The sequence below is a fragment of the Rattus rattus genome, chromosome 7 (assembly GCF_011064425.1).
Source record: "Rattus rattus isolate New Zealand chromosome 7, Rrattus_CSIRO_v1, whole genome shotgun sequence".
In the NCBI taxonomy this organism is placed as follows: Eukaryota; Metazoa; Chordata; class Mammalia; order Rodentia; family Muridae; genus Rattus; species Rattus rattus.
In genome coordinates this window covers 106,254,525-106,326,613 of record NC_046160.1, presented here as the reverse complement: position 1 = coordinate 106,326,613, position 72,089 = coordinate 106,254,525, and positions in this window count along the sequence as shown.

The following is a 72,089-nucleotide window of genomic DNA, read 5'->3' as shown; positions in this document are numbered from 1 at the left end:
TACCTCAAGATGTAAGAGTTCTTGAAGAGTATTACATCCTTTATATGACAAGATGAATTGTATTGTAAGAGAATAATTGATAATCTTCCTAATACATAAATCAACCCTTCCTGAAGAAATTTTGGTCGAGAAGAGATAAGTTCTATACATAAAATAAACACACTTTTATAGTTTCAGAGAAAAGTTCTAATTATACTCCTTCTCTATACATTCCTCACTTAGATTTGACAATAATGTGATAAAGATCTCTCCACATCTAATTTCAACTAACATTAAAGGTCTAGTAAGACATTATTTTTCTTAATTTGAATTGATCACAGTTTCATAGACCAAGTACATCAAAAGGGTATCCTAGCAATCAAACCCACATTCCAGATAGAAGATCAGAAAGATCCTGTAATTCCAAATCAGGGAGATATACACTGTAACAATCAGTTTTGGTGGTACACACCTGTGATTTCAAGACTTGGGTGACTGAGTGGGCGAAAAAGTGACTTCAAAGCAAATCTGAGATACACAATAGTAGTTTGTCTGAAAATTAAGTGCTTCCTCTCCCTCTCCCTCCCCCTTTCCCTCTCCCTCCTGTCTCCTTCCCTCGACTCCCTTCCCCTCCCCTTTTCTCTCCTCTCCTCTCCTCTTTGATTGTCCCTTGCAGGAAAAAAATACAATTAATATCAGGGACAGCATTTCAAAATGTAAGAACTAGACATTTCTCTGTAGTTGAGTCACCTTCGCTGTGTCAGCATATTTATTAGTATAAACTTAGACTATTTTGAATTTTTCATCATTTTCCAACCTACATAATGAATGAATATCATCCATCTTACAAAGTTATCATGAGAAAGAAATGCAAAATGTCTACAAATATTTCATACAATATGATGGTTTATACTAAAATTCTTGGTGCTTTTTAACTCAAAACTAATGTCTCTGGCACAGAGTTTTTTTTCACGAGTAGTATTTGACTCTTCTAGTAAAAGGCATTCACACTGACTGCTGTGCTATCTTCTACCCTGTTCTGAATTATAAGTAGTTAATGGCAGATCCTTAGCGGCATCAGGTGCTGGGTAATTACTTAATTAGAAAGTCATTCCCTTTTTTTACCTTAGCAACATAACTGAAAAGTAAATGTCTCCTTGACTTTTATGGGCAAATGCATTGTTCCAAAATAAATGGAGGGTTAATAAGAACATATAGAATCAGCATGTGAGGGCAAATAAAAGTATTTTGGAAATCTTTAAAAAGATCTGGGCAGTAGAAGAGTGATTTCTAGTGGAATCTTGGGCTCCCAGTTTCTGTTCTCATTTAATTAATGCATTTCTTTCTTTCATCAATTACAACCTGACAGAAGCCTCCACATCGCGTCTGCTTTTCCTCTTGTGGAACAGGATCCCACAGGGGAGAACATAACTAAAAAAAATATAATAATAGAAATGCTTCACATGAAGGTAGGAGAGATGTACTTTGAGAAACAAAATCCACTTGTGGAAAACTGCCCTTTTCATGAGAGAAGAATAATCTGCTTCATGTTTAGCAATTTATGTCAAATTACGGATCATATGAAGGAAGAAGACCTCATGGAGTTCAGAGAACTGCATTTGTCATTGTCATTTATAAGTGTATTTCTCATTACATATCATACTTCTTCTATTCTTTATTTTTAGTTTTAAATAAAGTTAATACATATTATATAATTATATTCATTATAACTTTGGAAATATATATATATGCAAAGATAGACGTAATGATACAGATATGATAGATATTACAGACAAATATGATAGGTAGATAGCTATAGATACAGATACAGATATAGATATGTTAGATAGATGATAGATAACAGTAAAGAACCAGAAAACATGGTCAAAGGGGATCTTTACTGCCTTAATATTAGATTCTAAATTATATATCAGTTTATAGGTAATATTAACTGTAAATGTGGTTTATTTTAAGGACTCAGCAGAGAGTTGAAACACTTATAGAATATGCATATATTAATCTCCATACCTTTTCACTCTCCCCACTTTTATAAAAAAAAAATCACAGATATCTCATGTTTGTCTAAGTGGGACTAACAGAGGCCAATAGGTAAAGAAGTTAATATCTTAGTTTGTAAACTGACAAAGAAAACAATTACAGTGTACTCTGTTAGCCTAATTGGCCAGGTAGGTGTAGTTGTTTATATTCCAGTGAAGTCTGTTGGGGTTTTCATCATTTCTATGTCACAATGACTAGAGTATGTTGTTGTATTTTCTTCAAATACTTCAAATCAATGTCTCAAGAGCTTTAGAATAATTAAAAAAGAGATACAACTCCATATTCCTCAGTTAGGATTCGATTTCTACAAAATCTTCTAGGTGGAAAACTTGGGGATTCAAGGTTAACAAGCTGTAGTTACATTAGTATAATCAGGAGGGTTTTGCTTTTGTATCTCCACCATTACAGACTGTAAACCAGATATATGTGCCCATTGATAGCACTCTTTCCAAATTCGGGTGACCAGTAGCTAACCTGCAGTCTGACTACTTTATTAAATTATTATTCTCCTGATAGCCTTGTCTTCAATCATTAACACGTAATTAAGAATTTTAATTAGTGAATACCTTTACTTCAAAGAGGGAGCAGACAAAACAGACACCTTTCTTATATTAGGATGTTATTTAGATTATTTTCTTCACAGAAATATCTAACTACAATCTTCCAACAAATAAAATAGTTCGCAAAGGAAAAAAAGGAAGAGGAAAAGGGTTGATTCAATGTTAGAAAACAATGATAAAGCAATCAGAAGAGCAAAATGATTAAACAGTATCAATTAATTACCATAAAATGTGAATGATGGGGTTTAGGGATTTAGCTCAGTGGTAGAGCGCTTGCCTAGCAAGCGTAAGACCCTGGGTTCGGTCCCCAGCTCCAAAAAAAAAGAAAAAAGAAAAAAAAATGTGAATGATGTTCAGGATTCTTCCTGTGTCCGCACATGACATAAGTGATTGGCACCTGCAGAGGCCAGATGTGAACACTGGATCTGCTGACCTGGAGTTCCAGAGGTTTGAGAGGCAGCATGTAGATGCTGTGACTCAAATTTGGTTCCTCTGTGTGAAAACAACTACTTTTAACTGCTTAGCATCTCAGCCCGCAGGATTCTTTTTACTCTATTTCCCCCCAGTGGTCTCTGTCTTTAATGTAGCACTTTAGATATGATTATGCTGTTTTCTTCTCCATTAATTACATTGAACGTAGACTGACCAATAGGTCTCACAAACATGCAATATATGGCCTGTGAACCATCAGGATCATTACGAGTATGGCCAACACTAAACAATACATTTATATAAAATATTCTGAGATCTTCTTTAAAGAACTTTGCAAAACTCACTTGTATTGTTCTGAGTGTGGAATTTCCTTGGAACTGTAATGGATTGTCTTGTGCCAACTTGGCACAACCTAGAGTCATCTGAGAGGAGGTAACTTCATCTATAAAAATGCCTCCATAAGGCTGGGCTGTAGGCAAGCCTAAGAATTTTCTTAACTAGTGATTGATGGAAGAGGGCAGAGTCTACTGTCATAGTGTGATAGTGGCATCCTTGGGTTTATGGTGCAGATTTCTATTCCAAAGCAAACTGATCGAGTCAGAAGGAAGAAAGCCAGTAAGCAGCAGCCTATCACGGCCTGAGCACGGCTTCAGGCTCCAGGCTTCTGCCCGATTTGAGTCCCTGTCCTGACATCTGTGGATGATCAACAGTGATGTGGATTTGTAAGCCCAGTAAATCCTCTCTTCCAAAAGCTGCTTTGGTCATGATGTTATATCACAGGAATGACAACAGTAACTATGACAATAATATTGTCATGTCTCAATAATTAAAAATTTAATATTTCTAAACAAAACTCTCATATAGTTGTGTCTCCTGCATGATGGAACTCAATCTCTTTACTGAATGTATATAAAATTGCTATAATTTTTAAACACATTAATTACAGTTTCTTTCTCTTTTTTTTCCTCTTTTTTTTATTGGAATTTTTTATTTACTTTTCAAATGTTATTGCCTTTCCCTGTTTCTAGTTCTTAAACCCCTTATCCCACACCCTCTCCCCTTCCTCTAGGAGGGTATTTCCCCACCCAATCACTCACCCACTCCAGCCTCCCCACCCTGATATTCCCCTACACTGAGGGGTACAGCCTTGGCAGGAGCAAGGACTTCTCCTATTGGTGCCCAACAAGGCCATCCTCTGCTACATATGCAGCTGGAGTCATAAGTTGTCCAGATGTACTCTTTGGGTAGTGGTTTAGTCCCTGGGAGCTCTGGTTTGTTGGTATTGTTCTTATGGGATTCCAATCCCCTTCATCTCTTTTAATCCTTTCTCTAATTCCTTTAAACACAATATGATCCTACATTTCACTTAACAGAACTCGGTCTCCCATCACTTCTGGTTCTTTCATAATTGTTCTTAGTGATTTTAAAATAACAATAACTCATCTATAATACATTCACATGGAAAAAATGCACATGGATTTTTTTATGAATGTAGACCTCATTTTATAAATGTTCCTTTGGGAACTTCTTATACACAGACTTTTCTGAAGTAACTGTTACCATCCTAAGCCTTTCCTGCAGACAGATTTTATTGTGGCTACTTTTTAACACAGGTTGCATTAAAATTAGACTGAAGACAGTCAACCCAAGACTCCATACTGAGTCCCAGGAACACCGGGGAAAATAGTTACTGAGTTGAAAAGGTTTCTTAACTTGAAACATCCATGAAAAACTACAGGTTGGGGACGCTTTTTTAAGTATGGAGCAACACTGATTATTTTCTTCAATTCTTGACATTAGTTTGTAAAGTTATATCTCAAATATGATTCTTTAGTTTGATAAGACAATCATAATTTTTCTACTTATATTTTTGTACTCTTCATCTCATATCTTTATAGGTCTTTTTTTAAAAATTCTATTGCCTTTCATAATTTTCTATTGAATTTTCGTAACTGATTTTTACTTAGCCAGGACTTTTCTTTTCTATCTTAATGTTTCGTTTTCTAATATAACTCACTAGTGTTTTAAAAATGTGTCCTGTTCCATCCACACAGATTATCTGCTGATTTTCATAAAAGATTTTTCCTTGTTTGAGACCAGAATACGATATTTGATAATTATATTTTTTGGTTTAATTTAAAAGTGACATACAGAAATTGTAACAGGAAGTTTTATGCACTGAATCAGTGAAGATGTTACAAGTATTTCCGTGAAATCTCAGTTACTAGTCTGAGGGTTACAAGTCTAAGTTTATCTTATATAATCTTTATAATGACATCCCATCTACAAACCTTCTTGAATGTTCATTTTAGTAAAAACTTCATACAAATTCTAAGCAACTGTGGCATTTTTTTATTTTGAAATCATCTTTCAATTTACCTGTTTCAATAATGATCCATTTAGCATCCTTGGTGTAGTTTATTCTACTACTATCCTTTCAACAGAAAAAGACCAATGTACAAATTTCAAATCAAAGAATTCTAAGATTCTCTCAGTGGCTCACCAGAACACTTAGAAGAAAACAAACCCTACTTATTGAATGATATAAATTATGCAAACTTGGCCTGAAATTTTGCAAAACTTCATTTGTTGCATTTATATAATTAGTACCTAATATACTAATAAATCTTTATGTGTATAAATTTGTCACTCAGCCCAATTTTTTAATCATTATACCAAGATTTTTATGATAAAAAATAATTGTATATGGTGTTCCCACTGAAAAAATGTTCTTCATACAAGCACACACACACACACACACACACACACACACACACAAACACACACACACCCATACACACACACCACTTGGACAATCTTGCACCTTTTTGTACATTTTGTTTATTGTCCTATTTGTCTCCACTCCCTTCAAATATCTCATCCCATCCTTTCATACTTCCCTTTCTAGCCCCTTTTCTATTTCCTCTTTAGCATTTATATCCATTTGTAATTATTTAATTTCTCACAGGAATATGGTAGAAGGATATTTGCATGATTAATTTAAATATGCAATAGAATTTTGCATATCTATACAAAGCACATTTCATTTCCTTACCAACAAGAACACCAGATTATTTTCAGGCAATTGCATTGGTCCATTTTACCTAGTCGCTGCACTTTTCACAAAATAAACATTTAGTGGTTCCTGGGAGGCATTTTCATATATAAAAGACCTGAACCATACTTGTCAAAATAAAAAAATAAAGTCAAAACAAAATGTAATGAGAGTTGACTGTTTAGATGAGATGTTCTCTTTACTTGAACAGTCAGAATACTAACCTCAGCAGTTTAATATGGGCAGCTGATAGACGTGATGCAAGGAGAAGCACTGGGAACACAGTGCATTTCTAAGAATTCAAGTAATCTAGAATGTGTTTCCCATTTACAAAATGAGAGGCAATAAGACTAATTTAAAATACAAGTCAACGTCAGCCCACTAGAATGAACCAAGTCATGTTAAAATTTAGAAACTATAATAAAGTAAGTGAGAAGCCTTGATATTCACATGCCTCAGTTCTGTAAAAGCGTGGAAAAGTACTTACTCAAATGCTATCAAGTGCTATAATATAAGAAGAGAGGGTAGGAAAGTAGCAAGTTAAAAACTGGTAGGATACGCTTCTGTCTGTATCTGAAATCTATGAAGAACCTTGACACATTACTAAGTCTAATATATTTTTGAGAAGAGTATCATATCACAAAGGATAGCCTTACATTCTGTACAGCCAACATGCTTGAACACCCAATTTCCCTGCCCATATCTCCTAAGTGCTGTGATTATAAACATACACGGTTACATCTGTTTCTTTTTTGTGTTGGGGGTTAAACTCAAGACTTGTTGAATGCTAGGCAATGATTCTACCAACCACGCTGCATCCCCTGCCCTAATGCTTTATTTTTAATGAGGCATATGGGAAGTTATGGGAATGAGTTAATCATTTTCTCAGTGACTAGAAAAGACAGAACTGGGAAGGGGATTTGAGATCCCATGTCTGTAGTCTGGGACTCCCTACTTACCATGAGTGAACATGTCTGTCACTGTGTACAGCAGATTATATCCCTGCCCCCAAACCAATGTGTTCTTGTATATGCAGTATTATTTGGAAGTAAGGCATTTGTAAATGTATTCAAGCTATGGTGAAACAACACTGCATACATTTAACAAATCATACCTGCCTGCATAAAAAAAAGGAGGAAGGAGTTAGTACCTGTGTACAAGAATGAAATGGAGAATAATATGTAAAGAGGGAAATGTAGACTTAATAAGAATGCAGCAAGATGACTGCAATCATCAGAAGCTTACATATATCTCTGGAGAGCCTTTGGGAGCAGCATGATCTCTTTACACCTTGATTTCAGATTCCTTTCATCAGAATTGCATGCCAGCAAATCTCTGTTGTTTCAAGTCACACCATTCTATTTAATGTTACAGCAACCCTGATAAGTGAGCGCACTGTTTAGGTCAAGAGTAACAGGAGATATTCTTTGTTGCCCTCTCCAGTTTCTTCCATCAAGGAAGGGTCTACCTCCAGTGTTCAATAAATTATGATCGTCCATTTATTTCTGTGTTCATTCAAATATATATCTTTTTTCTATAGTGTAGGCGAATGGATTCTATGCATTCTGCTTGAAATAAAAATGTATCGAAAATGTGAATCCACTTCATGTACGTGGTTCAATGGGAAAAAACATTTACCACACAAGTGTGAGGACTTGAGACTTAATCTCCAGACTTAGCAGGGTTCCTTTGCAACTCCAGTGGCCGCTGTGATGAGGTGGAAACAGATACCCTTTCCTAGCTTGCACATCCATGAACAGCAGCCAAGTAATGGAAGGACCTTGGGACACTTAGGGAAAAGTAGGAGGAAGGATTATGAACCCTGACGAGAAGAGGCACTGCATAGGAACACAGACCTAACTAACCTGGAACCTTGGGGCTCTCCGAGTCTAAACCACCAACCAAAGAACAAACTTGGACTGGACACCGGTCTCCCTCCTCATATGTAGCAGATGTGCAGCTTGACCTTCATGTGGGTCCTGCACAACTGGAACAAGCAGAAGCAGTGGTGAGAATTCCTGTCTTTGGTGAGAATCATTCTTATTTTGTTCCATTCCACAGCTTTAAGCTCCAACACTGACTTCTATGGACTTTTTTTAAAAAAAGATTTATTTATTTATTATATGTAAGTATGCTGTAGCTGTCTTCAGACACCAGAAGAGGGCATCAGACATCATCATAGATAGTTGTGAGCCACCATGTGGTTGCTGGGATTTGAACTCAGGACCTCTGGAAGAGCAGTCAGTGCTCTTAGCCGCTGAGCCATCTCTCCAGCCCTCTATGGACCCTTTTGAAGGAGAACTTCTGCATGGTTCTCAATAGTGGATACAAAGGCAGATCTAACAACCATGGAGGGGGGAAAGGTTTTTTTTTTCCTCTGGTTCCTCTCTGTTGAGGATTGGTTTATTACTATGTATTGAAATGCTAAATTCTATACTGAAAAATCTAGGGCTATGACTGACTTCTAATGTTTGCAAGCTTTTGTTGTGTAAACCTTGTTCCTTAATTTAAAACTATTGGTCAAAGATAAGAGATAGGTGGGTTTGGAATGCCCTGTTTGGAGGAAGAGATAAGGGAAGAACGAGGAACTTGTGAGGGAGTCAGAAACCCTGATGGGGAAAAGGAGAAACCATGAGCACGTGGCCAGAAGAAATTACACAAACCTGCGTTATGCTGCTTGGGAGGAAGCTGGCCAGGTCTGCAGTTAAAGGAATATATTGGGGGTAAGCACCAGTAACAATCAAAGCTGAATAAATAACAACAACAAGAAAAGAGATTCAATCTCAAATATGGTAGTAAAGAGCTCATACTCATACTGCTGCTCTCAGACCTCTGCATGCATCCAGTTCAACACACACATGCACACATGAACACCACGCACAAACACAGAAAGAAGAGAAAGACAAAAACTGAATCAATACACTAAATCTGAATTTGGAAAATTTTCCAAATAAAAACATATAAATGCTTCAGAAATCCAGTGATTAAAAAGTGTTTTTGAGAACCAATGACTTCATAATTGGAAAGGTCCAACATCAACCAGAACCCAAGAGAAGCCCAGGTCAGGCCATACTTTTGAGACTCTGCCATCTCACGGCTTTGGAATAAACATCCATTCTGCTTGGCAGAAAGTGATGTTGGATCTTGGGGTGTGTTTTCCTCCTCCCTCAGACGAAATTCAAAGTGAGCAGACATTAATAAATGAATTTGTTTTGCTGGGTTTTAGATGAAAACAAATCTAACCATCAAGAAAAATAAGTCTTGCCCTTTAAGCCTTCTTCCTGGCTCCTGCTTCTAAGAAATGTGCCAAGAGGATCAGAAAGCTGCCCTAACGTAAGAGCATCTGATAGGAAGGACCCCTCTGCCCTTGAATTGGTAGCTTGCTGCGGCTACACGCAGAGCACCAGGAAACTAGAAGCTGAGAACCACTCTGCAGAGCATCAGGAAACTGGAAACTACGGACTCCTCGGCAAGAAGAAAGAGTCATTATGAAACACTCATCAACAAAGGTTTCCTACCTTCTGAAAGAACGCTGATGTTGGCATGTTGTTGGTTGCGTAGAGACAATGATTGTGGTACTCTTGAAGGGTCATTACCATGCATAAGACACCAGTTATTGACCTCAGGAACAACTTACTCTGTGACCAAGCCCCATTCTATCTCCTACATATGAAAAGGAACAGAGGAGCTCGGTTGCTGGATTGCTGGATTAGCTGTTCCTGGTTGGTAAAATTGAAGATCGCCTTTAGCTAAATTCTTTATCCACACAAAAGAGAAAATATTCATAAATATTTGCGCCAAGCAGTCACTGCAAGACACACAAACAAAAATGATAATCTCAATAACCCATTTTAATATTTATTTGCTTACTCGTATGTTCTCTTTTACTTGAAATTATCTAACCGGTCAGCTAAGATGGAGTGTTGTTAACACTTTGTAATTTCGGAATTTCCTGTTCTGATGTTTACTACATTCTCTATGTAAAGGATTTCATGTGCGCTGATGCCTGTTCACACAAGTATTATGTCTATGTATTTAGATGATAAATACATAAATAAACAAACATCAAACTCAAACGTCTCAGGCAGCAGAAAAGAATTCACTAGGTCTCAGTATTGAGAAATTTGCAGCAGGCTTCATTCAACAATTTAAATCACAGGGAGAAAACATTATTGTAACTCTCTCTCATGTCTCTGAAGTATAACCTCCCTTTTTCAGCAAGCATTTGCTATCATTGTCCAGTGACTTGTCATGAAAAGAATAGAATGGAAGGAAATGAAAATGGATGGTAACTCTCATTATTCCTCAAGTAATACACAGTAGAGAAAGTCAGACCGAACCTTAAAACAAGTAGAATTTCAAAGCTGTGCCCTTCCTGATAGCTCTTTAATTTCATTTAAACTGGAAAATCATCTCTTCTGTTCAGGTAGATTAGAAAAGGAGGAAGATGTTTCCCATAGCTTTGAGCAAATGTCTAAGTTTCTACCAGCTGAGGAGAAAACAACTGAGGATGTATGACACGGCTTTTGAGCTACTCTTAGCATTAGTGATAGCTTCTGCTTCCTTCAAACACAGACAAAAGTAAGACATAGAAATTCAGTGCATAATTAGATCAGGAAGGAGAGTGGCCTGGAGCTCAATAGTGATAAGTTCAGAAGATGATAGACTTGAAATTATGGCATTGACATAATGCACAATATATTTTGAAGTAAGGTCGTATGAAATCTAAAACAATGTAGAACTCGAAGCAAGAGTTCTACAATCTGCAAACTGAGTACTTCCTTAAAGTACTGAACTTTTCAGAATTTGAAAACGCCACAATGGAGTAAAAACAAAACACAAGAATTTCACTTTATGAATTTTCTAAGACGTGTTTCAGGACAGAAAACAATGTTCCTACCACCTCACTTCTCTTTTACTAATTAATGATGAATATGCACAAATTAAATCAATTTAGAATAGATTATTACTATTTTTATTAGTTATTTTGTTTATTCCTATGGAAACTCCCTATCCCATCACTCCTCCCCTTGCTTCTACAGGTTACACCCCCAAACACCTTCCTCCCCAACCTGGCATTCCCCTACACTGGGGCATTGCGTCTTCCTTCGACCAAGGGCCTCTCTCCCATTGATGTCCAACAAGGCCATCTTCTGCTACATATGCAACATGGGTCGCTCCATGTGTACTATTTAGTTGGTAATTTAGTCCCTGGGAACTCAGGAGGGTCACATTGGTTGATACTGTTATTTTCCTCTGGGGTTGCAAGCACCTTCAGCTTCTTCAGTCATTTCTTTAATTCTTCCATTGGGGATCCCTACTCAGTACAATGGTTGGCTGCAAGTATTTGCCTCTGTATTTGACAGGTTCTGGAAGAACCTTTCAGGAAACAGTTCTATCCGTCTACTCTTAGCATCTGCAATATTGTCTAGATTTGGTTGGTGTGTGGATCTCCTAGTGGAACAGTTTCTGGATGGCCTTTCCTTCAATCTATGCTCCACATTTTCTCTATGTATTTCCTCCTTTGAGTATTTTGTTTCCCCTTCTAAGAAGGACTGAAGCATCCATGCTTTGGTCTTCCTTCTTCTTAAGCTTCGTGTGGTCCTTAAAATGTAACTTGGATGTCCCGAGTTTTTGGTCTAATATCCACTTATCAGTAAGAGCATACCATGTGTGGTTTTTTGTGATTGGATTACCTCACTCAGGATATTTTCTAGTTCCTTTCATTTGCCTAAGAATTTCATGAAGTCATTGTTTTTAATAGCTGTGTAGTACTACATTGTGTAGATGTACCATATTTTCTGTATCTATTCCTCTGTAGAAGAACATCTGGGTTCTTTCCAGCTTCTGGCTATTATAGATAAGGTTATTATGAACATAGTGGAACATGTGTCCCTGTTATCTGTTGGAACATCTTTTGGGTATACATCCAAAAATGGTATTGCTCAGTCCTCAGGTACTACTACTATTTTCTGAGGAACCACCAGACTGATTTTCAGAGTGGTAGGACCAGCTTGCTATCCCAACAATGGAGGATTTTCCTTCTTTCTCCACATCCTCACCAGTGCCTGCTTTCACCTGAGTTTTTGATCTTAGCCATTCTGACGGTTGTGAGATGGAATCCTAGGTTCCTTCTCTTTCTTCTTTGTGGTGGAATACATTCAGTCCTCTTTGAAGGTCTGATAGAGCTTTGCACTAAACCCATTTGGTCCTGGGGTTGGGCGACTTTTAAGGACTGCCCCTATTTCTTTAGGAGGTTATGGGACTGTTTAGATGGTTTATCCGATCCTGATTTAACATTGGTGTCTAGAATAGTGTCCATTTCCTCCAGATTTTCCAGACTCGTTGAGACTTTTGTAGTAGGATCTGATGAATTTTTTTAATTTCCTCGGTTTCTCTTTTTATTTCTCCCTTTTCAGTTGTGATTTTGTTAACTTGGATCCTCTCTCTGTGTGTGTCCTCTTGTTAGTCTGGCTAAAGGTTTATGTGTATTGTTGGCTTTGGCACCAAATATACTTACTATTGAGGAGCATATTTTCAGAACAGAATTTCATTAGAAATTAGATTGACATAACAGAATTAAAACTAAGCAATAAATATGTTTATGAACAACATTATGTTAATTCTGTGAGAATTTTCAAGACTGTTTATTCTATTCTATTTAGAGAATCTTTTAAGAGATTCTTAAAGATAAGAATCTTTTAAGGTATTATTATTTAATAATTTTTCAATAGCTGAGTATATGTTATATGGATATTTATTTCTATTTCACTGTTTATAGATTTTGATAGAAATATTGTAGGAAATTGTCTGCAGAGAAATTCTACTGTCAGAATATATTGTATAAAGGAAAAAAATCTTTCGTTTTAAAGATTCTTTAATTTACAAGAATTTATGCAAATTTCTTTACTCAAGGTTAATGCATATTAGTATTTCAATAGCTAGGCTTGCTCTTTTCATTGAGTCACCAAATGTCCTGTCTAGGGCATTATTTGCCAGTGTGGATGAAGGTGGCTCTGTAACATATAAACTAACCTCTTCTTTATATTCTTATCTTTTTTTAAAAAAAATAACTGTCCTTGTAATTTTTTGATCACAAATGTTATCACAGTTTCATGTTACATGCTTTGTATTATGTTCCTCTCATCCTTTCCCATTTCCTCCCCATTTCTACTAGCCCCAATCCTGGTTACAAATGTCTTTCCATTATTCTTAGTTTTGATCTTTTTTAGGGTCCTACAGAATACAACCAAGGCCATCTATGTGTCCTGAGGATGGAATAAGCTATCAAAGCCTTGTAGGCTCACCAGTGATTATAAAATATCATAACATATGTCTCCCTATTCCAGAATTATTGGTTTTATTAGAGATCAGCAATAAGTCTTAGGGCCCAAAATAGAGTTGAAGTGGACTAGCTGGAGAAACTCCTCCTTTACCGAAGTGGACTTGTTCTCAGTGTTTTAAAGTTCTCAGTTAACTAAGTTCACAGGGCTTAGATATGTTTTGCAGTAGAATTCTGAAACAATACAATATTTCAACCTTAGTTCTGACATCCATGTTATTTAGAACTTGAGATACTTTTATTAGTATGTACAAAAATCAAAGAAGCAAACAAACAAAAACACAAACAAAAAGATAGTGATTAATATAAAGCAGAAACTCACCAATATATTAAGTAGATCTCATGGATGCTTCGGAGGAGTCAGAAAGTCTCAGAAACTCTTCACTGAAATATCTTTGAGGATTTCAGTTAAAATTGTAGTCAAAAGCAGTTGAAAGTGTGTAAATTAGAGTTGATGAGGTTCGAAAGAATCCGGAATTGGGTCATTGTAACTTCTGTCTTGTTGATGCTAGTGAATATGTCCGAAAGTTGGGAGATGTAAATAGATTATTGTGGAGTTGACAAGTAAATGTATGAATAATAAATAACATCTAAAAGATGTGTCTGACACTTGTTTATAGATAACTCAGATTTTTATTTACAATGGATATTTAGGATGTATTATAAAATAATTTTTTGAATGCTGAAAAACAAACAAAACATAATTAACTATATAAATTTCTCACACGCAAGAGTACTTTATACCAGTGTGGTTTATATACTGCAAGCTAACTAATAGTTTTTTTGCTCAAACAGATGTGCTTAGACCATCTAAAACATGAAATAATTAATAATAATTTAAAGGATAACAAAAGATGTTCAAATGGAATAGAATAGATTGGTAAATCCATTTATTTCTAATTTTCTGAATACTTAGAATAATTTCCTTGATATACTAAAATAGTAATATAGGATTAAGAATGCTCAGTGAATGGCCTCTTGCATACAGCAGCAAATAAGTAAGTAAGTAAATAAATAAATAAATAAATATTCATTAAATTAAAGGTAAATTCTTCTGAGTCATGTCACTAGTAAGAGCTGTTTCAATTTCTGAGGTTATTATCCATTGTCTTTAATATTTTAAAAGATAAGTGCTTTGTATCTCGAGTTGCTTTTTAAGTTATTCTCAAACATAAAAAAATACACTCATTATGAGGAATCATAATATACAAGAACAAGGAAAAAAAACAATGGGAAATAAAGGATCTCCCATGAAAATCACAGTGAGGTCTTGTCAGAGACATGAATTAATTAGCTAATTGTTTTCCAAGTTCATGGCACATACGGCAGACATGTGAAATGTGTCTTCTGCTTCATGATAGAAGAAAAGGTTTCCTTGACGATGCACTTGGGACACATGACAAACTGTCACAGTTGTGATAAATTCATGTTGGGGATTCATCTGGCACTGCAATTTACTCAAATACTAAATATTGGCCCCCAAGATCTGGTTGGAGTCCCAAGGAACAGCTTCTAATGTACATCAAATGATTTTGTATGTACTTTGCTTGCCAGTCTTCTCTTACTTGTTGAATAAGAGTGGCTACAGCCAATTATCAAGGAGAGTAGACATGGGTGAAGCTTTGGTACCAGGCAGGAGGTCACAGGTAGGAACCAACAGAAAGAGAGAGTGAGAGCAACGGCATGGGGGAGAAGATGGTAGAGAGAACAGGTCTCCATTACACAAGATGTACTAGGACCTAGAGTCTTCAGACACTGATGGAGCAGAAATAGCAAGACTCAAACAGCAAGTAACATGGGGAGCTCAGCTGGGAAATAGCCACTCTAACAAAAGAAAAGTAGTTAAGGGACAATTGTCCAGTAATTGTGTTAAAGTTGATTAAGTAAGTGCATAGGATTCTGCCTATTATTGGGGGGAAATGGCTAGGTCATAATAAGAACTAAGATAATAATAACAACACATTTGCTTGGTCTGCAGAATCTGTGTCAGTCCTGTAAAGCAGGCCTTCCTATCCTTTTTATCCCATCTTTTGCCAAAAAGCTCAGTTTCTTCTTTCTTTATCTGAGTCTTTGTCAGGGGCTCAAATACTATTTTTGTTAAAAAGCCAGAGTACACTTTGGATCTAATCTAGAATAATACCTGTACCCACACACATATGATCTACACCAGAAGCACAGCATAACGATATATAATTACACAACACACACACACACACACACACACACACACACACACACACACACACACAAACACCAAACAGAAGAAATAGAAATTTGATATTCATTGGGAATCAGATAATTTCAGGTGACCTACTACAGATAATTTTAAAGAAACATCCTTTTGCATCTCCTCTGTGGGACCTTGAAAGTGTCACTTCTAAAGGGACCCCTGTGAAGTGGTAGACATGTATACTGTGCCTTGAACTAAATAGTGATAAGTGCTTTGAAAATTACTTGGTCCCTACCTGTGACCCACAGCTTGGTAACCGAATTTAGACCTACCTCTATTCTCCTTGATAGTTGACTGTAGCCACTTTTATTTAACCAGTCAGAGAAGCTTGACAAGCAAAAGTTTGCACAACACTATCCAACTCTTGGCCACTTGTCCCCCCCCCATCACAACAAATGATAAGATGTTACATTGTATTGACCCATACATGAAAGTAACTCTACACAACTTTATGGTTATAAATTCTTTTGGTTATCATGAAATGAAGGACATTTTCCCTCATCTTGTTGCTGTTGTTGTTGTTGTTGTTGTTGTTGTTGTTGTGAATCTTCAGAACAGTATTTTTTATTGTTAGGAATTCCACATCAAATACCTTGCTCATAGTCACTTCCCAGTCTGTCCATGTCTTCCCCCCTTCTCTTCTGACCTACCCCCAAAACATAATTTAAAAACTTTAACTTATATCACCATATACTCACTAAGGCAAGGTGAAATGCCCAGTGGCCAGGCTCCTTAAGAAACTGAGTCATTCTCCACGGGCAACACCACCAGTTGCTATCCATTATGTATAGTTACACCTCAGCACCCTTATCACAATTTTAAAGAGTTCTCTGATTGTTTTCCTTTTTGGCTCTTACTTTTTGGCAGTGGTGTTGGATGGAGTATACAGAGCTAGGGGTTGTCACAGAAACCTTCTATATTTGTCTTTCTTAGTTATGCATCTGCAACCATCACTATTACTGCCAAAGTAGCTTCCTTGCTCCTTACTGTCAGTACGAACTTGGCTCATGGTCTTCCACATGGCTTCTGACTGTAGAGAAGACCACAAACAAAAATCCCAACTGCAGTAGGACATGAAGCCAGATAAAGCCCATAGAAGGAGTTTGGATTATGGACATCAAAGTGGAGTTGTGTGGCAAGTCAGGCCACTCATTTAATATGGCTCCTAGAAGGCACATGGCCCACAAACATTAACATGGTATAGATGATGGACATCTGCTTGACATTGGGATATGACACAAGCCACATTATTAATCCAGCTTCCGGCCACATCAGAAGCACTGACCAACATATGGTCTTTAGCAGCATTACAAAGCATGGTGGTTCTAATAAAGAACATTTTTGATACTTCTTAGTATCTCAACTTCCGATTTAAGAAGTCCCTATATAAGTTGTGTGGCCATTTTATAATTGAGATTCTCAAATTAAAAGAACAGACTTTCAAGATACATTTATGTATGTAGGTTTTTATTCACATATCCCAATCAGTACATGTCGGTAAGAAAGCAGATGGATATACACAGTAATAAAGTGAAAAGTCAGGCTGACAAAGATATATTTGTTCAGTTTTTACATAAACTTTCTTCAGATATGGATTCACAAAGTGAGGATAATTTTCTTGTGCTTCCATACTTCATTTGCATTATGGTGCAGTGTGGTGTTATTTTCTGGAAAAAGAGGGAAGAACTCGCCATGTTTTCCTTGAGGATTTCTCTGTTTTTTTTTTTTTTCCACCAACCAGATAATCTTACTACAGCTTTTCCAGATAATAGACAGAAATCAACTGTCTATTCCACCTATAATTGGCCACCTGAAGAATCTCGGGTTCTTGGAAAGAGAACATCAGAGTTTTCCCTTTTTTACTCAAAGTAATCCTGGCTATATCATTGTTAATGACCCAGAGAAGCACTGCTATTTTTGAAAAATTGATTGGCACATTTGAATAATAGAGTACTCATTGAACACCTCTGCATTTTACAAATAAAAGTAAACAAAAGAACACCATCACACAGATCCATCCATTCATGCCTTACAAACTCATGTATTTCTGTCTTCTTGTTTCTCTTGAGTCTCTTGTCTGATACATAAATTCTGAAACTAATCGTTTGAGATATAGGATGCAGAAGTGTTCTCTACCTCCCTAGTGGCTCACATGTTGCTGCTGAAATAGATAATGTAATTTTAGAAATCGACAGAAATGAGCTATTTGACCATTACATGTAATGATGGCTGTGATTGCAGATCCCAGATCTTTCTGAAGAAGTGAATCACCCTAGTGACCTGGGGAAATATATTTCCTAAGATAAATATATATGAAAGCATTCACTTATATCTTAGAAATGGTTATGTATCAGGTACTATTTTAAGTCTATAAAATTTAATTTTTACCATAATTTTATGAGGTATATATTATCACAATTTTATATTTTGGAGACTAAGTCACAGAGAAGTTCATAAATCACTTCAGAGCTATAGAAGAAGTAAATATAACTTGAACATGAAGCTTCTACTGGTTGTCATGTTTTCGCAATGCTCTCCTGGTAAGGAATTAGAAGAGTTTTAGTTTTACATTTTCTATAGTCTCAATGTTGGCTTTTCATTAAGTTCACTCATCAAACACCTATACTCCAAGACGGTTAAGCGTAAACAGAATTATTGTCTGATTAAGTTCGTTTTACTCAATGTAACACCCGATATAATCAGTTTAGAGAAGATTACAGTTACTTAAAAGAAAAATGTCCTCCACTATCTTGGGCTTTTGAATGTTTGGTCTGCTATTGGTATTATTCGTATTCTTTTTTAAAAATCCTTTTTATTGGATATTTTCTTTATTTAGATTTCAAATGATCTCCCTTTACCCTGTTTCCCCTCTGAAAACCTGCCTCTTTGTGGGTATTCCCCCACCCATGCACCTACTCCCTTCCCAGATCCCCGCCCTGATATTCCCTTACACTGGGGCATCCAGTCTTCACAGGACCAAGGGCCTCTCCTCCCACTTATGCCAGACGAGGCCATCCTCTGCTACATACGCAGTTGGAGCCATGAGTCTGTCCATGTGTACTCTTTGGATGGTGGTTTAGTCCTTGGGAGCTCTGGTGGGTTGATATTGTTGTCTTTATGGGGTTGCAAACCCCTTCAGCTCCTTCAGTCCTTTCTCTAACTCCTCCACTGGGGACCCCGTTCTCAGTTCAGTGGTTGGCTATGAGCATCCACCTCTGTATTTGTCATGCTCTGGCACAGCGTCTCAGGAGACAGCTGTATCAGGCTCCTGTCAGCATGCACTTCCTGGCATCTGCAGTAGTGTCGGAGTTTGGTGTCTGTATAAGGGTTGGATCCCCAGGTGTGGCAGTCTCTGCATGGCGTTTCCTTCAGTCTCTGCTCCACACTTTGTCTCTGAACTTCTTCCTGTGAGTATTGGGAAGGCTTTGGTGGTACAGCTAAAAAGCCATGGTTACTTTCTTTGCTCCCTGCATGTTGTAAAGATATGAGCCCTCAATTTCTTTTCACCCACCCGCCATGCCTGCCATTGTGCCATGTTCATCTTGATTGACTCTTCTCTGAATCCTCAAATCAATTCTTCCTCCTTTAAGTTGCCTGATCACGGGGTTTCATCATTGCTGTAGAAAGCCAATAATGCAAAGATTTACTTTGGCTCCCACGTTTGCAGATTCTTTTATTGAGCCCGAAAACTCTTTTGTTTTGCTTTGTTTTCCACTGTGAGGTCTTAAATGTTTAGTAGAACAAATACTCTCACCTCCTGGCCTGGAAATAAAGAAAAGTTTATATTATCCTTTTTCAAGGTCCATCCCTTCATGACCCCGCCCCGCCCCCCACCACCACACGACAGGCTCCATCTTTACCTGTGTGCATCACCTGTCAAGTATGGGGCCCGCTCTTTAACATGCAGGCTTCAACTTTATTTTTTTTAATTACTGAAGAACAAAATCCAAGACCTTGTGCATACTAGGTAAATACTGAATCACTAAAATATATACCTAGTTCTATATCCAAAACACAATAGTTCAATTATAAACAAGGCCTTACAATCACTTCTTTACGCCTTCAGGACAGTGGTTTTGTGAACCCTTAGTAGAGTTCTTCGTGTTGTGCTGATCCCAAGCATAAACATTTTTGTTGTTATTTCATAACTGTAATTTTGCTACTGCTATAAATCATAATGTAAAATTTTGATATGCAGGATATGTGATAGAAAACCCCAGTGAGTGGGTCATTTGACCCTCTAAAGTGTCGTACCCCACGGGTTGGGGTCTGCTGCTTTAGGATACAGAGAATAGAAGACACTGGCACAGGGAAAAAACCCCCAGTAGATTTTAAACTGGTTAAATGACCTCAGTTTCTTCATCCTCTAAAACAATGACAAATGATTTCTGCTTTTGAGTGATGTACTACAACAATGTGAGCAGAAAGAGATGGGAGTGTTCTGGAGAAAGAATTGCTTTAGCCATTATTATATTAAAAACAAAATGTCTTGCTTCTGTTTTTGAAAGGATGGTCTTATTCATGCCTTGTGTATGGGTGCCTGCAGAGGCAAGAAGGAATATCAGATTCACAGAAGCTGAAGTTATATATAGCCACAGACCACTCAGTTTGGGTGCTGCGAATCATCCTTATCGTCCTCAAGAGCCACCAGTGGTCAGGGTGGGAGGGGCTCATGGGATATCACCCCTATCAAAAGATCTATTAGAATTTAATGATTGTTCTGGGAGAGGTAACCCTTATTCTTTAGTAGTATAGCACCTAGTAAGTTTTTTATGCTATGTAAATAAATATGTATCAATACTCAGAGAATTGATACTAAATAATAAAAGATATGATAGTAAGAGGACTTGTTGAGAATAATGAGAGCTTAGAGGGAGGAGATAAATGGGGTAGGAGGAGATGGATATGATCAAAATAAGCTGCATAAAATTATAAATGAATAACCTATAAGTGTTTTTTTAAACAATTAATGTGTCTGCATGTTAAGTTCACTGGTACTGTCAAGAGTCCAAGGTCATGGAAATTTTTCGGTTCTCTTGTAGAACTTAATACTATTGTTTTGCTAATATTATTGTTTTGGGCTTGGTGACAAAATGCTTTCTAAATATTTATTCCCTCCCTAGTATTGTCCTTGAACATATTTAAGATTTTACTTGGAAAGCATACTGATGCCCACATATCCATAATAGAAGAGTCATATCCTGAATGAAATCCTGGTTTTGTTTTTAAAAATCCAACAGTAATTACAACTCTGTAGTGGCTTGTGGTTCCCCCCTTCCTTATTTATTGGCTTCATCCTTTTATCATTCTCAAATATGTCATTATTCTGTGCATAAAAATCAATGAAGCTTAAAAGGGTGACTGTTAGAGGTTTCTCATAATGGACTCTGATTTTTTTTGCAAGCATGGCAGCTCAGATATGTGGAATGTGCCCACAGGACATTTTATTAGCAAATGCTGTCACTCTATTTTCTGGTTACTTCCCCCAAAGTGCTCAGAATTTTAGCTTTTGCTGTATGCACAGCTGTCACCCCTAGTGCCCCTGTCATGTTGTTCCCAGATGTTCCATTCAGGTTTGCAGCATTTGTCATAACAGCCACTTTATGGTCTGCCAGAACATCCAATATCTGTCCTGATGCAGTGAGATTTAACATCACAATGTGTCAAGGGGCACATTGTAAGGATTATTGAGATGGATACAAAGATAAATAATGAATGCACCATGTCCCCAAAGGGGACTAATCATGCTTTAGGAGAGAGAGACATAAGCATAAGTAAGATCAGAAAATGAGTAACACAGAATGTCAAACACCAGTGCAGATAGACGATTTCAGACAACTCTAATATTCAAAACTTGTTCATTGACTCTAGATAGTGAAGAATCTACAATGAAATCAATTCCTTTGGGTTTGTGATCCTCATCTATGGAGAGCTTGGCTACAATACTGCAATAGTTTGTATCACCTATCAATTCTAAAGTCCTCACAGACTAACACTCTTTCCAGATTCTGTCTCCATTCTCCAAATGAGACCTTGGTGACAATTTAGCACATAGATAGTTAGAAAGTGATATAAACGTTATTATTGTTATTTGAGTCAACACTCTGGTTGGTGAAATTGAAGGATCTAAAGGTCAGGTTCTTTGACCCCAGTATATTCAGTAATATATATAATATTTTAGCACTATGAGATTGTGTTATTTATTTATTTATTTATTTATTGTGTATATATAATTTTGCCTGTATGTATGACTATGTATTACATGCATTGCTGCTCTCCATAGGTCAAAAGAGAGCATATGGTCTCTAAAATTTAGGTCACAGATGGCTATGAACACTATGTGAGTGGCCAGAATGGAACCAAACTCTTCATGACTACACCATCTTTTCAGTCCTGGGACTTAATGTTTTAAAAATTATCAATAGAATGCTGATGAAATAAGTGATGTACTATAAGTTGATTTGAAGGGGTATGTAGTAAAACGTTTCTTATTAGTTAATTGGAGAAAGAAAGTTCTTATAGGGCTATTAAAGAAAGGAGATGTGAATGAGAAATAATGTAATCTAATCACAAGGCTTAGAGAAGAAAGGAGACACAATTGTTTACTTGTAAACAAAGGATATAAAAAACCTATTCCACTATTAACATCTTCAATGGGTAGGAATGGCCACTGAAAGTTGAAAACCAGTATGTAAAAGAGTAAGGTAGACAAAGGAAGGGATCACCAATAGAAGAGCACACTTTGGCCCTGACTAATCTTTGCTATGTGTAAATGAAACTCTAGTGTTGACAGCTAGGCTTCTTTTGATTGTTTAAATTTGTTCTTTGACAATTTCATACATGCACATGATGCATTATGATTACTTTCATCCTCTCCCTCCTTCTTAACTCCATCCCACTTGGGTCATCCCTCCTACATTCTAGTCTTCATCCCACATTCTTACCTTGACTAGATTTGAAGCACAGCCATTAGCTTGGCCATGTGTTTGGAACTGTCCAGTCAAGCCTGGTAGACACACAGCTGGGTATGTTACCAAAGATAATGACTGTCCTTTTCCATGAATACATAAATAGCTAAATATCTGACAAATATAAAGCTTGTGTGTGTGTGTGTGTGTGTGTGTGTGTAAAACTGCAAAAGCTAAGTATCAAGAAAAGATATAAGCAAATCCCCTACAAAATTAGTCTTATAATTGAGTAGAGTTCTTAAACTATGAAATATTAAATGCCAATAAACACTTTAAAAACATTCAATATAATTATTGATCTGAAAAATACAAATTGAAACGACCTGGAGATTCATCACACTCAGTCAGAATGGCCATTATCAAAAATAAAATCAAATGACAGCAGATACTAGGGAAGCTGTGGGAAAAGTGAAAGATTTACGCCCCTCTATTGAGAATGCAAAATATTGCAGCTGTGATGGAGATGATTGTGGCACGACCTAACATAGCTACTCTTGGCTCTACGGGAAAACTGCATTCTACTATAGAAAACCTGTTCATCCATGCTCATTGATGAATTATTCATACTAGCTAGGAAATGAAATCTGCCTAGATGTTCATCAACTAGTACATGAACATGAAATTTGCTAATTATGTATCATGTGATCTGCAGTTACAGAGGTGGAACTGTGAAAAATCATGCTGAATTTTTATCTCAAGCACACCATGTTTTCCCTTAAATCTGGATTCTGACTTTAACTCCTTAGATTGAGTACCCAAAGTAGCCAGAAAACAAGAAAGAGGTGATAGTGGATTACCACAAGAGGGGAGAACAGTGAAATATAGATGATATGGAAGAGAATATGGGTAACAAAATATCAAGTATAAAGGTACAGGATGATGGTTCGAAGATAGAGAGGACAAGAAGACTGAAGGGAGGATCATTTCAAATCAAGGTGTATGCGTACCCCATAGAGGCATATTTTGATTTGTAAACCTCTTAAAATAAGCTGATAAGACAGCTTAATTCTTTCCCAAAAGGCTTAGGGATTAGAGTCATTATATAAAAGTTTCAAAATATTGTTCAAAATTATTTCCATGTTTTGTTTCTTATTAAATCGTTATTTGAAGCAAAATTTCCCAATATGCTGTGAGATAGAGAATTTTGAAATTTGGTTTTCAGGCAAATTTTTCATTAGAACACTCAACCAGAAAGGAAAACTATAGTAGTGGGTGGCAGAAAACAGAAATCATAAATTAAGTTATCCCCATTCATATCCTTCTATACATAAAAGCACCTCCAAATACTTTAAATATTTTTAGAGGATCTACTCAAAGATTTAAGCCATGCAATTGAAGGTCTCTTCTTAAGAATATTCTGGGAGGAAGGCTGAGATACAACTCCCTAGTTTAGTACAGACAGGAATGCCGTCTTCATCATGGTCTAATTCAATTTATATCTTTAAATTGTTAAGACCACGTTTGTATGAAAAGATTTGCCTAGCATCCAAATAGCTCACTAACAAGGTTATCATAATTCTCCCATATTTCTCAATTTCGATTTATGTGGCTTCCTGTTTCAGTTCTCGTTTTAAACTATACAATTCTTCAATCCAGAAGTCAAAAATGTCAGTCTTCTTCCTGCTATTAAAATTGTAAAATCCCTTGTACCAGTCTTTTAGAGGAGGGAGGATTCCAGGAACATGTGGACCATGTCCTTTGGAGCAATGGTGGTTTATGGCGTCAGCTCTCGCCTTTGATCACTAGCACACCTTGCCTGGCTCTGAATTCCACAGATGGAGTTTTCCTGGTGAGTCTATGACTTTCCTGCTTATGCAGCTGAAATAAATCTTTTCTAAACCTGGTTATGTTGCTCCTCTGCCCAGGTCTTTATTAACTACAGGTTGGTAGTCAGGTTCAGCTTTTTCTCAGCCAAGTTCTGTATGTGGAACTTCACTGCCCTCTTCTGGTAATATTACCTGAGACCCCCCTCCTTTAGTATAGTGATGCCAAACTCTTAAGTGAAAGGAAGATTCTGAAATATCGAGTTCTTTGGATATCAAGAACTGCTAGTAAGAATCAGTAGCAATGAATACGTTACACTGAGGTCTCAAATGCATTTCAATATTTTCCATTTGTAAAGTTTTATATTCTGGAAAAGCAAGAGCAAGCATGTTGTGTGTGTGTGTGTGTGTGTGTGTGTGTGTGTGTGTGTGTGTGTGTGTGTGTGCAAGTGTGTGTGTGTGTTGCATGTCTGTGCATGTTTGTATATCTGTGTCTATGACTCTGTCAGGGGTATCTGTTGCTGTCACAACTGTGGGTTTCTAACAATGAGAGGAGAAAATTAAAAAAAAAAAAAACAAGACCTAATAACCTGTTCTAATTCATCATTACTGACTAGAAAAAGCAAGAGTCTCTGAAATACATTCTGGTTGGCTCCAGCACTAGATAGATTTTAAACTCTTCTTTATATCCCACTTAATGAAACTTATTTTGCTGTAAAATCAATCAGGAAACAAATAATCTTTTTATGCATTTCTTTAGAAATAGGAACTCATAGTCAAGTGTACGCTATTGTTAGTGCTAATTTTGGTGGAGGTTGATATTTTACCTGTATTTATATAGCATATGATGTGGTACATATTGGAAAATCTAGGAATAATATCTCCATCACCGTAATAATCAACTGCACAGGTTATAGGTTATTAATATGCCTCAAAAGTCTGTAGGGGCTGCATGTATATTAAGATAGAAGGATGTTTACCTCCTAGCACTGCTTTTCTAAATCTGCACTGCTGTGTACAGAAAAATTTCTGCACAGAATGAATGAAAACAAATATTCTTGTCTCTGCCTTCAGTCACGTGAGAAAACTCTGGGTATAATGGAAGCTTGTCCCCTAATAAACATGATTTATTCTGACAAAAGAGGATATTTAAAAAAAAAACAAAATTATTTAACTTGCTGAATGGGTTTCAGGTTTCAATTTTGCCTTCCAAAATATTATATGACTTCATATTTTGATATTAATAGAATGAACCAATTAAAGAAGAAGGCATTCTATAAATATTTAAATCACTCTCTATTAGTGAGTTTTGTGGGTTTAGAGACATTCCATAATTACTGCTTATATGATTAAGTCACGAATACCTTTGTGGGTTTCTGTTTTTTTAAACTTAATAATTGGATTATAGTTGTATATATTTTCGTCTTCATGGCAAACAACACGTTCAGAATGATTAAGTGATTAAGATATAATGCCATGCCAGGTATGGTGGCACACACGTTTAACCCCAAAGCTCAGAAAGCAGGCAAAGGAGGATCTCATTTAGTTCCAGGTCAGCCAGGTCTATAGAGATATTATACAGTGAGACCCTGTCTCAAACAAACAATAAAATGAACAAAATACAAAGACCAATCCCACTTAACTAAAAGTATATAGCCAACTTTATTACTGACAAAATAGAAAATGGTACTAGCACTTGAATTAGATGACTTATGTCATCTCATAATAGCCATTCTACTGTAAGATCAAGTACTTGAAACATGGTGTGTCAAAATCAACCATCCAGCCTCTACTGTCACATTAACATGAGACAGGACAAAATTTTAACATATAACTTGCCTAATAATCATATTATTTTCAGCTATGTGACAGAGCAAGGGATAGTTCTAGATTTTGTTTTATCTCCAAACCAAAGCACCCCATTCCAAGACACTGACTGTAGCCTATGCACTGGATGCCCAGGAGATTTTGAAGCCACACCTAGATATCGTTGTCTTGTAATTAGGTTGGACATAGGTGCTATAAATTACACAATTAGACAGCCGTGGTAGAATGAAGTGCTTTCTTGGCTGCAAATGTTCTATGTTTCACTGTGGAACCTGGAGGTCAGCCTCCACCCCAATCTTGATCCAGTGTTCACTGAGGCATTCAGAGTAGATCAGTGTTTGTCTCACTATGAACTTAATCTCACTATGGGATCACATCTTGATAGTGGCATATTTCATGAAGTCATTGTATAGGGCATTGAGATTGAGGGTGTTTTGATTCACATAAACACATAATGACTGAAAGAAATGCATAGAGGCAATGTTACTTTTCTTTCTATTTATTTGTTTGTTTATTTATTTATTTATTTATTTATTTATTTATTTATTTATTTATTTATTTATTTTTACACTCTAGATTTTATTCCCCTCCTGAGGGTTCCACATCCCATACCTCCTCTACCCCACCCCTGCACTTCATGCCCCATCCTGTCTCCTCAAGAATGTCCCCACCCTACTCACCCCATAAGACCTCTAGACTTCCTGGGGCATCCAGTCTCTTGAGTATTAGGTGCATCTTCTCTGACTGAACCCAGACCTGGAAGTCCTCTGCTGTGTATTTGTTGGAGGCCTCAGCTCAGCTGGTGTCTGCTGCCTGGTTGGTGATCCAGTGTCTAAGAGATCTCAGGGGTCCAGGTTAATTGAGACTGCTGGTCCTCCTATAAGGTCACCCTCCTCCTTAGCTTCCTCCAGCTTTTCCCTAATTCAATGAGAGGGGTCAGCATCTTCTGTTCATTTTCATTGGTTGGACGCACATATCTTCATCTGACTCTTTCAGCTGCTTGTTGGGTCTTTTGGACAACAGTCACAGTAGGTTCCTTTTTGTGAATGCTCATAGATTCAGTAATGGTGTCAGGTCTTGGGGCCTCCTCTTGACCTGGAACCCACTTTGGGCCTGTTGCTAGACCTTCTTTTCCTCAGGCTCTTTCCCATTTCCATCCCTGCCATTCTTTCAGACAGGAAGAATTATGGGTCAGAGCTTTGGCTGTGGGTTAGCAACCCCATCGCTTGTTGCCCTGTCTTTCTGGGGCAGGTCGATTCAATAAATTCCTCTCCTCACTGTAGAGTCTTTCATCCTGGGTCATCCCCTTTGAGTCCTGAGAGTCTCTCACTTCCCAGGTCTCTGGTACATTCTAGAGGGTCTTCTAAAACTCCTTTCTTCTGAGGTCACCTGTTTCCATTCTTTCTGATGGTCTTCAGGGCTTCAGTCCTTCCCCCGCCCCCAATACCAGATCATGTTCTCCGCTCCCCTCACTCTCATCTTTTTTCCTTCCCTGTTCCTCCCTCTCTCTCCCATTGTGGGTGCTTTCTTCTCCCCCTCAAGTGGAACTGAGGTGTTCTCACTTGGGCCCTTCTGTTTGTTGACCTTTTGAGTTCTGTGGAACATATCATGGGTATTCTGTACCTTTTGGATATTTTTTTTTGTCTAATATCCACTTATTAGTAAGAATATACCATGCATGTCCTTTTGGGTCTGAGTTACCTCATTCAGGATGAAATTTTCTAGTTCCATCCATTTGCCTGCTTAATAGCTGAGTAATATTCCATTGTGTAAATGAACCCCATTTTCTGTATCCATTCTTTTGTCACGGGACATCTGGGTAGTTCCCTGCTTCTGGCTATCACAAATAAGGCTGCTACAAACTTACTGGAACATGTGCCCCTGTGGCATGGTGGGGCATCTTTGGGGTATATACCCAAGAGTGGTATTTCTGGATCTTTAGGTGAGTTTATTTCTAATTTTCTGAGGAACCTCCAGGTTGGTTTCCAAAGTGGTTATAACAGTTTGCAAACCCAACAGCAATTGAGGAGTTTTCCTCTTCCTCTACATCCTCGCCAACATGTGCTGTCACCTGAGATGTTGATCTTAGCCATTCTGACTGGTGTAAGGTGGAATCTCAGGGTTATTTTGATTTGCATTTCTCTGATCACTAAGGACTTTGAACATTTCTTTAGTTGCTTTTTAGCCATTCGAGATTCCTCTATTGTTAATTCTTGATTTAATTATATACCCCATTTTTTGATTGGACTGTTTAGGTTTTTTGGTAGTTAGCTTCTTGATTTCTTTATATGTTTTGAATATTAGCCCTCTATCAAATATGGGGTTAGTGAAGTTTTGTCCCAAACTGGCAACGTGCCTTTTCAAAACTCATTACTTGCTAGTCATAAGTAAGTAGTAGCTCTTGGAAAATTTTCAGATCTTCATAAAGTTTTCAACATGAGGAAGAGAAATACAGATATTCCATGAATTTTGCTCCAGCCTATTTTAACTTACTGACCCAGAAATAAAGAGGGCTTTTAAGAACCTCCTCTGACTAGAAAAGGCATGAGGATAGCAGATGCTGCTGACCTGCAAGAAGTTTTCCGGGCAATAGATGATGTCAACCCTGCTGAAAAAGATCAAGTATCTGGGCCTAAGGCAGAATATTCATATTTTTATGGAAGCTATAAGTCTACACTACACAATTAGAAAATAAACAAACAAATGAAACATTTGCCTAAATCCTTCAACAGACTGCTTGGGGAGATGAGACCCAGGAAAAGTCAAACAGGCTACTCAAGCCTTTGTATAAAGAAAAGGCAAAGGAACAAATTCTAGAAACACACAAGTCTGAGGAGACCATTTGATAGTAGCAAATTGTAGATCAGGAGCAGTGGGAGAAGGTGATATTGATGGCTTCTGAGGATGCTCAGTTGAAGTTAAATCTGACTGAAGTTGGTCAGGCGGCAACATAATTTGAAACTATTCTAAGTCCTCCTGTTACCAGCATTAGTGGCTTGCAGCTTATTAGGTGAAAGGTGATAAAGGAAAGTTGAATAAAATCAACTCCAACTGAGGTTTGCCTTTGTTAATACAAGATGGGAAATATGACTTATCACCTAAAAATAATTATGAGTTCAATAGAACAAGTTGACAGGAAAGTGCCAGGGTTTCTTTTTTTTTTTTATTATTATTATTATTAACTTGAGTATTTCTTATATACATTTCGAATGTTATTCCCTTTCCCGGTTTCCGGGCAAACATCCCCCTCCCCCCTCCCCTTCCTTATGGGTGTTCCCCTCCCAACCCTCCCCCCATTGCTGCCCTCTCCCCAACAGTCTAGTTCACTAGGGGTTCAGTCTTAGCAGGACCCAGGGCTTCCCTTTCCACTGGTGCTCTTACTAGGATATTCATTGCAACCTATGAGGTCAGAGTCCAGGGTCAGTCCATGTATAGTCTTTGGGTAGTGGCTTAGTCCCTGGAAGCTCTGGTTGGTTGGCATTGCTGTACATATGGGGTCTCGAGCTCCTTCAAGCTCTTCCAGTTCTTTCTCTGATTCCTTCAACAGGGGTCCCGTTCTCAGTTCAGTGGTTTCCTGCTGGCATACGCCTCTGTATTTGCTGTATTCTGGCTGTGTCTCTCATGAGCGATCTGCACTCACATTTTGATCATCCGTCTTAGGGTTTCTTTATTGGTATCTGAGGGAACCAAAGCTTTGCAATCTAAGGTCGACCTATCATCTGCACTCAAGCCAGCTGCATCAAAACTCAACCATAGCTCTTAAGAGAAGCTAAGAACACCTGTCTCACTCAAAGTGAACTAGAGACCGTGAGACATTTGGGGACCTATTAGGCCTAAAATGAGCCAGGCAAGAAAAGCATTGCCACTTTAAACTTCACAACTCCGGGATAATGGTGAAGCTCCAGTCTCGCAAATTCATTCCAGACGATAACTAAAATAAAAATTCTATTCCACAAGTGAAAAATTGCTTATCCAATTTTAAATTTTTCAATTGATCAAAGTTAAAGTTTTTAATTTTGCAACTTCACTGACGGCATCCATCAGATTTCAATGAGTCTGATTTTAATGCCTGTTTTTTCCTATAAACTGGGACAAGAGTCATTTCTACATTTGTCCTATTTTTAAAAAATTCAAGGAGCTCTTTACAGTTGTACAGTTTGGTGTTTTTCAATACATCACCCTAATTGCATAATCGCCAAATCTAGCATTTGTAGACTTTAATGACAGCCAAAGAAACCTTATTTGAATTTGTACTTATTTATCCATTTTCTGTAACCTCTTCTATCAGCAATTCCTAGTTCCGGGGAAAAACTAAATTACTTTTCTTAGTTGTTCCTCTGTATTTTAAAGACCAACCATGTCTTAGTGAATACTTCACTTTGTATATCACTGTTTTGTGGTTGGAAATATTTCACACAGTGCTTATACCATATTTTGTCTATCCCTCTTGTACATGTTGGGCTCTTGACCATTTTTATGAAAACTATGAATCAGTTGCTATAATCATTCATACACAAGTCTTGCACGGGTTTGGGTGTATGCCTAAGAATGAAAATAATTAGTCACATGGTAATCCTGTGTAACTTTCTAAGGAAATTAATGATTTGTATTGCTTTATTGCACAAACTCCTGTGTAATAGTTATAACTACCCACATCTTTTCCACTCTTCTGTCACAATCCTTTTAATATTAACTTTCTATTGTGCCTTAAATGAAACTTTGTAGAAATGTTTACATCATTTATTTGATTTACTTGATTATATTTCTAAAGACTGGTGAGTAAAGCAAATACCAACAAGGTTATTTAGGTTTAGGTAATATGTTTGGCAACATACCCAGTAAAGCTCCCTGTCAAATATTTAATTAGTTATACATTTCTTAGTTATTAGGTTGCAAGTATGCATCATTTTGGATGTTAATCCCTGACCACAATTGCAGTTTGCATATTTTTCTATTCTTTGGATTTCTCTCTTTTTTATTTTTTATTGAATATTTTATTTATATACATTTCAAATATTATCCCCCTTCTTGGCTTTCCCTCTGAAAAGTCCCTATTATATTCCCCCACTCTCTGCCTCCATGAAGGTGCCATGTAGGATGGATCTCCATGTGTGGCAGTCTCTGGATGGCCTTTCCTTCCGTCTGTGATCCACACTTTGTCTCCATAATTCCTCCTCTGAGTATTCTGTTCCCCTGTCTAAGAAGTACTGAAGCATCCACACTTTGGTTGTCCTTCTTCTTGAGCTTCATGTGCTCTGTAAATTGTATCACGGATATTCAAAGCTTTTGGGCTAATATCCACTTATTACTGAGTACATATCATGTGAGTTCTTTTGTGATTAGGTTAATTCACTCAGGATGATATTTTCCTTTTTTTTTTAACATTTATTTATGTATGTATGTGAGTATACTGTTATTGTCTTCAGACACGCCGGAAGAGGGCATCAGATTCCATTACAAATGGTTGTGAGCCACCGTGTGGTTTCTGGGACTTGAACTCAGGACCTCTGGAAGAGCCACTGAGCCATCTCCCCAGTCCAGCATAATATTTTCCATTTCTACCCTCTTTTATTTATAAAATTATTTGCAATGAAAAGCACATTTTCTGTGCTATATGTTTGTTTTATCTATTTGTAAGACATTGCATAAACCAATATCACAGAGATATGCTATTCTGTTTTCTCGTATGCTTTGAACTGTAGCACTTATCTTCAAATCCAAGTTCCATTGTAAGTTAGTATTAACATATGATATGATATGGTATGGTATGATATGATATGGTATGTTATAGTATAGTATTGAAGAATGACTTTATTTTTAATATTTCTGTTTAACTCTAGAGCACCATTTGATAAAATCAAGTTACTCCCCATGTATTCTCACAGTTTGCTTGTAGAAGTTTATGTGTACTCTTGGTTAATTTTTGAAGTCTTGGATCTTTTGTGTCGATGCACAAGTCTATTTCCAAATAAATGGTCAAGAGAAAAGTAAAGTCAGAAATCAAATTGTTTCTAGAACTAAATGGAAATGAATAAATAACAGACTCTAACTTACAGAACACAGTGAAAGCAGAGCTAAAGCAAAGTTTATAGCACTAAGTGCCTACATAAAAAAGTGGAGAGATCTCATTACACCAGTGTACTCGATAGCATACCAGTAATCACTAGAATAAAAAGAAGTAAACACATCCAAGAGGAGTACACAGCAAGAAATAGCCAAATGGAGGGCTGAAATCAATAAGTTACAAACAAAGAGAACAATGCAATGAATCAATGAAACAAAGATTTAGTTTTGAAAAAATCAACAAGATAAACAATCACGTATCTAATCTAGCATAAGGCAAAGAGAGCGAATATCCAAATTAAATACCCAATAAAAGACTTGCAAACTATATTGAAGAACACATAAAAACTTCATCCACCATGATCAAATAGACTTTATAACAGAGATATAGGTATAGAGTAATATACAAGAATCAGTATACATAATCTACTATATTAATAAACTGAAAGAAAACAAAACTCGATCTCCTCATTAGATGCAAAAAGGCCTTTGACAAAATCCAAAATCCCTTCATGATAAAAGTTCTAGGGACATTAAGAATACAAAGCATATATCTAACATACTAAAGATGGTTTACAGAAAGCTAATAGCCAGAATCAAATTAAGTGAAGACAAACTCAAGCAAATCCACTAAAATCAAGAACAAGATAAAATTTTCCACATCCTCCATGTATATTCAATATAGGATTGAAGTTTTAGCTACCGCAATAAACTACTGAAAGAGATTAGGGAGATACAGATTAGAAAAAGAGAAGGCAAATTGTTACTTTCAGATAATATGCTAGTACACCTAAGTGATTCTTAAAAATTCCACCAGGGACACCTACAGCTGATAAAAACTTTCAGGAAAGTGTCTGGATGTAAAATAAATTAAACAAACCAAAACCAAAACCAAAACCAAACAAAATCCTCAGTAGTTCTCCTGACAAAGAAACCAGGAAAAGAAAGACCTTTTTTAAAAACCTCAAATACTATGAAACAACATGGAGTCACTCTAACCAAGAAAGGGAAGGATTTGTATAAAAACTTGGTGTGTTTGAAGAAGGAAGTTGGAGAGAATATCAGAAGGTGGAGACATCTCCCATGTTCATGGATCGGTACAATTAATATAGCAAACATGACTATTCTACCTGAAGCAATCTAAAGATTCAGCACAATACCCAATCATTTTTCAAAACAATTCTTTACAGACCTTCAAAGGACAATCCTTAACTTCATATGGGGAAAGAAATACATCCAAACCAAACCCAACCCAACCAACCAACCAACCAAAACAAAAACAGGATAGCTATAACGATCTTGAATAAAAGAAATGCTGGAGATCTCACCATTCTTGATTTCAAGATGTGCTGCGGATCTATAGTAATAAATACGGCATGGTATTGTCAACAAAACTGAAAATTGATCAGTGTAATTGAATTGAAGACCTAGATATTAACACACACACACACACACACACACACACACACACACACACACACACACAGAGAGAGAGAGAGAGAGAGAGAGAGAGAGAGAGAGAGAGAGAGAGAGAGAGCTTATTTTGATAAACAATTCAGGCAAGTACGCAAACAAGAGCTCGAACCAAGAATTATTCAGGAGAGTTGTTTTCTAGCTTGTTCACAGGTGTATGATTACTGAGCTTTCTTATTAGTTCTCTGACATGGACTGCTGTTACTGTGTGCCGCCATCCTACCTCAATTAATAATAATAATAATAATAATAATAATAATAATAATAATAATAATAATAATAATAATAAACACTTGCCTACAGGCCAATTTGATCTTGTAAATTCTCAACTCAAGATACTTTATCAGATGATTTGTCTCTGTCAAGTTGACAGGTAAAGGTAGCTGGATGCATGGAGAATATTTAAAGGGTTTTGCATCTCCAAGTATTCAGTTGTATAAGATTTCAAGCAATCCTGTCAGCAGTGGTGAGAATCATTGTTAGACTGCACCCTTTTCTTTCTTCAAAGGATGGAGGCACGGTGGTTATCAGACTGGAGATGCTTGGTGACCTGTCATAATGAGATTAGATCCCAAGTGAGGATGTTCCCAGCATAGGAAAGAGCAGTAACAAGATAGAAAAATAACAAGCTGGTGTGTTGTGTGTTGTCTCAAGCCTTGTTCAAGCTACTCTAGATGGTGTATTCTACGGCTTGCAACCAATTATGATAACAAGGAAGGAGAAAGGAAGAGAAGAGGCAGGAGAAGAGGAGGGGCAAGGGAGGGGCAGGGGGAGAGAGAAGAGGGATGGGGAGGGAGAGGGAGAGAGATACAGAGAGAGAGAGAGAGAGAGAGAGAGAGAGAGAGAGAGAGAGAGAGAGAGAGAGAGACAGAGAGAGAGAGAGAGAGAGAGAGTCTTGACTTTAAACTTCAAAGCTGTGGAAAAATGAGAGTGACAATAATTTTTTCTCTATATAAGGTTAGTTAGAAAGGAGTCTCTCAAAATGTTCCCTCTATAAATACCACAAACATCTTTGTCGTTTGACTATGTCATTAAAATGTATATTCTTCAGCCCCACTATGACCTTTAGATTTTTTGGTAATGGGGCTCAGAAACCTTTGACCTTTGTGTGTGTGTGTGTGTGTGTGTGTGTGTGTGTGTGTGTGTGTGTGTGTGTGTGGTTTTACTGTATAGCCCCAGGCTGGTCTCAAAGACTTATAATATCTCTAAAAGGAAAAGGAAGGGGAGAGGATGTAAGAAAGAAAGAAACACACACATACACACATACACACACACACACACACACACACACACGGGAGTGGGTAATAACTTTATAAAATGAGACTAACTACTAACTAGTTGGAGAATGACAATAATTTTGATGACTAAACAATAATTCAAGAATGAAATAAATACGTTAGCATGGAATTCATAAAAACCTTATAAGGATGATCCTTCCAAGGCTGTCGTGTAGGAGGTGAAACACTGAGGAACGAGATAGATTCAATCCTGATAATTAACTGTGTAAAGTAGTCAAACAAGGAAAACCTTTCTCAATAAGTTTGCGCATAAAGATCAATATTCTTGCTACTTCCAGTCCTCACACATTTCCCATCTTTTGTGTTTGTAAACACTCTGCCTCCTCAAGATTATTGGAAAAGTGGTAAGACCATGAAACCCTTAATTAAGGCTCACTAGCCAAGTAGCTCAGGAAATAAAAGATAAATTTAATTTTTCCAGTTATGCAAGCTATTGAAGAAATGAAGGAACGTGCATATTTTGTGTCCTCAAAATATCTGAATACGGAGACAGCACTGGGACCAGCATGCAGGGCAGTGAGCAAGCAGAAAATGAAGTGATGGCAGAGAAAGAAGGCATTAAATCAGTGGAGAGATGGAAGACAAAGAGAAACTGATTGGTCTGTGTGCTATGAGGAGAGCCTGACCTGAAGAGGCGATGGCAGTTGCTGTTCTTGCTCTTAGGAAAACAGCGACTCACACTGTGCAGCAGTAGAGCCAGTGGCAAAGCAAATGTCAGTATGCTTGTGCTTTCTTCCTTCCGGAGAGCCAACCACTGTCTGTGATTCCCAAAGCAGCATCCTAACCTAGGAGGAGGAGCAGTCCCTGCACAGCGGGGACCCAGAGCCTATTGTGTTTGCCTATTTGCTGATCTCTCTGGTTGGTTGTGGTGGTAGCTCCACCATGAGGCTGGGGGCGGGGTGGGAAATCTATGGTTTGCTTTGTTGTGCTTAACTTTGCCCACGGATTTCTAGTCTCTGGAATCTTCAGGATGAGCAATCATTTAACCACCTTACCTTTCAAAAGAAGATGCCATTTCTGACACAGCTCATGAGGGAGCCACTACAATGAATAAGTTTGTGATGGAGAGATGGGTGAGAGAAAGGTGGAATGTTTTATTTATTATGAAATGCGCTAGGTCTGGAGATGTGAAAGTGGTGACAAACTGCCTCATGTGAGTAGCCTGCACTGCCGCTTGAGGCCAAGGAGAAATCCCAGCCATGCTGCCACTGAGGACCAGGTCTGGGCCCATAGTCCTAAACAGTAGGGGCCTGTGTTGATGTATGTTGTCCATGTGACCACCAAAGGTCACGCGGATGGCTGTGGTCTGTTCTGCTGCCTGCAGCCATGTGGATGCCCAAAGGCTAAACAGAGCTGAATACAACTCTCACCTGGGCATCACTGTAGAGCTGGCCCTAGTGGAGTGGGCGCAAGAGAGTTGTCATGAGGGCATGAACTCAGGAAAGCTGGCACTTTCCTTTCTCATTGCTGCCTGGGACAGGATAGAGGGCTGAACCTACCCCTTGCAAAGGCACCATTGGAAGGCGTGCCTCCACCACCAACTGCAGCATTCTGGAAAGGAGGCTACACCTCACCTAGACAGCACAGTAGAGATGATCCTGGTAGCAAATATGGCAGTGAGCCGGTTGTGAGAGCAGGAGTGTGGAAGAGCTAGCCCCATCCTAGGGCAACTGTGTATTGTGGCATTGGTGCTGGAGAGATATCTCTATCCTCCTTTCCCTCACATCCTGTGAGATTGGGTGAGTCAGCTGGGGGGTGCTGAATAGCTCACCTTGGTGGTTTGGGTGCTAGACACCTGGCTGGGTGACCAGCCCAATTATTACTCAGGCTTAGAACCAGGGTTTTGTGTTGGGCTACCCCAAAATTTATTCCATGTGACCTGGTGGAGCATGTGAAAGGGCCAATTCTGTAAAATTAAAGATGTAAGTTCTTCACGGCACAAACCAACAACAGACTATCCTAGAGGAGTCTCTTTGGGTTTCGACTATTTAACATATGGCAGAAACAGACCAATGACTGGTTGCAATGGACATTTGCAAGTGAAACTGTTTAGACAAAAGGATATATTGTGTAACTCACTGTGATGTAACAGAGCCTCCATGTTGAGATAATATTTTTTTTGTTTATTTGATTTGTTTTGTTTTTGTTTCCTTCAGGGGGCAGAGTTTACAATAACAGAGGGAAATATGGAGGGGCAGGAAGAGATGAGTGGGATTGAATGCATGATGTAAAATCAATAGAATCAATAAAAGAATAATTGAACATACTACCTTCCATTTTCTAAGCTTCCATATCATCTATGTACAGGTTTCTATACAGAGAAAGTATCAAAACACCACCAATTTCTTCATTTCTCCAATTTATCCCAAGCAGAGATTTATCACTTTACACTTTAAGTATATATCTTGAAGTAGTCTCTCAAGAGGAAGAAAATGATGAGAAATAAAGTCCAGAAATTAGATGAAATCTTAAACAAGACTATGCTTTAAGAAGTACAGACTCATCATCTCTAAACTATGTGCTCTGATTGTCCACTCTCATACTAAGTGAACAGGTTTTTAAACAGCAACACTCAGTAAGGTTGATGAATTATTGGCATCTGAATTTCATACTATATTTGAAATTTTCAATATTTTTGCTACTCTCTCTTTATAATTAATTCTGGTCTGAGATACTTCTATCTTTTGTTCCTTTCATTCTTCTCTCAGCTGATACACAGAGCTTGGATCTGTGTCCATTCCTTTTTCATTCCTTTATCTTTTCCTGCAAACTACATTCTTTTCCTGAGTTAAATAGCTTCTTCTGGTCAAAAGTCCTTGTTGTAAGCAACAGATATGAAGGATGCATCTTAATTCATCCCTTACTTCTATAATCTAGAGCACTAAAGGAATGTAGAAACAGCCAAACTAGCAACAGGACAAATGAACCTGTATGCAGGTTAGGAAAGTGATCAACAGAGCTTATTCCAAGTCGAGAATACCTAAATAAAAATGCAATGACATATTTATTCTGCTTCTAATTAGCCTTTTGTAAGAATTTAGTTTCCCAAACACCCAAAGTATTCAATTTTCTTCTCCTAAGTGGGGTTTAAACAAAAATAAATCATTCTGATACAATACCGTTTACCTTTTCCCTTGTTCTTTCTGGGAATGAAGATGCTTTTCCAGCAATTATGTAAATTACCTGTGATTCTGAGGAAGAAAGCAGAAGAAATTGTTGGCTAGGTAAAGCTACCTGGATCACCAAGCACACAGTTCTGGATATGTTAGGTCAATAAAGTTCATTGTTTATACAGAACCATGAGTACTTGGAGTACACTGAATTCAAGTGTGGTGTGCATGAATATGAGTGTCCATGAATAAATTATTATGCAAAGCATGCTTCTAATGCAAAAAAGAAAAAAGACTTTTTGAAGCACAGTGTAAGTGCTTCTTGAATGGAAATAGTTATGCATGACTTAGCCACAGGGATACATAAAAGCTGGATTTCTTAGATGATTTCTTTGTGCAGTATTCTAGAGTATAATTTTACAAGTGGAGGAAATATAGTCTTACTCAAACTGCATTGGGTCAGAATCCACAGTTTATCAAAATGTCATTACAGGGGCATGTGGACGCTAACACTATCCACTACAAATATTTAATGTAGGGTTTCCCAAGTAAGGGATCTCCTACTCATGTAATGAGATATGAATGGTGTACTAGGATGTTATCGATTGTTAGAACCACAGAGAATGAAACATGAGGAACTGGATATAGATCTATCCTGAGAGACACAGCCAGAGCATGTCAAATACAGAGGCAAATGCTAGCAGCAAACCACTAAACTGAGAAAGGTCCCCTGTTGGAGGAATTAGAGAAAGAATTGAAAGAGCTGAAGGGGCTTGCAACCCCATAAGAACAACAATGCCAACCAACCAGAGCTTCCAGGAACTAAACCACTACCCAAAGACTACACATGGGCTGACCAATGGCTCCAACTGCACATTTGTAGAGAATGGCCTTGCTGGGCACCAATGGAATGAGAAACCTTGGTCCTGCCAAGGTTGGACCCCCATTGTAGGGGATTGTCAGGGAAGGCAGTAAGGGGGAGTAGATGGGAAGCGGAACACCTGTAGAGAAGGGGAGGGGAGGGATAGGTAAAAAAGAGAACCATTGCAGTTTTACATAGGAACACAGGTCAGGATAAGGGAAGCCAAGAAACAAGAGAAAAAGATTGGAATAGTAGTTCCAAAGGAGAAACAAAATATTGAGAAGTCAGCTGAGAATGAAGAGGAAGATTCTGACACCATAACAAGAGAGCAAAATGTCACCCTTTCCCTTCCGATAGACAACAGCAAAATATTTATACCACATATCAGAAAAAAGCTGCAAAAATGTTAAGTTTCAAAAAAATAAGCTTGGTATGATTAAATTTTCCATGTATTCATTTCAGGTATTCTGATGGTGTAACATGACATATATCAAAACTGCTGAGAAAAACAATGCCAGAGATCTATTTCGAGATCATGAGGGTATATCTGTCAATAAAGAGAAAGAAAAGATACTTCCTAGCAAAAGGAGAGAAAGAAAAAAGAATGAAAGGAAAGAGAGAAATATATATAGTGAGAGATAAGGACAGAGAGAGACAGAGAGAGAAGGAAAGAAAGAAAGAAAGAAAGAAAGAAAGAAAGAAAGAAAGAAAGAAAGAAAGAAAAAGAAAGAAAAAAAGGAAATACAGGAGGGGTGCGAAGGTTGGTGAAGGGACATGTCTGAAACTCGTGGGTGCAGGAAAGCAATTCTGTAAAGCACACTTCAGGCAAACAAATAAAAAGCAGTCCACTGTCTGCATCAATTTCCATTAGAAAGCCACCCGTTTAGGAAATGTATACATTTCATTATAGCATGAGCAATATAAAACATGGTGAAATAAGATATGTATATAATCAGCTAATTATTTTATTAGCGGAACCAACTTAGAAGTCTAAACACTATGTTAAAATTCAACAATCTATATATTGCTGGATTATATTTTTATGAATGTGTATGGATACCTCTGCAACAAAATTCATCCATACTTACTACTTTTGCTGAATTGTCTTTCAGGAAATTCTTACCAATGCAAAATTTCAAATTCCTTGTTTACCATAGGCTAATCCAGGTAAATTTGACTTTTAATAGTGGTTGTGTAATACTGACTGAATTCCTGTTTGGAGCAGGCCATAGTGGCCCAAATTCTATAAACCATTATCCCTGCATAAACATAAATTATAAATATTGGTGAAAATGGAAAGAAGTAATCACACTTAAAAACCCATACATTTTGCTTTTACTCTCATAGAAGTAATGAGCTCATTCTTCCAAAGATGGTAACAATGAAAATAGAAAAATGTTCACATTTAACTTTGTGCACTTCATTTACCAAAAGAGGTATTTTTACTGTTTTATGTTTTAAAATGAGGAAATAGATTTTGTGCATTTCTCATGCTGGGCTTTTAGACTTTCCTGTTACAAGATAGGCTCAGCCACATTGCAGACATTTCAGTGTGTTGAAATTGTCCTAAGAAGTGCTCTGCAAATTACTGTTTCTTTTTTTTAAGAGTGACTCCAAAACTTTCAAAAGAGGCTGTAAATATCACATAAAATTTAGGAACTAAAAATAGCCTTAACAGAGACTAACTACAATATGATCTATATATAACCCAATTAACATTCCATAATAAATTTTGTGTATTTGCATATGTCTGTGGATTTGCATGTGGCTTTGTAGATATCAGTTATTAAAGTACGTATTATAAAATACAGGACAGTCACCTTTCTTTTTCACCTTCACTGCAGGAGATCCTTCAGTATCTACTCACATCCTATGAGAGATAACATCAGGATTTAGACTCTGCCATTGCCCATTTGAATAATGCTGAGTGCCTGTCTTCAACATTAACTAAGCATAAACATTCATGATACTACAAATAAATGAGTTACTTTGAACAATGAAATGTTTTAATTTGAAAAACGTTGAATAATTTTTCTTGTGTTACATCATTAAAACCTACAGAATCAAAACAGGAACCTGTCTTGGCATTTTAAATTTTCCATCTTTATGTTTGACTTTTACACTCATCTAGGAGGATTGCTTTAAATTATTTCGTGGTTAGGACTATATTAAATGAGCAATGCAGCTATATTCTTAAATTTAAAAACACTGCAAACAAAAAAGGAATATACAGACTTTCATTTATTGTATCGGTCTACACTAATCTGTTTCTGGCCATAGAACATTTCATGACCTTATGGATGTGCACTCTGTAATTGTTTAGTTACTCTGAAACCCTGTGGCTTTCTGCCTACATAAACTACACAAAGCCCTAGTAGTTATATCATTCAAAGACAAATTGAAATCTGACTTTTAGATGATATATTATATCATGACATACATTGTAATGACAAAGGTTTTAGACAGATTACTTTTCAATGTTATTTTTAATTGGGAAAGAAAAGACTTATTGTGCTTACAAATAAAACAATAATAATGTGGTTTTCGGAGACACAAAAAATAAGGACTCCCCTATGGTATTTGTTTAATTTTTCTGTCTCTTCTTTTGCTTTATCCTTTAGTTTTCAGTCTTGGTTTTGTGTTTGAAATATTGTTTTTTTATTTTGAATAATACAGTAAATTAAAGAATTGTTGATATGACAATCAGAAATGGGATATGTAAACCTTTCTGAATTCCAATACCATTCTTATCCGACCTGTTGACATCTACTTTGAGTATCCATCAAGCGTAAATCTTTTGCTGCTAAATTCCTGGATGTTACAGATGATGTAACATTTCATTAGTTTGCTGCTTAAATACAAACTTCTAATAGACACATTAAAGACAATTATCACCAAAGGGACAGCTCTACTTAGTATGGGAAAATAAAACAGAATCAAAATTCAGATTTTTTCAAGGAAATATTTCTTATTTCCAAATACCTCAGGAAGTAACAGAAGCAGCTGTAATGTAACTGGATGTCAGATACAGTACACACATGATGGGGCAAGAAGCTTCCAGGTGGAGTCAATAACAGCAAAGACATTAAAGATAAATTCATAAATATAACATTCTAAGTGTATCAATAAATGATATAAAATGATATATGGTCTATGAGCTGTATCATAATAGTCCCTAGCTTTTGTTTTAATACCCATTTATCAGTGAATACATACAATGTGTGTTTTTTGTGACTGCGTTACCTCACACAGGATGATATTTTCTAGTTCTAGTATTTTTTTTCTGTCTAAGATACAGATACCTGTTTTCCAAAATAAATGGAAGAGATTTTCTAATGAAATGAAATAAATTATTGAACAGTGATTTGTGGCTACATCTCAATATTTGTAGAATATAAGAGGCCTTTGAACACTGAATTATAAAAACTGAATTGTTTTTATGACCAGATACATCTCTTGAACACAGTACCTAAAAATATGATTCCTGCACATACTGAGGATATTAAGAAATTTAGAAAACTGAAGATTTAGGCATATAATTTTCTGAGCTTTCTTACTTTTTTCTCAAAGCAGGAAAAAAATTCAACTTCTTCTCTCAAGACCTGAGTGCTGTGTATTTAGAGGGAAAGAATGTAAGTAGAGATACAGTCAGGATCTGAATAAATGGGCTTTGTTATTTCCCTCCTTGTCATTACCATAAACATTTGGAACTTTGATTCATATATTTAAATATTCTTCCCTGAACCTGTACATAAATTTATGGTTTTCTTAATATTTTAGTATCCCTATCTAAATAATCGCATCACACATAAACATATTAAAATGTATATTATTTTTATTTTGCTATTATTTTGTTAGATGTAATTATCAGTCATGAATCTTGAGATGGGTAAAACAAATCTTTTATCTCTTATACCATATTACTCAGTCCACACTATTGGAAGCACTCCAAATCTGTAGATCACCTTAATTTAGTTGAAATTCACATTTCAGATACTTATCTTAATTACAAAAAAACAGAATAACAGCAGAATAATAGTAGTGTTAAAATTCATTTGTTAAATAAATTCCAAAGCAAGTATATTACTGGAATTAATTACAATTTAAAAACTTATTTTGACTCTGGTTAGGACAAAATGAACCATGTGAGAAACCCCTTGGTTTTGGTTATTGTTTTACCATTATTGTTATTTTATTAGAAACTAAACTGTTGAAAGGTCATAGGGGAAAAGAACTCTTCTTCCTATGTTTCCTTGGATGATGCTCAACTGCAAAGATTTATAAGAACAGTCGCTCACTTGTGAGTCCTTTCCGTAAGCCACCCTCTATTCTAAATGCCCAGCACAGATGAACTTATTTAATATTTAAAGCATCATTATACTTTTAGGTGATAAGATATACCAGGGCACCTTGAGTGGTACTGCATCAGCCAGCAGGGGTTCCCATTAGCCATTTTATTTTAGCAGATCTACTTGATATACTAAAGAACATTATTTTTTCAATAAAGATTCCATTTACTGTAACTTAAAGAAAAGGAAATGTCTGATATAGTTTTCATCTAGATATATTTACACATGCACATGTGAAATCATACACAGACAAAACATGCACACATGCTTATAATATGTGTTAGAATAGCTTACTGCAATCAGTAAGGAAATGTTATAATGGTATGTTCTCTATAACATTCACTCTGGGTGTAAACAAGAAAGACAAGTGTCCTCCAGTAGAGAAAGGGGAATGAGATGATTGTTCTAGTCTCATGTCTATATCTCTGGTAAAAAGAAACTATCAAATGATAATTTTAGTTAATCCCTGAGATTCCCTGCACCAATTTTTATCTCACTCCCAGCTCTCTCCATCTCTCTTTCACATCTTATCACAATCCCCTTTCCCTTCCTCGCCCCATCTCCTACCTCATTTCCTCTCTCCATTCACCACCTATGACTATTTTGTTCTTTTTCCTAGTGAAATTCATGTGCTCTCCTTTGTGCCCCCGTTATTACCTAGTTTCTTTGGGTCTGTGGATTGTATGATTACCCGGGGCTTTATGGCTAATGTGCAATTATAAGCGATCGTGTACAGATTTCTTTTGGCCCTCAGTTACCTCCCTCAGAATGATATTCTCATTTTCCATCCATTTGTATGCAAGGTTCATGATGTCTTGGGTTTTAATAGCTGAATAGTATTGCATTGAGTAGGTATACTGCATTTTTTTATTGATTCTTCAGTTGACAGATATCTAGGTTTGAAAAAGGGGGCCCTAGCTGAGATTCCTACAAGAAGAGGATTTGGAGACTGTAGTGGCTACCTCCTGTAGCCAGGCAGGACTTCCAGAGGACAGGGAAAACCAACCCAGCCACAAAACCTTCAACCCCAAATCTGTCCTTCCTACAAAATGTGCAGGGATAAAGATGAGGCAGAGAGGGAGAAAATAGCCACCCAATGACGTGAGACCCATCCAATGGGAGAGATCCAATCCTTAACACTTGGATGATGCTCTGTTATGCTTGCAGAGAGGAGCATAGCATAATTATCTCCTGAGAAGTTTTATGCAGCAGCAGACAGAGACAGATGCAAAGACTCACAGAGAGACATCAGGTAGAGTTCAGAGAATATTGTCAGAGAGTTGGACAAAGAAGTTAGCAACCCGCCAGTGTCAAGAACACTGAAGGAAGACCTATAAAGTCAAATAAATTTTGACTGTGAAGGCTCAGAGAGCTTGGACCATCAACTAGAGAGCATGCAGGAGCTGGACCTAGGCCCCCTACACATTTGTAACACATGCGTCGTTTTGTCTTCATGTGGGTCCCCTAACAAGTGAAGCAGGACTATCTGCCACTGTATCCCTGTCCCCTCAGCCCCAGTGGGAGAGGATGTGCTTATTCCTGCTAGAATTAGATGTCTCAGAGTTGGGTAGTACCCAAGGGGAATAGAATGGGAGGAGAGGAAGGAATGAGGCTGTGATCAGGTGGTAAAGTGAATAAAATAATAAATTATTTGAAAAATAAATTTTAAAATAAGGAAAATAGCTTTAAGAGAAAGAGATTTATTTTAACTCAAAATTCCAGATTATAATCTTTTATTTTGGTATAGAAACAATTTGAAACTTCAAGCATTTAGTTTTACATCATATCCACAATCAAGTACAGAGAGAAATTAATGCACAGATTTTCACTTTGTTAATCGAACTCAACTAAATTTCTCTACTCTTACATAGTTCAGAATTTCCCTTTACCTAGTGAACTGCCCATAGTGGGATTGATCATTCTATATCCATTATGTTGATTAATCAACACTACCTACTAATGACCACAGGCCAACTGAATAAAAACAACGCATTGAGATTTGAGTGATTCAATTGTCACCTGTCAACTAGACAATAAAATCCAACAATGAAACTCCATCCAGCCAACTTGATCCCCAAAGACTTTGATTTTAAAAATTAACCTTTTACTTCTCTCCAATATAATATACTTAAATATTTTTGTCATATGGAAAATAGTGAACTACTAAAAGTTCTACGTCTCATTAAAATTCCAATATGTTTAAACATCATGTGCTTTAACAATGTATCACTATTCAAAGAAAAAAAAGTAAAGCTATTTATGCACTACCAATTCATGTTAGAACAGACAAACATTCTTTTTTGTCCAAACTTTGAGAGTGTAACTTTTTATATTGTATTTTGTTATGATTTATTATTATCCCTTAAAATCTTTGTATTTTAATGGGACACAGGAAGGGAATGGATTCAGATGGTAGGGAAGGTGCTGAGAAACTGGATGCAGTATAGGGAGAGGAGATACTAATACAGATATATTTGGTGATTGAAGAATCTATTTTCCATATATGGGAAAAGACTTTTCATGGTTACAGGAAAATGAAGTGGGGGAAATATATAACTGAGATAATGCTTTTGAGGTGTGAAAGAGTTAGGGGATACCAAAGTGAAAATGAATGGGCAGAATCTGACTTGACAATTTGATACTGTGAAAGTTTTTGTTGTTGTTGTTGTTGTTGTTGTTGTTGTTGTTGTTGTTGTTTTGGTTGTTTTGTTTTGAATCAAGAGTTTCAATTCAGAGGTCATTTGGGCATTTTCTGACTTTTACTCTTTGGAAGATGGTAGGCTTAAAGAAGGAAGAAAGCTTATTGATTAATTGCCTTCCATGTTGCTTCAACATAATGCATAATGAAATGGTTCTGAGTCAACATTTTGACAAAGATGATGCAGTAAAGGGATATATCACTAGTGTATGTGAGAAACCTAACCACTTAGAGAAATGTAAACCTGGCTTCAGTCATAAGGATTCTGACTCAGCCTGTCACTTGCTTCTGTGTCAGCGTTAAGCTCTTTAGCTGGATATTTAGGATGACTGTGAGAATACTCATCGTCCAGATTCTGTGATTCTCCAGTATTGTCCCCTAAGATAACAGTCTCAGTTACAGTTCTTGAGATGTGATCTTACAAGTTGCCTTGAAGAAAGGGAAGAACCAAGACAGAGGAAAGAGGGAAATGGGAGTCCACTGCCAAGACAGCATTCACTTGGGAAAATGGCAGCCTATTCTCAGAAGCAGCTGAAGTTTCTAGAAGATGTAGGAAAGCCTTGTGTTTTCCTACCTGTGAGCTGAAGAAATCGAGTGATGAGTTCTCTTTCATCTCTTTTTCACCATCAGAGAATTATGGGAAAGCACGGTAAGGTGCTGGGATTGAGATTTTTACCTTCAGTAGAACTCCACCCTCCTTCCTATCACTGAAGTTGACCTGATTGTATTTCATTTTTAATAGCATTTGGATAATTTTAATTTTTTATCACTTCCAGTTTGGTTTTGATTCTACATCTCACTATTGTTGGTATTCCTATACCTCTTTAAATAAGTGTTACTACCTTGTGAATGCCAGGCATTCTGATTTTTACCTTGAGTGGAATTTCTGTTCCTCTTTGTATTCTTGACCACTTGGAAACAGTTTGATCAGGGTGGAAAGGGAACACATATTATGAAGGACTAAAGGAAACAATGTTTATTCTAGGCTTATATTTCCCTCTCTATGAAGACAAAAGCATGCTTGCGCTGTACCCAACTAATGTCCCATGAGCCACTCAGTATCTGGTTTGGCTGGTGGAATGAATACATATCTGCATCCTATGTGAGTGCCAAGTGCCCAGCCATCTAATCCTCTTTAGTGGTTGTGTTTCCAGTCTGGCATAATCTTCTCACAAGCGAGCACTGATCAGTATTCACTGAATATTCCAGTGGCATGCTGCACAATCCCCAGACTTCTTTGTTCCAGTTTATGTGCTATGGATTGATCCTTATTTGTCAACTGGCAAAGATTCCTTTCTTATTGATGGATGATTTACATAACAAATGAGTGAGGCACTGTATGGTCGGAAAACAACAATATTCTTAATATTCTATGGTATTTAAAGTATTATTGTGGTTCTTAAAACTTTTCGACAACAAAAGGTACCAAGCTCTTCCACAAGCCTCATGCCTTACCTACACATTGTCCCTCTCATCTCTCACTGTGTTCAAGTTTTAACCGTTCTCTTCAAGGGTTCATGAAAAAAAAACAATGCTCTGGAAATTTGCATACAATCTGGTAATACAAGTTTTGAAAGCTACTGCTGGGCACCTACTTTTATTTCCAGGAATCATATAAATTGAATTAGATAAGAAAAAGTAGCATTAACACATACACCGTTGTTTTTGCCCTAGGATGCAATCATGCTGCTCTGTAACAAGTGACAGTGTGGCTACATGAAATGTACTCCTTTGTTCTTAGTGTTCCCAGTTTCAAGAAGAGTCTATCTTATTTTAACTCTGCAGTTCACGATGGTATCTGTATTTAGTGATGGCAGGTTTACAGTTAGTCTATAAGAAAACAAAATCCCTCAGAATCTGATCATAAAAGTTCCTTCTCTAGCCAAACTCTTTTATTATTTGGGGGGTGGTGTGTTTCTCAAGACAAGGTCTGTATAATCTGTGTCCTGGAACTCAATTTCACAGAGATCTAGTATTAAAGGCTTGTGTTACCCTAACTGGACATTCTAGCCAAATCTTTAGGTATCAAACAATGCATAGGAAGTGATCATAACAAAACGCAATTTCAAAGATAATTTTTATCCTTCCTGGTTATCCCATGGAAGCCATGGCTTTGCTGAGACTCACCCTTAATGTAAATAAATATTGGTTTGAGGGAAGTCACTGAACTTCTAGCTCTGTATAACAAAAGCAAAACAATGAAATAAGGGGCGAAGGGTGCAGAACAGGAAGGAGGAAGTGAGAAATAGATAGATAGATAGATAGATAGATGATAGATAGATAGATAGATATAGAAAGGAAGGTTGGTTTGGCAATTTGATTATGGAAGACATGAATGAAAATGAAAAGAGTATTATGCCAATTGTGACATCTAAAACTGTCCACAAACAGTAGTTGTGGAGTGAAAGTGGATTCTACAGTGTTTAATAGTTGTAAGAGATAAAGAAGATGACAAATTTAAAAGAACATCATGAGTAAAATCATGACCCAAAGAACTTCAAAATTCTTAGACATAAGTCTGACTTTACAAAAATCCTTGTCTTTACTGCAATCTATTCATGAAATCTCTCACTTGCGTATACATGTAAACAACCACCACACATTCAGAGAGACTGAGATTGAGAAGAGATCCTCAGTGATTCCTTAACCATTGTATAGATCTATCTTGACAATATTTCTGTTCTCATGAAACTGATTTTTAATTTTTATTTATTAATTTTAGCTTTGATTATGTATATTATTTAATAATAATACATAAATTAAAAATGTCTCAATAAAATGCATCTCTCATTCCATCAATACTCTATCCCTGTACTATAACCTTGATTTATGTGAATGCTCTCTCTCTCTCTCTCTCTCTCTCTCTCTCTCTCTCTCTCACACACACACACACACACACACACACACACACACACACACACACACACCCCACATGCCCACACATATATTATTTTAGTGCTGCCTATATACATATGATGTGGGGACCTCTAGTGGAGCAAGTGTATCATTTCTGGGTACATATCTTTGAAGAAAACTAACTACCCCCTCCAAGCTGCTATCTTCCTCTCCAGTTTGCCAGTAACACTTCACATAAAAGTAGGACTTCATAAGGTACTAACCATATTTGCAGAGATTTTAGTCTTTTTTTTTTTGAGTCCTAGCAATTGTGAGGCCATCTATGTAATAGATCTCTCATGTCTGAAGAGTCCTATTTGGCTATAGACACCCACATCTGGCTTTATAGTCTTTCTGTCCATGTCATTAAAAGACCCATAAGCATTGTGAGAAGGGACTATGACATAAATCATATAGGGCTACAAATTCATAGTCTCTTATTGTCCTAACAGTGATTGGTGGTGCTCTCTGTATTAATTGCCATCTACTCAAAAAGAAGATTTTTGTATGAGAGCTAAAGATTACTTCAATATAAAAGTCTTTGCAAGGTGATCTAGTCTAGTATGTGTCAAAGTGTGTCACAGTATTTATTTCTTGAGATATTCCCAGGAAAACAAAAAGAAATTTTGTTTTCATATATGTTTCATCTCATCTAAGTCCTAGATAATTTTGTTGAGATGCAAAATGCATATTATGATAGATAACAGGGTGTAGAGTATCTCAGCCTGTGTTGATTGTTCAACCATGTTGTTCTCATACAGGTTTAAGCAAAGTCATGTTTTTCTTCAATATCTAACTAGTATTATTGATTTTTCGTGAAATGGTCCCTCAAGGATTTTTAATTTTCTCTCTATATTAGGTTTATTAAGAATAAAGTAATAATAACAACAAGTGTAGCTGAGAAGCCACCACAGGCCTGAAGGACATCTATCTTCTTGAGCTTTCGACTGCTCCTAGCCTACTCTTCTAGCCAAGAAAAATTAGCACATTAACTATGATACCACGCTAACATGGCAAAATTGCCTGGGAAAACTCTGGTCCTAACTTGTCCCATTTAATTAATATTTAATAGCTAATAAATATCGAATATCTGACGTATAAAGAATATCTATGAAATACCACTGTGGAAACCAATGTTGTCAAAGGAAATTTAAGGCAAGATTCATTGTCTTCTCATTTATCTACAATACACATTTTTACATTAAACAAAACAAAAACATACAATGAAATTCTCTCATGAGATTTATAATAAGATTAGAAAATATAACCTCATTTGAGAATATATGTCAAGCAGGGTCATCCATGTTCGTGGTGCTTGTGACTTCTTATGACAAAGTCTATGGAGGGAAAGGAATTGTGACAGTAACAATGCAAAGATATTAAACTAATCCTGAAATTTGAATTGAAACCTCTTGAAAGACATGCGGGCTGATTAATTCTGATAAATCAGGTCTTGATGCCTACATACCCTCAAATGCTTCAACCAAAGCAGTTCAAACCCTGTTCTGCAAAATTAAACACATTCTTCCCCCAGGTTCTTTGCCCTAAAACATGTCTTTCCCCTGGCGAAATGAAGCAGTACTCAGCAAACTGTGTAACACAGAGTCAGGGAGCAGACTTGGGAAAACATCTCTTACTTCAATCTTTGATCAATTCTCCACACACTTTTGACTACATCCAGCTACTAGATATATTCATGTCAGAAACCTTTCCTATGGAAACATGTCGATTGAAGTCTACATCAATGACCCTGTAACAAATGCAGGATAAACCTCTCAGAACACATACAGATTGCTAATTGGTACCAGCGTACCAAGCATGACAAGGGAATATGATCCATCACAGGAAGATAATGACACTGTTGACATGAAGAGCTACATGGAGTAAATCTGATAGAGAATGGCTAGGAATTGCATGACACTTTAGTGGTGGGATTGTGGAATTTGATTCCCCCCAAAATATGAAGGTGGCAATTGCTATTTGAATGGAGGTGGGGAAATGGAGATGCCATCAGGGGGCAAAGGAAGAAGTAGAATGAATGAATATGATGAAAACATGTTGCACATGTATATGAAAGCCTCAAAATTAAATCCATTAATTTACACAAGTTAAATATACCAAAGAAAAACTAAATTTTGGAGCTCCCCATTGCTTTTGACATAGTGGCTTAACAATTTAAACCCCTTAATTCCCACCTCTTTCATGGCCCTTCTGCGTCATTTCTCAGCTCTTTTTCTGACTACACTTCCACTGTGAATGGCCCTGGGATGAGGCATCCTCTTAATTGTTATCCAAGTATCCATACCAGCAATTACCGATATTCAAAGAGACATTTATTTATCTTTGTTCTCACTCATTAGCCTTCTTATTCCTTTGCAGCTGTCTTCAGATATTTCTTCCTAGGGAACTTGGTTTCCATTCCCCATTATGCTGTCCCCATTCCTAGAAGTTGATACAATGCCCCTCATTATTATCTATGTAGTATTTTTCATCCTTACCATTCTCTAATTGTCAATTTTGTCAAGAAAAGCTTATGGTCAATTCACTATAAACTGTATTTCTCAACTCAGCTCTAAATATGTAAACTGATTTAGAAATACGGCAAAAGAGTAAGCTAATGGGGATCAAAATACCTCTATGATTGATAAAGGTTTATTTTAAGGATATGGGATATATTTATGAGCATGTGAGTTCCATGAAGGACATTATGCAACATTGAAAAGTCATGTCAACTCTCCATTCTCCTTAGAAGCAGTGAATAAAGGGAATCTGTAGAAAATCATTCCTGCATATAATGGCAGATGAAAGGATAGGCATATACATGTACATTATTTCCCCTTTCATAATCATAAATCAATAAACCAATGCTTTTTCCCTTAAGAGAAATCAGTGGAGGAAAGAAAATGGGATAATCTTTCTCAACATAGGAGGACACATCATGAGTGCCAGTAGATATCCCATGCTAGTATGAGCAGACTACATTGCAAAAGTTTCCACTGTTCACATGGTCTCAAAATTATTTTCTATACCACCCTCAATTCCTAAATCTATCTCAGTAGCAAATCCAAAACGTAGATTCTTATTCTCTTTACCTTCTACCAGAGACTGGCTTACTGGTCCATGGATTAAATCTGACCAAGTCTCTGTCTTTGCCAATAAAATTTTCCTGCCCACTAGTTTGGGTGTAATTCATGGCTGCTGTTGCACCATGGTGGCAGAGCTGGGCACTTAACAGCAGAGACTATTAGCCTGCCAAGTTCCACGTTTACAAAAATAGCTTCCTGACCCCTGCTTCAGCAAGTCAAAAATGGGATGCATTATCGAAGCAATACCAAAGAACTACATCTTCCAGATGTAAAAACTTAAAGCGCTGTTAAGGAGGTTTGGCATTGTGAGGAAAACAGAGGTCTTGCTGGATTGTTACGTCTACGCATTGCCCTTTTATATGACTGATAAATATATAGAGACAGCTGCAAAGAAAGCATATTTTGCAGGAGGTAGTAGTTTGGTTCTGGCTTGTAGACTGCTTTGTGTCTACCCTTATTGACCTCTCCCACCTGGAAGCAAGCTTGAATATCAGCTCAGCTTCTCCACTTCCCCATGCTTTATTCACTCCAGAGAACAGATTTCAATCAGACAGTTGTTTTTACCTAAGGCTAGCGAAAAAGACACTCAAACTAATGGCATCCTGCCTGTATATTCCACAAGCTCCCTCTATATACATTTTTTAGTCTTCGTTGTTAGGTAGACATCAGTAACCATGTATCTGAAAGATTCAGACAAATAGAAAAACTGACTTTTTTATAGCTTTGTTCATAATATATTTCTATCCAGCTGTGTTCTCAGCAGCATTGCTGCCAATTTTTCTAAATCTACCTTTTTCATATAAAGTAGAAAATGGCAAAAAAGAAAAATGTATTCTACTGCATCCATTCATCTAATTATCTCATTCTGAAGCAGGTAGAGTTGGTGCCTGGAGTTTCTGTTGGAATATGCCTCATTTCCTTAACACACAAAGAAGGAGATACAATACTGACTTTGTAAAGTATTCCAGTGCCTAGAAAGAATATGAGTTGGTTGCAAAAGTATGATGTTGATAATAATAATACTAGCAAACTTTCACTGGCTGCTTACAGGTAATAGAAAATGTTCTAAGATTATATTACTTACTCCTTAAAAGAAACTTTGCAACTGGAATCTATTATTATCCCCATTAATGAAATTATGCAATGTAAGCATTGTATAGACAATTATTCCCAAATAACTAAGACCACGCTTTTGCCACCTTAGTTTGTTATAAGGGAATAAGAGTGTATCTCTGCCAGAGAAAAGCCTTGTATATATGAGATCATAGGCTCCATGGACCATAGATCTCTAGGACTAAAGCAAATATAAGAAACAAAAATAAAAGAAGGAGCATCCCTTCTCAATTATTTACTTAGGATGGAATTTTGAATTACTGAAAATTAAGAACAAACTTTTACCTTAGTGCTAGTCAAATATAGTCCATAGGCTCATTTGTGGGAAGCATTTTATTTTTGAGTGGCAAGAACAAAAATTGATGTAAGGTGTTTGACTGTTTTGAAATATTTGCTGAATTAATTCATTTTGTATTGAATTTAGTAGTACAAACTATAGCTCATATTTATATTTCATTCCTCCTGTTTTAACATTTCTGGCAATTAACTTTTAGTGTGCTTTATCAAAATCTGCATCTGTAATAGTTTGGAAATTAAAGGAAAGAAAAATGGACCCCTTCTTACATATAATTATAGAAACAATATTCTACAAGCAGAACATGAGTGGAGTGTTTCCTTGAGCCTGTGGACTCCTAAGATGCATAACTTAAAGAGGCTTACCATGAAATCTTCCATATCATTGGCCCTACAGCAAGGGCCCCAAGTATTGTGATTCTAGAGTTGTGTTCACTATGAACATTCACTATAGGTAGATTATGTAATTCTCATGTTGTATAAAAATAGAACTTTCTGTCTGCCCAGCCCCTAGCACAGTAACTGGCAGGTAGAAGGCAACAAATTAATATTTGAGTAACAATTAATCAAATAGGATGATGTCAATAATGATGACAGCAAAAGGTGATGGTAGGGATAGTGTCAGTCATATTTATAACCATGATGATGGGGATGATAATGGTAATGATGGGCCACTGTGGTGGGGTAGTTATTGTTGGTGAAGTCCTTCACTTATTTTAATGACACTATGTTAAATACCTAATATCTCTAATGTCCATTGGGATCAATATTACACATTATATTGTGAGATGAGAGCATTATTTCATTTTTATTTTATATGTGTGAGTATTTTGCCTGCATGTACACTTGTGCACCACATGTGTGCAGTGTAGGCAGAGGTCAGATGAGGGCCTCAGGTCCTCTGGAACTGGAGTTACAGATGGTTACATCTTATTACAGTTGTTGGGACATGTGATGAGCTTAGGGATCCCTATGTGTATATAGACAGATCAAATAAAGTCCAGACTGAATGTATTCTGTTGACATAGACAGAAACATGTTAATACCAATGCTTCAGTCCTATGGAAAACTGGTAAAGCCTTCTTCGCAGGGTGAGGATGAGAGAGATAAAAAAAGGCTTATTACAGCCTAAATGTAAATGTTTGTATTCTGTACAAAAGGCAAAAACTGAATCCCCTTAGATGTTTACAATGTGAGAGTAGTAGCCTACCCAAGACCTACCATGACCATCTAACTCCTTCCTTGTGCTGTACTTAATAAAAGTGCCGGAGTTTCCAAGTTGTTGCTATACAGTTGATGTCACTCCCTTAGAATGACCACAGTCTACCTGATGCCAGTTTTTCTGTCAATGTGTCAGTGTGTCTGAATTTTCTCCCTTACCTTTTCAAGGCTCTAGTGCATAGCCATCTATGACACAACAGAGATTCAGCCTGGTTGTTCTACAAGATCAATGGCAGAAACAGCAGCAGCAGCAAAAGCAACAGCAGTAGCAGTAGCAGCACTGACTGCTCTTGACTAAGTCATCTCTCTAACACTTCAATAGAATCCAGTAAAACTTTCAGAGAGATTAATGGACACTTCTAGTTTTGAATGATTAACAGAGCTTTTGGCCATAGAAAGAGATATAGTGATCTATGTGGGGGAAATTTCACAAATTAAAAACTACAAATACAAGAGAGCTTCAGAAATATACATGAAGTGGCAGTACCAAAAATTAGTAAATCTAAGTGAGGGCCTTGCTTTACTTACAAGCACTTATATTAAAATATAAGCAACAGGAACAATGAAATTTAAACATTATGATATTGAAATCAAGCCCTTTTTATTGCTTTGACTTTAGATGAGTCTAAGCAATTAATCCAGACAGTGTTTCATTTCCTTCATTCCACCTTTTTTTAATTTTTTTCTTGGATATTTTATGTATTTACATTTCAAATGTTATCCCCTTTCTCATACCCTATGTCCTCTCTCACACCCTTCTCCCCCCACTTCTATGAGGATGATCCCACTCCCACCCACCCACTCCTACTTCAACGCCCTGGTATCCCCCTACTTGGGGAAATGAGCCTTCACAGGACCAAGGGCTTTCCCCCCTATTGATGCTGGACAATGCCATCCTCTGCTATATATGCAGCTGGAGTCATGGGTTTCTCCATGTAGCTCTTGTGGGGTTTTGTAGGATGATGTCATTATGCAGGTGAAGGCAGGTACAATATAGAAGGAGACCTGTCATTGGAGAAGGAAAGAGGGGCAGGAGAAATGTTTTAGAGAGGAGGAGGAAACTCAATGGGGAGGTGGAAAAACAGTGGAGAGAACATGGAGGCTGATGTTAAGATTCCTCTCTGCACATTTATAGGTTGTTATGAATATTCTTAAGGGATGGGTGTGTATAGAGCTTTGTATGTCTAGGTGGGCAATTATATATTATCAGTTGGATCAGAGGTTATTGAGTCGTGTGTTCTTTCATGTGGCAATTTAATTGAATCCAAGAGAGTATGTGGTGGCTGGAGACATTGTGCCACCATAGAATTGGGATGTGTATGTCTGGCATGGTAGCAACCTGCCTTGGAAACTAAAAGGGATAGATTGGGAACAAACTAGATAGATTGTTGCCAAGCTCAGAGAGTAGCCATAGGCAATTTCATATGGAGTAGAGCAAAGTGGGTGATACGCTTTTCTGAGATGAAGATATCTACTAGATATTTGGGGCACTATGATGCTCAATTTAGTGCAGGATAACAGACAGCATTTTTTAAAATTTTTCAGCAACAGGGTCTGGTTGATTTATATGTTGTTCTTTCTATGGTGTTGCAAACCCCTTTAGGTCCTATAGTCCTTTCTCTAACTCCTCCATTGGGGTACCCATTTCTATTGCCCCGTTTTACTTATCTGTAGAAAGTGCAACACTACCCAAAATGTTTATTCATATTACTTTATTATATTTCACTACTGGACATCTGACACCTGCAAATGAATCTAATACGTGACTACTAAGTCAATTGCTTTGATGTATAACAAACTACTAAATTTTCCTGACTGGTGATCAGGAAGTTAAAAACATACCATCATCACGATCACTATGATCATTATCATAATCATCAAAGGGGTAATTCCTCTGCTGGTTCAATAGGGGCTTTGGTAGCGGCTACATTGAGTGTGGAAGTAGCTGAAGTAGGAGGTAGAAGGATGCGTTCATTCATTCCTGGTTAATAGGGACAGCTGTAAACTAGTATAACTCTTCTTCTATATGTGGCCTGTCACACTCTATTAGGTTAGGCTGTCTTCCTTTTGGAGTATTCTTTATGCCATATACCAAGGGGATAAAGAAGTGAATGAGCTGATTCAAGCGCTGCTCTCCAAAATTCACATTTTTGAGTTTCCAAGATGCTGCACTGTATTGATCAGAACAAGTGATGTAAGAAACACAGAATGAAGAGGTGGTAGCACTGGTTGTACTTAATGAAAAGAGCCCAAATTATTGTGTTTATGTCTTCTAATCCATGACACTTGAATCCATAAGGACCCACAGTACCGATGAATAGATGACATGACTACAAGCAAAGCTTAGGGGATGGAAGGGAAGCATATTCTTTAGTTTATAAGCAAGGTTTGGTCATGTGAATTCTAGTCTGTGAGATGCCGTGAGCAACGTGTAATTTTAGAAAGATTAATCTGCCTACAGCTACAAGAGGAAATAAAGCTGGGAAGAAGTAAGTGTAGGACAGTTGTCTGAAGCCTGCCTTGATAAACCAAAAGTAATGACGTGGAGAATGGAGATCTCCATCATAAATTCTACTCTTACTTCCATTTACTCATTTGGAGTTTATAGCAGTGTGGACTAGTACTACATCGCGATGTGATTGCTTGCCTCAGGTCAGATGCATGGATCCCTCTATTGTGTGATGGTAGAATAAATAAATTGTACTTAGAAAAAACTTGGATAATATACCCGAGTGGCTCTAGACAGCTGTCCACCTATTTATAAGATTTCTTCAATTTATTGGCAATTCAAGGTAGTTCAAGTAATTCAAAGGAAAATGTGAAATATGTATTTTTTTAAAGTACCAAACACATCACACTTAGGAGGTTGCACTTTGTGTAATAAAGTAAATTTAAAGCCCCATGGCTATTTACTTAGAACTGGCTGATACAAAATAAATAGAAATATTAACACATGTAGCACTTCGATTTTCCCTAGAGAGGCCTGATCTTATTGTCTCATCATTTTGCTAAAAACAAAAGAATCTCATATATCTCAGGATGTTTTCAGTGGGTGGCTTTTCAGGATTATTTTTTTTCTCCTTGTCAAAGATAGACATGAAAACACCTTACATAAAGATATGCCCCCTGTCATTGACTACCTAAGGAAACCAACAGAGAGATTGTCCAATCTTCCCAATATCCAAGTCATAGACGTAGAAAGTGCTGGTACTTATGCTCCCCAAGAATGAGTAATTGGTGGAAACATAGGTTAGAATGTAAGAGGATAAAGTAAGTTAATTAAAACACCTCTCATTGTGAATTTCAAATAATTAAAAAATCAATTGTAATACACTGAGAAACAGCACCGAAATGAAATACTTCTTGAAAACCTAAAATACATCAACTTTTCTTCCAAATGAAGGCATTTAAGTTTACTGGCATTCATGTATAACAGCCTGCCTTTAACATATTGCACACAATAGTTTGTCTTCTGCTCTTTTGAGCAAACATTTCTTTGTAAATAATCTTGACCTTCTATAATAACAATAGGAATTGAAGATCAATTTCATCCCTTTTCTCTTAGTTTTTCAACTACCATCTGCCATCTATCCTACTTTATCTGGGTAGGTGGAGGTTCTTTTGTCCTTTTTCTTAAAATGTAAAAATAAACATGGAACATAAGTGTAATCCCTTATAATTCTGCAACAAAGCACTAAGAAAGGGAAGAGTTATTAACTGACTGTCTAATATCAAGTGTTTAAACCTGAAATTATACAAATTATATGGACATTATATATAATATTATATTGTATACATGAATGCATATATATATATATAATGTTATATAGGAAATATTATATACATAGGTGTGTTACAACAATTAAAGACAATGAAGTAATTAATTTAAGACACAGGGGTAGTAGGGCATGGGAATGGTAGAAAGAAGGAAAGGGAAGAGGCAATAATGTAATTATATTATAATTACAAAACAAAACAATACTGGCTTACCTAAAATAAAATATCCCAGGTGAAGTAAATGGTGTTTCTAAAAATGATGTTCAATGAACTTTATGATAATATTTAAATATTTAGATTTTCTTAGGATAGCCAAGCTTGGATATATGGACCAGACTTGATTTCCAAGTGTACAAGTAGGGATTAATTTCTCACTGATTAATAGAATTCTATTCACTGCTATAATTTACAAATACAGTTGTATTATTCATTTCATGTTACTAATTTGTGTTTTCTTTTGCGTTATTATTTAGTTTGTGGGAGTTTCTTACAGGGCCTCTTGAATGTAAGGCGAGTGTTCTGCATCTGTGCTCTTTCCAGGCCCACATTCAGTTTTTAATCTGAGTCAGGGTCTCATTAAGTTATGAAGGATGACCATGAATTCACTCTGTAGACTACTATGTTACTGAACTTATGGACCTCCTCCCTCAGGCTTGGAAGTGGCTATGACTCAAGGTCAGGCTCCTGTCCTTTATTTGCTCCCCAAAATCCTTAAGATACTGAAATATAGAGAAAACGACATCTTTTTGTTTGTTTGTTTACTTGTTTCTACGGTACTCAACACCTAGGGATCATCCTTATGCAGAACAAGTGCAGAAAGACCATTGCGCCAGTTTGAATATGAAGCATCCTATATAGCCATACATGTTGGAAACTTGACACTTAGCTACTGGTGCTGTTTGGAAAGTTGTGGACTAGAAGTTAGAGCCTGCTTGGAGTAAGGGGATAGCTGGAGGCAGGCCTTGATTGTTTTGAAGCTTGATATCATTTGCTCTCAACTTTCTGCTATTTTAACTACAGATATAAAATTACTAACTTCCTCCCATACCTGCCACCATTCTCTCTCTGCCATCATAGATTGTATAGTCTTAATCTGTGAGGAAAATGAACCCTCTTTCCCTTAAGGTTTTTTTTCGTTTGTTTTGCCTTTTTTTTTTTTGTTTCCTTTATTAGTTTGTTTGGGATTTGTCACATATTTAAACTGAACAAAAAGAAAAGCAAACAATGCAGTTATTTTGAAAGGACTGTCTATATCCATCTGCAGGAGCCCAAAACCTTAAGATTACCATGCAGCAGGAGACTTTCTGGTAATGTACAAGGACATAAAGTTGCTGTCTCAGTCCAAATGTGCATGCCACTCACTGCATAGAGAAATGGCTCCCAGGAAAGCTGTGGTAAAGACTTTGGTATTAGTCTAAAGCCTGCCTAACATGTATATCATGTTAACAGTCCTTTCTGCATTATACAGATTCATTTCTTGAGTTTGTGATTGTCCTCCACTCTGCAATAAACTCAGTCCCCTGTACCACACTCTGTGTGGCCTCAATTCTTTTGACAGATCACAAGAACTATGGAGCTTAGCAGGGGGCACAGCAAGATCCCTGTGTCATCAGAAAACACTCAATTTTTTAAACTAAGTTCTGAATTATCCCGAGATGATTGGCCATGAAGTGTATTGAACAAGCAATTGGTTTCTATGTTGGATATGAATTGAATCATCTCCAAACACTAGTAATCTGAAGGTATTTAATTTTCTTTCTTCTAATCAGAAGGGAGTTTAGAATTAATAGAGTTCTTAGATGAAATTACTTTAATTTCCTTTGAGAATCCTAGTTCTAAGGCATCTCAAGGCCTTAGAAAATTTGTTTGAAGCAGGTGGGCAGGTGTGTAAGTCATAGACATCTTTGGGAATCATGTCCAGTTCCTGACAAGACTAAATAGAAATAACCAGTTTTGCTTTTATCAACTGTTCCTGATTTGCAAAACTATTTTGACTGTCTCCTGATTGTTGGTTCTTTTTACTAATTTCAGTCATTAGACATAAGTGAACACTATGATGTAGTCACTGCTTCTTTATAGTTTATAAGTATTGTAATACCATAGAAAAATATATTTGTGGATTAACTCACCAATGGAATGCTAATACATATGTCAGGTGCTTGCTCGTGCTGGTCATGCTGGCTGACCATGTTACCTTATCAGAGATCGACGTACAGATTGCTTGTTTTAGAAATTCAAATTACTATTATTGGATAAGAAAAATACCATTATCATACCTTAGTAGTCAAATGGGCAGAGTCAAGAGTTTACTTCACTGTTAGGGTGGCTTGCCCGATTACTTGTTCATAGAAAGTAACCATGAGAATTTTATGTCATCATGGATTGTTTCTATGCTAGGCTATATGCTTGTTTATTGTTACTTTCTTAACTTCTTCATTTAGCTACATTACAATTCCATAATCTCAAGCTATAGAGACAACATATGTCATGGACTGTGAATAGTCAGCTAAAAATAAACTGCTTTCCTATGGATTTTACAGTGGGTTTTACCCACGTCTAATTTTCCTTTTACTGTAATTTGCATTTCTTTTTACAAATATGAAAGTCATTTGCCTACTGTCCTGTGTTAAAACTAAATTATCTGAGATTAAACAGGCACTTTTGACAAGCATATACTATAAAGTTTTGATGCATCAGTTCCACTGTAAATGAAACATAGATTGTTATCAAGACAGCAAGACGTGGAAACAAAAACTGTTCCATTCACTATTAGACCTAATAGCCTAATCAAATAATGTCTGCTTCCTTCTCCTGTGACTTTGGGTTCTTCTTTTACAGAGGTCTTAATTCAAAAGAGAAGTGTTTCCACTAAGAGATGCAGCTATTATCCTATTGACTTGAATAGGATGCTGCCAGCCATGCTGTGTCTCCCCATCCCTCTAAATCAATAGAGAGAAAGCAGAATGAGTGTATTGACAGGGAACTGTGCCTCGCTACTAAACAGAAGTTGGACTCCTACACAATACATGCAAGGAAAAAACACCTGCCATAGAGGAAATCCCTTGTGTCTTCTACTATTATTATTAAGCCCTATGATTATGATCAATGGAAAATATTTCATTACAAGCAGGATTTCTAATGGCCCTGACCATGTAGGACTGACGTTCTAAGTCGGCTCCCCTGGTAAAGAACAAATCAGCTGAATAACTTGCTGAAGGTGGAAGAGATACAGACTAAGTAATGGTATGAATATAAACAATATTTGTATATAAATATGCATAAGTATATTTTGTATAGAAAAATATGCACAAACATAACAATATAAGTTCATGGACTTTTGTATCAGAGCATTAAAGCATCATTAAACATTCAAAAAAAGACAGCATTTCATAAATTAAACAAACTTTCTATGAGAAACATCTTATGTGAGGATCATATGTGGTATGCAGCGTACTGATTCCAAATTTCTATTTCTTAGTGAAATTATGTTTTCCACAATTCAGGCAAACCTTCTGTAGTTATGATCTCTGACTCCTTCCCCAAAGATCAGTGACATATAACTTGGATATTTTGAAAAGGAAGAAAGAAGAAAGGCTAGTATGCATCTTATGGTTAGTTTTGGTAACACAAGGAACTGACTTTCTAAATCAAAGGAACCAATTGAAATCATACAGAACTTTCGTGAAGCCAATACTGTCTTGACTAGTCAGGGTTCTTGAAGAGTGTCCAAAACCTGACTACACCCATGGTATTTCCTGCTTTCTTTGGTTGAACGTTTCAATAAACAACTACATTTCTTTTCACATGAGTATTATTCATAAGGCAAGTTGTCAGTAGAAGGAGACAGCCAAAAACATTCAGGAAGTAAAAGACCATTATAGTTGCTACATCAATAGTCAATGCTTTCTTTTTACTACTCTGCTCAAGCCCATAACATGAGTTTTTATTTCAGGTCATTTTTATCAGGGACATTTATAAGATAGAATCAGTATCTTCTATGCTTTTACTAGTTTTTAAAGTTAATATATCATACCAAGGCTTATGAATGCTGTTAAATAAAGTAAAAACTAAACCTACCACTAATTATTCACTTTGCTCCTCCATGCTATTTTCCCCTTTAGTATTGAGCCAGTGATTGTTATTCAACTCACTGAACCATGGAGTGGGTTCTATTATCACATAGAAAAATCTCTCACTTTCTTTGGGCCATTGCTGTATTTCATTACAATGTTTCTTCAAATCCCTCTGCATACATGTGTTAACACAAGGGTGTTCAGTGTAGAACAGAATGATCTGTTGATTCTGGAAGTGGTAAGAGAGCCATATTTGCCAGGGTGAGATCATTGGAATAGCTTTCCTGATGTCTACCACATGTTGGCTGACGACTTGAATTCTAGCTCAGCCATTATGTGGCAGTCTCTTAGATCCCACATACACCCAGCATGGCTTGAAAAGCAAAGGAGTTGCCAAGCATCAGATAATAATCTTCTGTGAAGAAAAAAATGTTACTTTATCTAAAAGAAAAATTTATCCTAGAAGGATCTGAGATCCTTTGTTATTAAGCTAGTCATATGTTAAAGCCACTTGAAGCCTTAATATCTCTTCCAGATTTCTTGATCACTAAACTGAAGTTCAAAAACAGTAAATGAATCCCAAGATACAAATGATTAAATCATCTTTCCCTAGCAAGAAAGCTTAACGAGAATCATAAAGCATTAAGAAATATAATTCATAGGAAGTGTTCTATATCTAGTTTTGCTCTCTTCTCTTGTTTTTTAAAAAACACAACTATCTTTAATATAAACTATCATTCCTTATTAATTTTACGGCATTTATTATCTTTAATATAAACTATCATTCCTTATTAATTTTATGGCATTTACCATACATTTTATAAACTTTACTCAGTAATGGAATGGGATAGTCTGTTGTTGCCAATTGCTATGTCATTTTCTGATATACTTTAGACATCACCATGACTGAATGGTATGCTTATGCATGTTTTGTAATAATTCTAGCTTGGGATCTTTGTTGTTTTTTAAATTAATGATAATACTATTCAAATGTATACTGGTTGTGGCTGATTCTATTTGATTTTAAATTCTCCGTATGCACCTCCTCTTAATCCTGAGTTTCTTCTTTCCTTATAGCCACATAGCAATTCAGTGAGCTTTGTAGCTTCTACTCTTATCTCTGCTAAGTAATCTGTGCTTGTGATTTTATTCATGTTTGCTTTTTTGTTTTGTTACTACCTGATTAAGTTGTTATTTTTGAATGAGTTTAATGGGAGAAAGGACAGTATTTGTGATGATATGATCCTGAAATTAAAGGGCAGCTAGCATTCCTAATTCTACAATGGATAATATGATTTCTTCTAAATTGAAATACTTATCTTAGATCTTTTGGGCAAATCACGAGTGTAACAGTTTAATTAGGGTTAATGTATTGTTTGGCCAGTATGTTTGCAGACCTACCGCTTCTCCTTTAGAATAACAGCAGAAAAATTCTGAGCATATGGTGATGTGAAGCAAAATTTACACCTGACCTAGAACTTAGAAAATGCTGTGAGGGACTTAAAGAATTAACTTATTTGAGACCAGAAATCAACAACAAAAAACATTGTTTCATTCATTTATTAGTTAGTATAAGTTATTAGTATGATTCTTCAAAACGTTAAAATATAGCACATCTTTGTTATCCATCCACCAGTTGATGAATATCTAGGTGTTTTCCACTTCCTGACTATTATGAATAAAACAGCAACAATCATGGGCAAGCAAATATCTGTATAGTAGAATCTGGGTGTACCTGTGCATAACCCTCAGGGGCATATGACCAAACGATGTACGGGTTAACCACTGGGAACACTAATTTTCAGCTTTATCAGGAACAATCATTTCCTTCAGTGAAGAAGGATCTAAGCCCAAGTTTAACCTCATAGAAAAAAAAAAACAACAAAAAGCCAAACTAATAAAATAAAAACATGGATGAAAAGCAGTGTTTTTTTTTTTTTTTTTTTCATGGCCCACGTCCTGTTCTTTTGTAGTTGTCAGAGGTTTATGCTGTTGAGTGTCTCTAATAATGGCAACCTTCTTGGAAACAGAAAGATCAATTTGCTACAAACAAAACCAAAACAATATAGCCTATGGAAATAAAACCATCAGAAAACTCACATACTGTGCATGGGAATTTGATCCCTAGAACCCACATAAAATTGGGTTTGGTGCACACTTGTTATCTTTGTGATGGGAAGTAGGGGAGGAAAATTTACGGTAGTTTGTAAGGTACTTCTGTCTGTTTTATTCAGTTTAATTCCAGACCCTTTAAAACTTTGTTTCAAACTAAAGATGAAATGTACCTGAGAACAAATACCAAAATTTGTCTTCTGACCCACACATAGGCTATAGACATGCAAACTCATGCACACAGATCCATGTACACCTTTGAATGTAAACACACAATAGAATCAATGAATAAATAAACACACCAAGAGTCAAACAGGATATAATATCCGTGTTTGGATAAGGCTCACCAATTCTGACGTCTTCTTATCTTTTGTTACTTGATGATGAAAGTAATCATACCAACACCCTTTCTTTGAATTTTATCCTTTAAACATAAGTTGCAGCTTGGTTGTGTTGTTGTTTAATAATAACAGTTTAAAATTTGAAATTATAATATAACCAAATGATATTTCCTCTTCTTTTTCCTTCCTTCAATATCTTGATCTCTGTGATCTCTATCAATTTCATCGCCTATTTTCTTTTCCTAAATATATGAACACAATCTGTTCCATTCATATAATATATATGATCTCAGGGTTGATTGCTTGTCATTGAATAGCGAATAGATAAGTGTAGTTCTCTTCTTTCCTCAAAAAAACTTCATTTTAAAACAGACAGATACTATTAGAGCAAACAACCCAAAGTCAGAATGCAGAAGAGGGAACAAAAAATAATATATGAGCTAGAGGAGCAGAAGCTTTCTTATGAAATTGTCTCCTGGAAATATCAGAGAGGCTACATCATGAAATATCCCTCAAATATTTTACATTTATTAGGGAAGATAGAGTGTTCACTTTCTATGTGGGAAGGCATCCACACACACAGAAAAGATGAAACTCAATGAAAAGTGGTGACTCTCAGATACTGTGCTTGACAAATGCCCGTGGTGAGCAGAGGTAGAGAAATTCATTTTCCAATTGACCTTGCAGACGTCACTGCATATTTGACTTGAAAAAAACACGTGAAGTCCAGATTATGCAGTTGCCAGTGAAACAAAAGGTCATCTAATAATTGAGGTAAAAAACTTAAATTATTTGCTTATTTTAATATCCAACGATTTAATTAGATTTGGAGGTAGAAATTTCAGTGTTAGATAAGATACTCCAATTTAATGTCTCTACAACCTAAGCTACTTTATCGCTTGTGTAGGACACTTGAATACCAGGATTTCTGCCCCTACTTTCAGTTATTTAATTGTATCAAAATGGCACTTGAAAATATGGACGAGAAAGATAAGGAATCTTAATTTCTTTTTATTAATTTTTTGGATAATTTTACACAGCTTACAATGAGGCCTGGTCCACTCATATCAACTCGGTCAACAGACTAATACCTCCATGTGATTGACATTAAAACTCTGAAGATTTAAAAGCTGTTAAATGATTCTCTATTTCCTACTACCCCAACAGAGCTCCATGAGCTTGTTTGAGTTTGTCTTGCTCTCTGACTAAATTTGAGTCCTAATGTAAATTAGTGATCATTGAATCTCCAGGAAAGGATGAGAGCATTTGACTAGATGACTTCTGTGTTTCAAGAATTCTGGTAAATTAAATAAAATTCCAGACGATAACATTTTCAGACAAGAAAGAAATGCATCTTATACCTTCATGAACAGTAGAGAATGTGACAAGGACAAGGAGTGAGTTTGTGACTTACGTGTAGATTAACTGATTGGAAACCAATGTCTTTTATTCTTACTTATACACTAAAAATCATAAGCTTTATTCTTAAACACACTTTCCCACACTGGTGGAAAACTTACTAATTCATGTACACTTATCCTTCTACCACTTATGAATTCATTTGTTAATAAAACATATGAAAAATGAGAAAACGGAAAACGTAAGAGGAAGTAGTGCTGAACTTCACTGGCACAGTCCCAATGTAGATTCTCCTTGATTTACTTGTTTCACTTACCTGTGCACGCTCCTGGGACAGCACAGGGATAGTGCTGTGTTTTGTTTCCTGACCCATATACCTGTCCCCAACTAAAATGTGAGGTTTTTTTTAAGAAGCTGGCTCTGAACTCCACATCTCTATGTAGACAGTGGTTATTATATCCTAGGCATCCAATAGAAGGCTAGTAACTCCTTAAAATAGCCCTCTTGGAGGTTCACAAATATATCCTTTCATTCTACATAAGCTTTCATTCAGAATGGGAGTTTGTTACACTGTACAGGAAACAAGATTGGCTTTTGTAAGTAAAAGACCCTTGTCTCATTTTTTCCAAATTAGAAGGAAAGCATTAAATTCATTTAAAAAATAAATGTCCAATTTTAACTCTGAGAAAAAAAATTGAGTATAGCTCACATCCCTCATGTTGAAAAGTTCTTTTGGTACAGATGCAGGCCATTACAGAAAACCATGACCAATCAGAATACAGAGTTTGGAAACCCAATCCCATCTGATGAATCTACTGTACAACTCTGGTACCTAAGACTCAGGTATCATTGCAAGAAAGATGATGGAAGGTCTAGAAGAGCCGGAGGAATAGTTTACATGTCTCTTAAAATATAATATATATGATATGAGAGTCTACCTCTACAAAGTCTCATCCACATGGCTGCTTAAACATGTATTGAACAAAGAAAACACCAATAACATACTAGCATAGATTGGGGCACCTCAAGAGGCCTCAAATCTAAACAAAGAACTAGAGGATGCTGGGAGTGGAAGACATAGTCCTTCCCAGGGAAGGCACACCAATTAATAAGACATGAATTTGAAAAGAGCAAGGGATTGCCACATGGGAGTGTTTAAAGGGAGGAAACTAAAGGGGTAAATGATGTCATTACATTATAATCTCAAAAATAAAATAATGTCATAATTACATGTGTACAAAAGGAAAGAGAATTTGAATACTGCAATCCATTTGATTTTCTGTTACTGTAGTGAAATGGTAAATGCAGAAATCCAAACTAAATCACAAGTTTGGACATGGTGTCTGGAAACACAGACTGTTGAGTTTATATGTCTTCAGTGCTTATATTTATCAAATAATGTACCTTTATTTTTCATGTGATTCAATGGGAAAATGCAACATCCTCTGTTATGGAGGACAATCACACTTAACATAGCTTGTTTTCCAATACATTTATGCAACTGTTTTTAAAATGTATATACCCTAGGAAGCTGAGCAAAGCTTGGAAGATAAACCGCCTGCTATTTAAACAGAAAATCCCTTATTTCCACAGCACACAATGAAAGAAAGACAGACAGACAGACAGAAAGCAAGCAAGCAAACAAGAAAGAAAGAGAGAAAGAAAAAAAAGAAAGGAAGGAAGGAAGAAAGAAAGAAAAAGAAGAGAGAGAGAGAGAGAGAGAGAGAAAGAGAGAGAGAGAGAGAGAGAGAGAGAGAGAGATACATACAGAAAGACAGGCAGAGAACATTCTTATCCCCAGGGTTGGGAGTCAGAGATAGGCAGATCAGCACAGCCTAACAGTGAGTATAAAAATGGCTAAGGAGAGAAACACTCTAGGCAAGCAGTAAATGACACCCAATGTTGAGAAATGATTTTCACACATATGGAGAAACAGGCAACAATAGTAATGTTCAATTAGTGTTGCTCATAACTATATTTGTTTAGGACTGATCATTCAGGATTGGATAACCAATTCATATTTAGAAATTTCCTGCAAACAGCTTCTCTATTATATAAGCTACACTCACACAGCAGACATCTAATCACATAATTTTTTCTGACCTTTCTTCTACAATATTCTTTAAGTTGTATTGAAAGTGTATCAATAAAGGTTGAGCATCCCATGGTCAGTGTTCTCTACATTTTGACCTATTTGTTTATTTTTAAACAGTCTCAGTTTGTAGCCCAGGCTTGGATTGATTAATCCACTCCCTCAGCATTGCACCACAGGCACGGCCAAGCACGAAGCTTTCAAAGAAATCTGCATGTCACAAAAACATACAGAACTAGAAATTACCAGTTAACTTTCAGTTACATAATTACTAAAGGTAAGATCATATATCTAGTTTTAAATATGAATTTCTTAAGGTTAAATATGTTTTCGTAGAATATCTATATCGATATGCTACTGATAACATAGGATTACATAGGAGATAGGATTGCTTAACCTGGACTCCCAAGATCTCTCAGGCACTGGATCACCAACCAGGCAGCATACACCAGCTGAGATGAGGCTCCCAACACATATACAGCAGAGGACTCCCAGGTCTGCGTTCAGTCAGAGAAGATGCACCTAATCCTCAAGAGACTGGAGGCTCTAGGAAGTTCAGAGGTCTGGTGGGGACATCCTTGTAGAGACAGGGGGTAGGGAGTTGGGGAGGAGGTATGGGATGTGGAACAGTTGCAGGTGTGTGAAACAGGAAGATAATAAAATCTGTAGTATAAAATTAAATAAATAAATATTTTTTAAGAAAAGAATCAAATTATGAGAGCATTATGTTTGTAAAACACAATTGAAGGATTTTTCCTATAAGTATTTTCAAAATACTTACTTTTTAATTTTCTAGTGTAATTTATATCCAAATGCCCTATCTCTAATCACGTCATAAATGATGCACATGAAAAATTCACATTGCATAATGACTTTTTTGCTTATTTTAGGGAATACAATCTCACATAACTCATGGTGTCCTTGAACTCCCACACCCACCTCTTCTGGGATTCCAGGAATCCTCTACCATGTTCAGCACAAATTACGTTTCTTATATAAAAGCATGTCAATGTCTTTTTTGTAATACTCCTAGATCAATAAACAACTGTTTGAAAGAGAGTTTAAACTACTGCGCCACAGGTAAAAGGTTCAGAAAGGGCCTACTTGAGTTTGTTAATAAAACATGAGCAGTGGTTTTTCTTTAATGCACCTACTTCAGTGTAGAACTTATTTTCGCAAATGATTTTATTGATGTTTGACTAGCATTAATTTCATGGAATATGGAATGAATGATGGACAAAAATAGTAAACATTTAAAAGCTGAAGAAAACTGGCCAAAATCTGACTTTGCGGTGTCCAAAGAGGTCATTCAGCATATTTTCTTTTATAGTATGTTTCATTTACAAAACATAAGAAAGCAGTTAAAATTAGATGCCACATGATGATTAAAATTGCATTAAGGGATTGTAAAGCTAGATAATGTTTCAGTAGAGTAATAGAATTATGAGGAATAATCAATATATAAATTGATCTTCTATAAAAATCAATTGTATTGGATTCCAAAAAAGAATGGCAAAACATAATTGGTCAACATTATATTTGATAAAAAAAAAAACTAGCTATAGCCATTGAATATGCTACAATCCTCTCAGGAACTGGAAGAAGGATCATAATGGACTATACTGCTCCTCAATTCTGAGTGATCCTCTTAAGCATTGGTGGTTATTCTTTGCTATGGTCTTTTCCTTCCAAGTGACTCAAGTTCTTTCTAACAATCTCTCTGCTTGTCAGACGTTTCTTTTTTAATAATTCTAAGATGAAGGAAAGGCCATCCAGAGACTGTCTCACTTGCAGATCCATCCCATATGCACCCACCAAACCCAGTCACTATTGCTGATGCCAAGAAATGCTCTCTGACAGGAGCCAGATATGGATGTCTCCTGGTGGCTTTGAAAGAGCCCTACTGATACATCTGAGGGTGCTTGCAGCTAACCATCAGACTGAGCATGGGGACCCCAATGCAGGAGTTAGAGAAAGGATTGAAGGAGATGAAGGGATTTGCAATACCATAGAAAGAACAACAATATCAACTGACCAGAACCCCCACCCCCCAGCCCAGCCCCCACTCCCAGAGCTCCCAGGGACTAAACCAAAGAGTACACATGGAGGGACACATGGCTCCAGCTGCACATTGTGTGGCATCAATAGGAGGAGAAGCCATTGGTCCTGTGAAGGCTAGATGCCCCAGTGTGCCAGGTTGTTGAGGTGGGAGTGGGTGGGTGGAAGTTGGAGAATCTTCATAGAAGCAGGAGAAAGAAGTATGGGAGAGAGGGAACCAAGAAAGGGCATAACATTTGAAATGCAAATATAAAAATATCCAATACAAAAATCAATGTAGAAAAAAAGAGAATTCTAAAATTCTGGCAAACGGCTTAGAGAATGTTTTAAGGAAAGGCTCTTTTTTCCCAGAGTGTTGCTTGATAGATCCCTGGAGAGTGATAATATTGTCTTATGAGAGAAAAACATTATAAATCACAGGAAACCACGCCATTCAGTAATGAAGGGGCCATTTTACAGAATGCAGCGCTCCTTCCCTTTCTTCCTCTCATCCATGATTGCAAACATGGCCCCTATCTTTACCACTTGTTTGTCCAGTGTTAGCACTAAGGCCTCCATCTCACCCCATCTTCATCCCATACACTGCACGCTGTTGCAGTCTGTTGATGGACATTTTTGACTGAAGCTTGAGAAGAGAGATATGGTTAGTGATAAAGGTTGCCGATGGTTCAAGTCAGACAAATTGGTGATAAGTGATCTCAGGAGTATGTGTTTTTGTGTTTGCTTCAGGCTACCAGAGGAATCTGGGTCATGTTTAGAAGCATGGGGTCATCTTCTGGATTGTGAGCCGTAGTTTTCTACTTGGTGTTGGTGCAGGCAGAAGCCCAGCTTTGTCATAAAAGCAAGAGTTTGTCCCTTCATGATAGATAACATGTTTGAAAAAGATTTATGACCCAAATTTACTACCTATCATAAGAGACAGACAAATAATATACCCCACTTTCTTTATTAAAGAGATATCTACTTTTGCAGAAAGTCTGGAAGACAGCTTATTTACAACTATTCTTATAATCAATGTGTAAGATTTAGCCACTTTTTTAATAACTGAATTGTCTCAAATTATAAGAGAAGCAGTAGAAGCCTTTAATTTATAGATGTTAATATTCAATTTCACCTTCTTCTGTATTATTTTATTTTAGATTTCAGAAATCATAAAGAAATTTTATCAAGTGACTAGCATTTCATAACTTTAGACTTAATTATCTATATCTTTGGATAAATAATATTTCCAACTGGAATAAGATGAAATCCCTTAGATTTCCAGTTTTCATTATGAAGATTATGTTGAAATTTAAGAAAATATTTTGGAAACCAAATATCAGGACTTACCACATATGTATGACTTTAATAATCTCTCCCACTTTAACAAGTTTAATTTCAGTTGTTTTATTCCTTCTTAAAATTTAAAAGTGCTCTATATACTCTTTGACCTAGAGGCTAGATAAAACCCATCATACCAAATTTTTACTTTCTACCATTCCTAAAATACTTTTTAGGGATCTGTGAGATTACAATCTACTATATAAATACCCATTGATATTTTTTGGATAATTACTTCCACAGGGGCACTCACTACATGTATGCTGTAGAATGCAAGGCAG